Source organism: Nicotiana tomentosiformis, chromosome 7 (assembly GCF_000390325.3).
Source record: "Nicotiana tomentosiformis chromosome 7, ASM39032v3, whole genome shotgun sequence".
Lineage (NCBI taxonomy): Eukaryota > Viridiplantae > Streptophyta > Magnoliopsida > Solanales > Solanaceae > Nicotiana > Nicotiana tomentosiformis.
This window is the reverse complement of record NC_090818.1, coordinates 68,647,745-68,719,833: the sequence shown is the minus strand read 5'-3', so window position 1 is coordinate 68,719,833 and position 72,089 is coordinate 68,647,745. Positions and strand designations below refer to the sequence as shown.

Here is a 72,089-nt window from a genome sequence, read left to right as displayed (position 1 = left end):
TTTATACAATACGGATATGGATTCACAACTCACGAGCTTCTAAGATTTGCTACAAACATAGTCTGAATGAAATACAACTTTTCTGAATGAAAAGAAACAGTAAAATAAGGAAACTAGAAAGGGACTCCAAGGTCTATGGACGCCAGTAGGTCTGCCTTGAGTCTCTGATAAGCAAGTCCGGAAGTCTCGCAATCAGCTAGGGCCGGTACCAAAATTTTCACAAAAAGTGCAGAGTGTAGTATGAGTACAACTGACCCCATGTACTCGTAAGTGTCGAGCCTAACCTCGACGAAGTAGTGGCGAGGCTATGACAAGACACCCACATAATAAACCTGTGCAGATAACAATATATGTACAAGAAAACAACAATAACAGCTAAACATGTACTATTGGGAGGGGGACATGCTAAAGGGGCACAATATATAAGGAATACATCGGAAATGATAACCAGAACAGTCAACAAGCATTTAACCAGTGGAAACAACTAAACACAATGAAGAAAATTGTACGGTATCACCCTTTATACTTTTACTCTCAACCTCACAATGTAAATCAATAGATACGACACGGCATCACCCTTCGTACATTAACTCTCATAACATGGCATGACATCACCCTTCGTGCATTAACACTCACATTGTGGCACAACATCACCCTTCGTGCATTAACAATCACAATATGGCACGACATCACCCTTCGTGCTTTAACACTCACAATATGGCACGGCATCACCCTTCGTGCATTAACACTCACAATATGACACGACATCACCCTTCGTGCATTAACACTCTCCCTTACCAAATAACGATGAACAAGTAATAGCAGGGAGATAGAATCAACAAGAACATGCCTTATTTCAACAATAGTTCCACAATACCAATCTCAACTTTGGAATCAATACTCAATTATCACAAAAGCCCGTAAACACGATAAGAACGATCAATTTAGTAAGTAACTAATCTAAGCATGGATAACAAGATCAAAGTAAGCAATACACTACAAGGAACAAGTCCCACCCGTATGCTTTACTCCGACAACAACGCATAAGTACTCGTCACCTCACATATATGTTGTACCCAACATCTAAACATGTACTAAATAGACAATTAAGTCCTAATCACTCAAGTCATGGTTAACCACGACACTTACCTCGCTTCAAAGGTCCACTCAAAGCTCAATCACAGCTTTGCCTTTCAAACATGCCTCCGAACAATAGAATCTAGCAAATTACCAACCAAAAGATTCAAATTAAGTCTTAGGAACTACCCATGATTGCAAAGGATTCAATTTAGGTCATTATTGAAAAAGTCAACAAAAGTCAACTCCCGGCCCCGCTTGGTCCAAACTTGAAATTCGGACCAAAACCCGATTACCCATTCACCCCGAGCCCGGTTATGTAATTTATTTTGGAATCCGATCTCAATTTGAGGTCTAATTCCCAATTTTACAAAAATTCCTAATTCTACCCAAACCCCCAAATTTCCACCATGAAAACACAAGATTTTAGTTGAAATCTTAGGAAATGTAGTGAAATATTGAAGGAAAATAGGTTAGAATCACTTACCAATGGATTGGGGAAGAGGAGTTCTTTGAAAAATCGCCTCTAGGGTTTTCTAGTTTTGAAAATTTGAAGAATGAACAAAAATCCCGTCTAACTCTTATTTGTTCAGTTGCAGATCTCGCATTTGCGGCCAGGGGTTCGCAATTGCGAACCCCCGTAAATGCGAAGAACACCTCGCAAATGCGAAGTCTGCGCACCTCTGTTTTCATCGCATTTGTGATGAAATGTTCGCAAATGCGAACTTTGGCCTCCTCGCAATTGCGACCTCCTGATCGCAAATGCGAACTCTTGCTGACCCAGGTACTCTTCGCAAATGCGAGCCTGGTAGGATTTGGGATGTTCGCAAATGCGAACACTGATCTCGCAGTTGCGAGATCAGAGACCAGTACCAGAAATTGCAGAACACCAGCTGAGTTCTAAGTGTAAACCGATGAAATGAGATATTTAAGGCTTCATTGCACAGAATTAGGTTCTAAAATATAAGATGACCTATCGGGTCATCACATTCTCCATCTCTAAAACAACCGTTCGTCCTCGAACGGACATAGAAAAGTACCTGGGCTGGTGAAAAGATGGGGATATCTACTCCGCTTGTCCAACTCGGACTCCCAAGTAGCTGCCTTGACTGGATGATCTCTCCATTGCACTCGGACTGAAGGATAACTCTTCGACCTCAACTGACAAACCTGCCGGGCTAGAATAGCCACCGGCTCCTCCTCATAAGTCAAATCCTTGTCCAACTGGACAGAGCTAAAATCTAACACATGGGACAGATCGCCGTGATACTTTCGGAGCATGGACACATGGAACACCAGATGAACTGCTGATAAACCCGGTGGCAACGCAAGCCTGTAAGACACCTCTCCAACTCTCTCAAGAATCTCAAAAGGCCCGATATACCTAGGGCTCAACTTGCCCTTCTTTTCGAACCTCATCACACCCTTCATGGGTGATACTCGGAGCAACACTCACTTGCTAGGCAAGCCAATGTTAGAGGATTCTTTAAACCAATTTTTAGTCAATTTCAATAGCAAAATCAATTAAGCTAAATAGATGCTAAAACTGAAATGCGGAATAACATAAAGCCCATCATATTTTATGCTATACGGATCTGGAGTCACAACTCACGAGCTTCTATGATTTGCTACAAACAGAGTCTGAACAAAATACAACTGTTCTGAATGAAAAGAAACAATAAAATAAGGAAACTAGAAAGGGACTCCAAGGTCTGCGGATGCCAGCAGGTCTACCTTGAGTCTCCGATAAGCAAGTCCGGACTGCTGAGTCTCGCAATCAGCTAGGGCCGGTACCAAAATCTGCACAACAAGTGCAGAGTGTAGTATGAGTACAATCGACCCCATGTACTCGTAAGTGTCGAGCCTAACCTCGACTAAGTAGTGACGAGGCTATGACAAGACACCCACATAATAAACCTGTGCAGATAACAGTATATGTAAAAGAAAACAACAATAATAACTAAAGATGTACTATTGGGAGGGGGACATGCTAAATGGGCACATGATATAAGGAATACAACAGAAATGATAACCAGAACAGTCAACAAGAATTTAACCAGTGGAAACAACTAAACACAATGAAGAAAATTGCACGACATCACCCTTCATACTTTTACTCTCAACCTCACAATGTAAATCAATAGATATGGCACGGCATCACCCTTCGTACATTAACTCTCATAACATGGCATGACATCACCCTTCGTACATTAACACTCACATTGTGGCATGACATCACCCTTCGTGCATTAATAATAACAATATGGCACGTCATCACCCTTCGTGCTTTAACACTCACAATATGGCACGACATCACCCTTCGTGCATTAACACTCACAATATGGTACGGCATTACCCTTCGTGCATTAACACTCTCCCTTACCACATAACAATGAACATGTAATAGCAGGGAGATATAATCAACAAGAACATGCCTTATTTCAACAATGGTTCCACAAACCAATCTCAACTTTGGAATCAATACTCAATTATCATAAAATCCCGTAAACACGATAAGAACGATCAATTTAGTAAGTAACTAGTCTAAGCATGGATAACAAGATCAAAGTAAGCAATAAACTACAAGGAACAAGTCCAACCTGCATGCTTTAACCCGACAACAATGCATAAGTACTCGTCACCTCACATATACGTTGTACCCAACATCTAAACATGTAGCAAATAGACAACTAAGTCCTAATCCCTTAAGTCAAGGTTAACCACAACACTTACCTCGCTCCAAAGGTCCACTCAAAGCTCAATCACAGCTTTGCCTTTCAATCAAGCCTCTGAACTAATAGAATCTAGCAAATTACCAACCAAACAATTTAAATTAAGTCTTAGGAACTACCCATTATTGCAAAGGATTCAATTTAGGTCATTATTGAAAAAGTCAACATAAGTCAACTCTCGGGCCCGCTTGGTCCAAACCTGAAATTCAGACCAAAACCCGATTACCCATTCACCCCCGAGCCCGGTTATGTAATTTGTTTTGGAATCTAACCTCAATTTGAGGTCTAATTCCCAATTTTACAAAAATTCCTAATTCTACCCAAACCCCCAAATTTCCACCATCAAAACACAAGATTTTAGGTTCAAATCTTAGGAAATGTAGTGAAAGATTGAAGGAAAATAGGTTAGAATCACTTACCAATGGATTGGGGAAGAGGAGTTCTTTGAAAACTCGCCTCTAGGGTTTTCTAGCTTTGAAAATTTGAAGAGTGAACAAAAATCCCCCCCGCAAATGCGAAAAACATCTCGCAAATGCGAAGTCTGTGCACCTCTGCTTTCATCACATTTTGGGATGAAATGTTCGCAAATACAAACTATGGCCTCCCCGCAATTGCGACCTCCTGATCGCAAATGCGAACTTTTGCTGACCCAGGTACTCTTCGCAAATGCGAGCCTGGCAGGATTTGGGATGTTCGCAAATGCGAACACTGATCTCGCACTTGCGAGATCAGAGACCAGTACCAGAAATTGCAGAACACCAGGTGAGTTCTAAGTCTATACCACTCTGTAATCTATCCGAAACTCACCCGAGCCCTCAGGACTCTAAACCAAACACGCACACAAGTCTAAAAATATCATACAAATTTGCTCGCGCAATCAAATCGCCAAAATAACACCTAGAACTACGAATTGAACACCAAATCAAATGAAATTTTCAAGAAAACTTTGAAACTTCTATTTCCACAACCGGACGTCCGAATCATGTCAAACCAACTCTGTTTCTTACCAAATTTGACAGACAAGTCATAAATATAGTATTGGACCTATACCGGGTTCCAAAATCAAAATACGGACCCGATATCCAAAAAGTCAAACATTGGTCAAACATTTCAAAGTCATTGAGTTTTTAACTTTCAAATTCCAACAAAGTGCGATAACTCGGGCTGGGGACTTTTGAATTCTATTTCGGGCATACGCCCAAGTCCCAAATCATGATACGGACCCACCGAGACCGTCAAAATATGAATCTGGATCCGTTTACTCAAAACGTTGACCGAAGTCAACTCAAATGGATCTTAAGGCAAACATTTCATATTTTTCTCAGTTGTTTTAACATAAAATCTTTTCGAAAAAAATACCCGGACTGCGCACGCAAATTGAGAAAGGCTAGAATGAGATATTTAAGGCTTCATAGCGTAGAATTAGGTTCTAAAACATAATATGACCTATCGGGTCATCACAAATAATCTCGCCATTGGCCTTGAAACCATGTGTAACTGAGTCTCCTAATCATGCAGTGCACAAATTTAGAAGTCTTGAGTATAAATTGTGTGCCAAAATCATGTTTGGAATTGACAGAGTCAACAGCTTTTGGGCTTTTGAACCCTCTGATGAACACCGTAGAAATAGAAAAAGGACCGTAGATGCGGCCTCGCACCTGCGATGCCTCTTCCGCAGGTATGATTTTTGTTCAAAAGTGAAAGTTCGTAGAAGCGACACATTTTTCAAAGAAGCGGAGCCGCACTTGCAAGTAATATTCTGCAGGTGCGATAAATGGCAGAATTGTGCAATTCCAGTAGCTTTGAAACTGGAGCTTCCGATGCCCGTTTGGCTCGGTTCTTTGGCCTAGTATATGTGCTTTTAATTGCTTGACATAACTCTAATGCCTGACTAACTTTGTTTTGATTTTTCTAGGTACTTTGACCTTAAAATGGACCAAACATGAATGAAAATGCGGCACTTGATCACGAAATTAAAGAAGTGGATGAGGATTTGAACTATGATACCAACAGATTCATATTTACCAATTTTCAAAATCGGTATTACGATAATCTCCTCACAAAGTAGCTCAAACTTGAGAAAGAAATTATCGATGACAAGTGGCCGAGCTTCTTCCGAATTTCCATGGCCGACTAGTTTCAAGCAATTGGACGTGCTTCATCCCCACTCCATGCAAGGCCAATGAAGAATGGGTGAGGGAATTTTACGCTAACTTAAAGCATACACATTTCCAAAACTATGAACTTACAATAAGGGGAAAGATTGTGAAATTTGGAATTGAAGAGATATATGATGTCTATGGGCTTCAAAATCATCTGCTCGAGCCAATGTGTAACGACCTGACCGTTTATTTTTCTTTTTAGAATTCCGATCCCCTAAATGAGACTCCCCGTATGTGCTTTTACTATTTCATGACTTGCGGGGATGGTTAGTTCGGATTTGGAAGGGTTCGGTTTGAAATCGGAACACTTGGTTCCTTAATATTGGCTTTAAAAGGGTAAGTTTGACTTGGGTCAATATTTCTAGTAAACGACCTTAGAACCGGAATTTAAAGGTCGCAATAGGTTATTTTTATAATTTTGGACTTGGGCGTGTGTTCGGATCGGGTTTTGGATGAACCGGGAGCGTTTCGGCGCCTAAAGTTGAAAGTTAGCTTATTGAAGGTTTTAAAGTTCTTTAAATTTGGTTTGAAGTAGGTTTTGGTGTTATCGAGGTCCATTTGGGATTACGAGCCCGAGAATAGTTCTGTATGATGATTTAAGTCTTGTACGCAAAATTTGGTATCATTCCGAGTAGTTTAAATATGATTCGACGCGTTTGGAGCAAGTTGGAAGAACTTGAAGTTCATAAGTTGATTCGATTTGGTTTGGGGTGAGATTCTTAGTTTTGGTGTTGTTTTCCGCGTTCCGAGGGTTCGATCTAGTCCGTCTCATATTTACAAACTTGTTGGTATATTTGGACGAGGCCTCGGGGGTTACTCGGATGTTGCATGGATCGAGTTAGAGCTTGAAAGGAGCTCCTAGTGCACCAGTTCTGGTGTGCCCGCACCTGCGAGCTCTTGTCCGCAGAAGAGGCTTTGGGCATGTGGCCAGTGGTCTGGAGAAGCAGAGGAACATGCGCAGAGCGGCCTCGTTTCTGCAATGAGAAGTCCGCAGGTGCGAGAAGGCCGCAAATGCGCTCCACTCTTCGCAAAAGCGGGAGCCCGTACGCAAAAGCGGAGTCAGCCAGCCTGGGCTAGGACCGCAACTGCGATGGCTTTCCCGCAGGTGTGGCACCGCAGATGCAGCCCCAGGTCCGCAGAAGTGGAAATGCTGGAGGCAGTGAGGTCCATTTAATATGGGACTTAGGCCATTTTGGGTTCATTTCTTTCACTTCTTGGGCGATTTTGGAGCTTCTTAGAGAGGGGGTTTCACCTAGCTATTGAAGGTAAGTAATTTCTATCCAATGTAAGTTAAATACATAGATTGTGGGTAGATTGTAACATGTAAAATTGTGAAAACTATGGGTTTAGTGGAAAAACCTAGGTTTTGAGTAAAATGGGATTTAACCACGAAAATGATTATGGAATGAGATAAAAATTATATATTTGAGTTCGTGAGGTTATGGGTAACAACTATATTTGAAAAATTTCAGAATCCGTGCACGTGGGCCCGAGGATAAAATTTTAGAATCTTCCAATTTGGGTTGGGTAATTACTCTAATAGTTAAATTATGAACTTTTGAACACGTATTGATTATTTTATATAATATTTGACTAGTTTCGGGTTGTTTGGCACCGAGTTGAGGATTGTATTGTTATGTTTATTATGCATATTAGTTGTCTAAAATAAAGTTGAGATTAGGGATTGTAAGGTTGAAACTGTCCAAATTTATATTTCTTATTTTTTTTGAAAGAATTGAGGAATATATAATAACTCTGAGAAATACATGTCCACTCGCGTTGCAAGTACTTCCGCGGGCGAGGTAAACTTCTCTACTCTAATGGGAGCGGGCCGTTCGTCTTGGCAGGTTAATAGATGCATCCGTGGTTCGTGTCGTTTGACCCTCGTCAGTGCACACAATATATTTTTGGATCGGGCCGTATGACCTCAACATAAATCGTGCGTGATAATACTCGGAGCCTAATTATACTTGATATTAATTTATGGCTTGAGCGATTATAATTATTTAATGATAGAAATTGACCTAGACTTTATTATTAGTGAAAGGATTATTACTCACTGCTTGTTACTGAGTCATATTTTTTATTTATATAACCCATGCTTATTTAGAATTCCTGCATTTTATTGTTAGCCCATAGTAAGTGTCGATGTCGACCCCTCGTCACTACTTCTTCGAGGTTAAACTAGATACTTACTGGGTATATGTTGTTTATGTACTCATGCTACACTTCTGCACTAATTGTGCAAGATCTGAGGCAAGTGCATCTGGCAGTCATATCGGCGTGCACCCCCATTACCCTAAGGCCTAGTGGTGAGCTTCTTCCTCAGCCGTTCTGCAGCACCTAGAGTCTCTCTTTTGTATCTATTTTTCTGTTTACTTTATTTCAAACAATAGTTAGAGTTTTGTATATTCTACTAGTTGCTCATACACTTATGACTAGGTCTTGGCACACATACTAGTAGACTTTATGGTTTTGGAGTATTTATATCACTATATTTGCCCACTCAGTTGTCTTCATATTATTTTATTAAAGTTGTCCACTCCTTAATCTCTTAATAAATGGAATTAAATTACTTGGAAACTTATTAAAAAGAGTAAGTACATGGCTAGTTCACTGTTGGCTTGCGTAGCGACGACGTTGGGCGCCATCACAACCTATAGGGGAAATAGGGTCGTGACACAATGCGAGAAAGAAATACATGCGGCAATGGTGATTGGCTAGTCTCAAAGCTCTGTCCTACAGGTCAAACAGTGACTTGGGCTAAGAAGAAAAAAGCCATCAAATGTGGTGATTTCACAGCTGAAGCAAAAATATAGTTCTATGTCATTGCGAGCAGAGTGTCTCCTTGTGGGAACGTGTCTGATGTCACATATACTAGGGCCCTAATGATTTCTTACATCCTTGATGGCATTCCAGTGAATGTTGGTTACTACATCGTTCAGGAGCTGAAGGAGTATGTGCTTCAAGGTGGCTCGACATTGATATTTCCATCATTAATTATAGAGTTGTGCTGGCGTGTGAAGTTGAGGAATGGGATGGAGATCATTTGGATACCAACGGACAAACCATTTCCCCATTAAGAGTAACAAGAGAAGGTAGTGTACTAAAGAGCAAGAAGAGGAAGATGGAGATTGTTGTAGGTGAGGGGTCCTCCTCACAAGCTACTCAGGCCGAGGGACCATTTGGGATGATAAACTCCTAGCTTGCCTCCATTCGTGACTTAGTGTCATGTAACGACCCGGCCAGTCGTTTCGAGAGTTATAACCCTGTTTTCCCCATTCGTACTTCTTTTTTTGTTATTCAGCTATATTATGTTATATCGGGTTAGTTGGTTCGGGTCCGGAAGGAACTCGGAGTGAAATGAGACACTTAGTCTCATAAGTAAAAATTTTAAGTTAGAAAAATGGACCGGATATGGACTTATGTGTAAACGACCTCAGATTTAAATTTTGATAATTCCAATAGCTCCGTATGGTGATTTTGGGCTTAGGAGTGTGTCTGGAATATTATTTGGAAGTCCGTAGAGGAATTAGGCTTGAAATGCCAAAAGTTTTATTTTTGAGAAGTTTGACCGGGGGTTGACTTTTTGATATCGGGGTCGAAATCTGATTCTGAAAATTGGAATACCTCTATTATGTCATTTAGGACTTGTGTGCAAAATTTGAGGTCAATCGGACGTGATTTGATAGGTTTCGGAGTTGTTTGTAGAAATTAGAAATTTCAAAGTTCATTAGGCTTGAATTGGGATGTAATTCATGGTTTTAGTGTTGTTTGAGGTGATTTGAGGGTTCGACTAAGTCCGTATGATGTTTTAGGACTTGTTGGTATATTTGGTTGAGGTCCCGAGGGGCTCGTGTGAGTTTCGGATGGTTAACGGGTTGGATTTTGGACTTGGAACTCTGCTGAAATTTTTCTGATGCACCCTCTGGTTTCCTTCATCGCGTTCGCGAAGAGGACCTGAGAGGCTAGTTATATTTGCTCTTCGCGTTCGTGAAGAGAAGCTCGCGTTCGTGAAGGGTGGACTGGGTGTGCATCGGGAACGCGAGAGGTGTTATGCATTCGCGAAGAAGAGAGGAAGTAGCCTAAGACCCCAGGCAATTGGTCTACGCGTTCGCGTAGGGGGTGTCGCGCTCACGTAGTGAGGGGGAAAGAAGCATCGCGTTCGCGATGGCTCGAAGGGGTTTGCGTAAAAGGCATTGAGGCAGAGGAATTTTGTGCTTCCCGAACGTGAGGGTGATGTCGCGTTCGCGAAGGAGGAATTTGGACGGGAGCTATTTTGTGCTTCACGAACGCGAGGCACTGACCGCATTCGTGAAGAAGAAAAGTCTGGGCAGTGAGTTTAAGTTCTGAAAATGGGACTTTGTCCCATTTTCAGTTTTTGGCGATTTGGAGCTCGGAAGTGAGGCGATTTTGGGTGATTTTCAGAGGAAACAACGGGGTAAGTGTTCTTAACTCAATATTGGTTAAATTACTCGAATCCATGGTTATTTTTATCATTTAATTTGCGAATTGAGTTGGGAAAATTTGAAAACCCTCTTGGTTTAAATCGAAGATTTGAGGGTCGAGTTAGGGTCGGATTGTTGTAAAATTGGTATGGTTAGAATCGTGGTTGAATGGGTTTCCAGATTTTGTAACTTTTGTCGAGTTCCGAGACGTCGATTTTTGAGCTAATTTTCGGATTTTTATCTAAAATCATTATTTTCTTATGGGATTAATTCCAATGAATTTTATTGACTGAAACAAATTATTTATGACCAGATTTGAGGCGTTTGGAGATCAATTCACGAGGAAAGGGCATTGCAGAATAAGAATTTCGCTATTTGAGGTAAGTAACGATTGTAAATCTAGTCCTGAGGGTATGAAACCCCAGATTTTGTATCATTATACTATTTTGAAGTGATGCACATGGTAGGGGGCGGGCGTGTGGGCATGCACTGTTGGGGATTTGTGACTTGGTCCGTCCCGTAGCAACTGTAAAGTTGCATACTTTGTTGAAACCATTTGATACTTATATGTTTTAGAAAGAATTTCTGTAAATTGGGCTGAATGCCATGTTCGGGCCTTGCGCCAATGCTGTTTTGACCCTTAGGGGTTGTTTCTTACCATCCTCTCATTGTTTTTGATTCAAAATCTATACTCAGTCATGTTTATACTTGTTTACCGCATAACTCAGTTTTATGACTCTTCTTTGATGCATATAAATGTTTTGGGCCGAATGCCCTGTTTAATTGAAATGCCCGAGTGGCTTGAGAGGTTTATGACTGAGTGAGGCCGAGGGCCTGATTTGTGAGGATAAGTGTGGATCGGGGCTGCCCGCCTGCAGCATACTTTATTATTACAGCACGTGAGTTGGCCGTGCAGATTATAGTGCTTGGGCTGAAGGAGCCCCTCCGGAGTTTGTACACACCCAAGTGAGCGCAGGTATCTACTGAATGCGAGTGCCGAGTGCTGAGTGACTGGGAGGCATGAGTGATTGTGAGGTATGCCCAAGTGGCACGAGTGACTGTGAGGTTTGTCCGAGGGGCTGTATATGAGTAATGTTTTGCCCGAGGGGCTGTTTATGATTTCATCATTTTTGCTCACCTTTGCATTGAGCGTTTGCTTGAAAAACTATTGGAAAAAATCTTTAAATGATTTGATTCAAACACTGATTTTAAAGCATGTTGTACTTTACTGAGATTTTATGATATAAATATTATATGCTTTATTGCTCGTCACTACTGCTCAGTCTTTATTTATTGTTGTTACTTACTGAGTTGGCGTACTCACGTTACTCCCTGCACCTTGTGTGCAGATTCAGGTGTAGCTGGACACAATAGCGATTATTGACTGTTCTGGTTGTAGATTTTCTTGGAGATATCAAGGTAGCTGTTTGGCGATCGCAGCCCCTACTCTTCTCCCTCTTATCTTCCTCTAGTTATATTTAGATATTTTCTAGGCTGAGTTAGCCTTGATATTATTAGACATATTGTAGTAGATGCTCATGACTTGTGACACCCCGATGTCGGGCTTTTCTTTTTCGCACTTCTATTTTTCTTTGATTTGTACTCTTTAATTGGAGATATTATGTTAAATAACCTTGGAATTATCTTTAAAATAAAAATATCGGTTTGTTTTGGAAATGAGTCGGCTTGCCTAGTTCCACGATAGGCGCCATCACGACAGGGGTTAGTTTTGGGTCGTGACAGATTAGTATCAGAGCCTAGGTTACATAGGTCTCACGAGTCATGAGCGGGTTTAGTAGAGTCTTGCGGATCGGTATGGAGACGTCTGTACTTATCTTTGAGATGCTGCAGAACCTTTAGGAAACTTCACATTCTTGAATTCTTGTCGTGCGAATTTGTTCATTTAGTAATTAAACATCTGTTGTTTCATTCTCTTACAGATAGTGAGGAATCGTACTACCGGTCAGGAGGGCCAGCCACTAGTACCACCAGCCAGTGTCGCGAGAGGCCGAGGCCGTGGTAGAGGCCGTGGTAGGGGCAGAGGTGCAGCCTGTACAACAGCTGGGGCAGTACCTGCAGATCCACCGGTTGTCCTAGATCAGGACCATGTTCCAGTTGTCGATGCACCAGCTCAGGCACCACCCGTGCCTATTGTGATTCCAGGCCTTCAGGAGGCCCTAGCTTAGATTCTGACAGCGTGTACTAGCCTTGCTCAGGCAGTCTCTATTTCGACGGCCGCAACCACTTCTCAGGCCAGGGAAGGCACTCAGACTCCTGTCGCTCGCATACCCGAGCAGGTTATTCAGGGACTTCAGACACCAGAGGAACCACCAGCCCAGCCGATTATTGTTGCTCAGGATTATGTGGTTCCTGCTATGCCTGAGGATGATCAGCGTAGGTTGGAGAGGTTTGGGAGACTTCAGCCACCACCTTTCAGCGTCACACAGAGAGAGGATGCTTAGGACTTTTTGGACAGGTGTCAGAGGATACTCCGTACTGCTGGTATTTTGGAGACTTGTGGGGTCTCATTCACTACCTTTCAATTTTCTGGAGCTGCACTCAGATGGTGGGAGACTTATGAGAGGCGTAGGCCTTTTAACGCAGCACCCCTTACTTGGCAGCAGTTCTCCGTGGTCTTTTTTGAGAAGTTCGTGTCTCGATCTCGCAGAGAGGAGCTGCACAGACAGTTTGAGCAGCTTCGCCAGGGTGATATGTCTGTGACACAGTATGAGATGCGGTTTCTGAGTTAGCCTATCATGCTATCTGGTTGGTTCCCACGGACAGAGAGAGGATCATGAGATTTATTGATGGCCTCACTTATCAGCTACAGTTGCTCATGACCAGGGAGCGGGTTTCGGGTGCTACCTTTGATGAGGTTGTCGACATTGCTCGGCAGATTGAGATGGTTCGCGATCAGGAAAGAGCTGAGAGGGAGGCCAAGAGGCCTCATGGTCAGGGTGGATTCAGTGGTGCTCCTTTTGGGGGTCAGTTCCAGCACGGTAGAGGTCGTCATTTCAGGCAGGCTCAGTCAGCTCGGCCATTTCATTGGGGTGCATCATGTGTCTATGGTTCTCATAGTTCTCATCAGGGCCACTCATCACTTAGTGCCCTTCTTGTTCAGAGTTCGTCTCGTGCTCCACCTATTCAGGGCTCTTTCATGCCAGGTTTTTCTACCAGTCATCCCGGTGCTAGGGGTCCCCTTCAGTTTCCGCCGCCATTACCAGGGAGTTGTTTTGAGTGTGGGGAGCTTGGGCATATGTGGAGGCAGTGTCCTCATCATCATGGAGGTCTATCTCAGTAGAGGAGTCAGCCTCTGACTACAGCACCAGCTATCTCACCACCCGCCCAGTTAGCTTGGGGTGGAGGTCAGTCATCTAAGGGTCGCCCTAGAGAGGGAGGTAGATCAGGGGGTGGTCAGGCCCGTTTCTATGCTCTCCCTGTCATACCTGATGCTATTACTTCAGATGCTGTGATTACAGGTATTGTCTCAGTTTGCCACAGAGATGCCTCAGTATTATTTGACCCTGGTTCCACGTATTCATATGTTTCCTCATATTTTGCCCATTTTCTTGATATACCCCGTGAGTCCTTAGTTTCATCTGTACATGTATCTACTCCTGTGGGCGATACCATTATTGTGGACCGCATATATCGGTCATGTGCAGTGACTATTGGGGATCTGGAGACCCGAGTAGATCTATTGTTGCTCAGTATGGTTGACTTTGATGTGATATTGGGTATGGATTGGTTATCTCCATGTCATGCTATTCTAGATTGTCACGCTAAGATGGTGATGTTGGCTATGCCGGGAATTCCGAGGGTTGAGTGGAGCGGTTCTATAGATTATGTACCAAGTAGGGTGATTTCATATTTGAAGGCTCAGCGCATGGTTGAGAAGGGTTGTCTATCTTATTTGGCTTTTTTGAGGGATGTTAGTGCAGAGACTCCTGTCATTGATTATGTTTCGGTGGTACGTGATTTTTCGGATGTGTTTCCTGCAGACCTGTCGGGCATGCCGCCTGACAGGGATATTGACTTTGGTATTGATTTGGTGCCGGGCACTCATCCCATTTCTATTCCACCGTATCGTATGGCACTGGCGGAGTTGAAGGAATTTAAACAACAGCTTCAGGAACTCCTTGATAAGGGGTTTATTAGGCCTAGTGTGTCACCTTGGTTGCACCGGTTCTATTTGTGAAGAAGAAAGATGGTTCCATGAGAATGTGTATTGATTACAGACAGTTGAACAAGATCACAGTCAAGAATAAGTGTCCTTTGCCTCGCATTGATGATTTATTCGACTAGCTTCAGGGAGCGAGTGTGTTCTCCAAGATTGATTTGAGGTTCGATTATCACCAGCTAAAGATTCGGGATTTAGATATTCTTAAAACATCTTTTAGGACCCGATATGGCCATTATGAGTTTTTGGTGATGTCTTTTGGGCTGACCAATGCCCCAGCAGTGTTCATGCATTTGATGAATAATGTATTCTAGCCCTATTTGGACTCATTCGTTGTTGTATTCATTGATGACATCCTGGTGTACTCTCGTAGCCAGGAGGAGCACGCTCAGCATTTGAAGATTGTATTACAGAGATTGAGGGAGGAGAAGCTTTATGCAAAGTTCTCCAAATGCGAGTTTTGGCTTAGTCCAGTAGCATTCTTGGGGCACGTGGTGTCTAGTGAGGGTATTCAGGTGGATCCGAAGAAGATAGAGGTGGTGTAGAGTTGGCCCAGACCGTCCTCAGCCACGGAGATTAGAAGCTTTCTTGGTTTGGCGGGTTACTACCGTCGCTTTGTGGAGGGATTTTCATCTATTGCATCGCCCTTGACCAAATTGACCCAAAATGGTGCTCCATTCAGGTGGTCGGATGACTGTGAGGAGAGCTTTCAGAAGCTCAAGACTGCTTTGACCACAACTCCAGTGTTAGTTCTGCCATCAGCTTCAGGTTCTTACATCGTGTATTGTGATGCCTCGAGGATAGGCATTGGTTGTGTTTTGATGCAGGAGGGTAGGGTGATCGCCTATGCCTCGCGCCAGTTGAAGACCCATGAGAAGAACTATCCTGTCCATGATCTTGAGTTAGCAACCATTGTTCACGCCTTGAAGATTTGGCGTCATTATTTGTATGGGGTTCATTGTGAGATCTATACTGATCACCGGAATCTGCAGTATCTGTTAAAGCATAAGGATCTTAATTTGCGTCAGCGGAGATGGTTGGAGCTTCTTAAGGACTATGGTATCACTATTTTGCACCATCCGGGGAAGGCCAATGTGGTGGCCGATGCTTTGAGTCACCGGGCAGAGAGTTTGGGGAGTTTAGCATATCTTCCAGCAGCAGAGAGACCTTTGGCATTGGATGTTCAGGCCTTAGCGGGCCAGCTCGTCAGATTGGATATTTCGGAGCCTAGTCGGGTATTGGCTTGTGTGGTCTCCAGGTCTTCTCTTTATGACCGTATCAGGGAGCGTCAGAATGATGACCCCCCACTTGCTCGTTCTTCAGGACAGGGTTCGGAGAGGTGATGCTAGGGATGTGACTATTGGTGATGACGGCGTGCTGAGAATGCAGGGCCGGACATGTGTGCCTAATGTAGATGGGCTTCGAGAGTTGATTCTTGAGGAGGCCCACAGCTCGCGGTATTCCATCCATCCGGGTGCCGCAAAGATGTACAAGAATTTGAGGCAGCACTATTGGTTGAGGCGGATGAAGAAGGATATAGTTGGGCTTGTGGCTCGGTGTCTAAAATGTCAGCAGGTTAAGTATGAGCATCAGAGACCGGGTGGCTTACTTCAGAGGTTAGAGATCTCAGAGTGGAAGTGGGAGCGGATCACTATGGACTTTGTAGTTGGGCTCCCACGGACTTCGAGGTAGTTTGACGCTATTTGGGTTATTGTGGATCGGCTGACCAAGTCCGCGCACTTCATTCCAGTTGGTACTACTTACTCCTCAGAGCGGTTGGCTGAGATTTACATCCGAGAGATCGTTCGCCTGCATGGTGTCCTAGTTTCCATCATTTCAGATAGGGGTACTCAGTTCACATCGCAGTTTTGGAGGGCCGTGCAGCGAGAGTTGGGTACTCAGGTTGAGTTGAGCACAACTTTTCACCCTCAGATGGACGGGCAGTCCGAGCGCACTATTCAGATAATGGAGGACACGTTGCGTGCTTGTGTCATTGACTTTGGGGGTTCATAGGACCAGTTTCTGCCACTCGCGAAGTTTGCATATAACAACAGTTATCAGTCGAGTATTCAGATGGCTCCGTACGAGGCTGGAGGAGGTGTAGATCTCCGGTTGGATGGTTTGAGCCGGGTGAGGCTAGGCTCTTAGGTACAGACTTGGTCCAGGACGCATTAGATAAGGTGAAATTGATTTAGGAGCGGCTTCGCACGGCACAGTCTAGGCAGAAAAGCTACGCAGATAGGAATGTCCGTGATGTGTCTTTTATGGTTGGGGAGAAGGTTTTGCTGAAGGTATCACCCATGAAGCGTGTTATGAGGTTTGGGAAGTGGGGTAAGTTGAGCCCCCGGTTCATTGGGCCTTTTGAGGTGCTTCAGAGAATAGGGGATGTGGCTTATAAGCTTGCCTTGCCACCCAGCTTGTCGAGTGTGCATCCAGTGTTTCATGTTTCCATGCTCCGGAAGTATATTGGAGATTCGTCCCATGTTTTGGATTTCAGCACGGTTCAGTTGGAGGGTGATATGACTTATGATGTGGAGCCGGTGGTTATTTTGGATCGGCAGGTTCGAAGGTTGAGGTCAAAGGATATAGCTTCAGTGAAGGTGCAATGGAGAGGTCAGCCTGTGGAGGAGGCCACCTGGGAGACCGAGAGGGAGATGCGGAGAAGATATCCACGCCTATTCGAGACTCCAGGTATATTTCTAGACCCGTTCGAGGATGAACGGATGTTTAAGAGAGGGAGGATGTAACGACCCGGCCGGTCGTTTCGAGACTTATAGCCCCGTTTTCCCCATTTCTACTTCTTTGGTGTTATTCAGCTGCATTATGTTATATCGGGTTAGTTGGTTCGGGACCGGAGTAGTTTCAGAGTGAATTGAGACACTTAGTCTCTTAAGTAGAATTTAAGTTGGAAAAGTCAACTGGATGTTGACCTATGTGTAAACGATCTCGGATTTGAAATTTGATGATTCCAATAGCTCCGTATGGTGATTTTGGGTTGAGGAGCGTGTCCGAAATATTATTTGAAAGTCCGTAGAGGAATTAGGCTTGAAATGCCGAAAGTTTAATTTTTGAGAAGTTTGACCGGGGGTTGACTTTTTGATATCGGGGTCGGAATCCGATTCTGAAAATTGGAATACCTCTGTTATGTTATTTAGGACTTGTGTGCAAAATTTGAGGTCAATCGGACGTGATTTGATAGGTTCCGGAGTTGTTTGTAGAAATTAGAAATTTCAAAGTTCATTAGGCTTGAATTGGGGTGTAATTCATGGTTTTAGTGTTGTTTGAGGTGATTTGAGGGTTAGACTAAGTCCGTATGATGTTTTAGGACTTGTTAGTATATTTGGTTGAGGTCCCGAGGGGCTCGGGTACGTTTCGGATGGTTAACGGGTTGGATTTTGGACTTGGAACTCTGCTGGAACTTTTTTGATGCACCATCTGGTTTCCTTCATCGCGTTCGCGAGTGGAGCCTCGCATTCACAAAGAGGACCTGAGAGGCTGGCAATATTTGGACTGGGTGTGCATCGCGCACGCGAGAGGTGTTACGCGTTCGCGAAGAAGAGAGGAAGCAGCCAAAGACACCAGGAAATTGGTCTACGCATTCGCGTAGGGGGTGTCGCATTCGCGTAGTGAGGGTGAAAGAAGCATCAAGTTCGCAATGGCTCGAACGCGATCGCGTAGAAGGTATTGAGGCATAGGCATTTTGTGCTTTGCGAACGCGAGGGTGATGTCGCGTTCGCGAAGGAGGAATTTGGATGGGAGCTAATTTTTGCTTCGCGAATGCGAGGCACTGACCACGTTCGCGAAGAAGAAAAGTGTGGGCAGTGAGTTTAAGTTCTGATAATGGGACTTCGTCCCATTTTCAGTTTTTGGCGATTTGGAGCTCGGAAGTGAGGCGATTTTGGGTGATTTTCAGAGGAAACAACGGGGTAAGTGTTCTAAACTCAATATTGGTTAAATTATCCGAATCCATGGTTATTTTTATAATTTAATTGGCGAATTGAGTTGGAAAAATTTGAAAACCCTCTTGGTTTAAATCGAAGATTTGAGGGTCGAGTTGGGGTCAGATTTTTGTAAAATTGGTATGGTTAGACTCGAGGTTGAATGAGTTTCCAGATTTTGTAACTTTTGTCGAGTTCCGAGACGTCAATTTTTGAGCTAATTTTCGGATTTTTATGGAAAATCATTATTTTCTTATGGGATTAATTCCAATGAATTTTATTGACTGAAACAAATTATTTATGACCAGATTCGAGGAGTTTGGAGACCAATTCACGAGGAAAGGGCATTGCAGAATAAGAATTTCGCGGTTTGAGGTAAGTAACGATTGTAAATATAGTCCTGAGGGTATGAAACCCCGGATTTCGTATCATTCTACTATTTTGAAGTGACGCACATGCTAGGTGGCGAGCGTGTGGGCGTGCACTGTTGGGGATTTGTGACTGGATCCGTCCCGTGGCAACTGTAAAGTTGCATACTTTGTTGAAACCATTTGATACTTGTATGTTTTAGAAAGAATTTCTGTAAATTGGGCTGAATATCATGTTTGGGCCTTACACCAATGCTGTTTGGACCCTTAGGGGCTGTTTCTTACCATCCTCTCATTATTTTCGATTGAAAATCTATACTCAGTCATGTTTATACTTGTATACCGCATAACTCAGTTTTATGACTCTTCTTTGATGCATATAAATGTTTTGGGCCGAATGCCCTATTTTACTGAAATGCCCGAGTGGCTTGAGAGGTTTATAACTGAGTGAGGCCGACGGCCTGATTTGTGAGGATGAGTGTGGATCGGGGCTGCCCGCCTGCAACATATTTATGACTGAGTGAGGCCAAGGGCCTGATTGTAAGGATGAGTATGGATCGGGGTTGCCCGCCTGCAGCATACTTTATTATTACAGCACGTGAGTTGTCTGTGCAGATTATAGCGCTTGGGCTGAAGGAGCCCCTCCGGAGTCTTTACACATCCCCAATGAGCGCATGTAACTACTGAGTGGGAGTGCTGAGTGACTGGGAAGCATGAGTGATTGTGAGGTATTCCCGAGTGGCACGAATGACTGTGAAGTTTGCCCGAGGGGCTGTATATAAGTGATGTTTTGCCCGAGGGGCTGTTTATGATTTCATCATTTTTGCTCACCTTTGCATTGAGCCTTTGCTTGAAAAACTGTTGGAAAAATATCTTTAAATGATTTGATTCAAACACTGATTTTAAAGCATGTTGTACTTTACTGAGATTTCATGATATGAATGTTATATGCTTTATTGCTCGTCACTACTGCTAAGTATTTATTTATTATTGTTACTTACTGAATTGGCGTACTCACGTTACTCCATGCACCTTATGTGTAGATTCAGGTGTAGCTAGACACGGTAGTGATTATTGAGTGTTCTGGCTGCTGATTTTATTGGAGATAACAAGGTAGTTGTTTGGCGATCGCAGCCCCTGCTCTTCTCCCTCTTATCTTCCTCTAGTTATATTTAGCTATTTTCTAGGCTGAGTTAGCCTTGATATTGTTAGACAGATTGTAGTAGATGCTCATGACTAGTGACACCCCGATGTCGGGCTTTTCTTTTCCGCACTTCTGTTTTTCTTTGATTTGAACTCTTTAATTGGAGGTTTTATGTTTAATAAACTTAGAATTATCTTTAAAATGAAAATATCGATTTGTTTTGGAAATGAGTCGGCTTACCTAGTTCCACGATATGCGCCATCACTACAGGGGTTATTTTTGGGTCGTGACATGTCACAACTCCCTAGTGGGCCCTCACACTCCCAGCATGGGCCTGATTATTGTACTAAAGAAGAAATGAAAACATACCTGGAGGCCTAGAAAAAGCAGGCAGAGTCTCATGAGATGTTGGCAGCTTCTGTTAGCAGGCTCGAGGCAGCCTATGACAATATGGCCAATGCACATGTAGATCTTCAGGCAGACTTCCAAAAGGAGAAAGAGAGAAATAAGAAGAAGGGCAAGTTCCTGGTAAACATGTGGAGAGGTATCAATGCCATCTTCAAATGGGGGCAGCCGAACAAGAAGATACCGGTCGATGACAAAGATGATAGTGAAGAGTATTCCTTCTTGTCGAATGCTGCTGATGCTGATACTGATGATACTGATGATGATGAGGCCGAGAGCTCTACATGACATTGACGAGCCTTTTTCCGTAGTCTGCTAGTCTGATGCAGACCTTAGAGAGACCCTCAAACTACTCTTATTTTATTCTGACACTGTGCTGTGAGGACACTGCAATGTTTTTAGTTAGGGTAGGCTAAAGGGAGTATACTTTATTTACACATTGATGCTTGACTTGTACCCTTGCCGGGCTTATATTTTTGTATGGATATTGTGTGCCCTTGTCGGGCTTGTTTTACTATTGTTTATCATGTGCCCTTACCGGGCGTAATTTGTGATTGGTGATGTATTTGCGGATTAGTCACTTTTGGTCTTTTATTTTCTTTAGTAGTTTTTAGTTTATGTTATTTTTATTTCTTTAGTATTAGTCATTTTTGTTATTCTATTCTATTTTATTTTATATTTTTAGTACTCCCTCCGTTTCAATTTAGATGAGGTAGTTTGATTCGACACATATTTTAAGGAAAAAAAAGAAGTCTTTTGAAATCGTGGTCTTAAAAGCTTAAGGGTTAAAAGTTTTGTGGGGCCATGACATTTATGTGGTTATAAAAACTTGTCATTAAGGGTAAAATAGGTAAAATAAAGAGTTTAAAGTTGAATTATTTTCAAATTTAGAAATGTGTCATTTATGTTGGAACAGACTAAAAAGGAAAGTACCTCATCTAATTTGAAACAAAGGGAGTAGTTTTTGGTTTATATTATTTTTAATAATTTTTAGTTTATACTATTTGATTTTTATCTCTTTAGTAATAGTATACTTTTCAATAAATTTCCGTGGGTTTTCTTTATGCCACGGTTCTTTCCCGAGGAATATTTTTGTGTTGAACCGGGTGACTTTTCCCTATGATGGATGGCGTGATGACTTTCTTAAGGGAATTAGTTTTTTTGTTATGTGGAGACTTTTGGATTGTTTGGTACTAATAAAATTAGTCTCTTGTATGTGAAGTGTGAATTAAGAATACCCCTCCAAATTTTGGTTGTAAATTGAAAAAGTAAGTTGCATGGGGAAGAATAATTTTTGTGATAACTTTTTATCTCATTTTGTGACTCTTTGCCCACTAGTTGGCATGATATTGCTCTAATTATTCTTATTAAGAAGTGAAATTGATCCGCCTTGATTAGTTCATGTGCCATGTGTGTTAGTTTTTTTAAAAATAATTCTTGTGTTTACTTTTATCATCTAGAACTTGCCCGGTTGGTCTTGCAATGCTAATGTTAATTATGTTTTTTTGGAGGGATGACCTTAGGCATTTTTGTGATCTTTGAAAAAGCCTCTTTAGTCTTTCTAGCCTACCATTGCATAAATATTGTCACTAGTTAGCTCCATTTGAGCCTTTAAACTTTTCTTTGGCTACCTCATTACAAACCTTTACCCTTTTCTGAGATAATTCCCTCTTTAGAACCCGTCCTTCCTTGAATGTTGAGAATGAGGCTAAAAGCCTAAGTTGGAGGTGTTGGTATTAATTAGGAAATGGTGAAGATGCACATTGTTTGTAGAAGCATATACCTCAAAGTTGTTTATATGAAGATACTCAAGCTCCAAAAGAAAAAGCAATATATATATATATATATATATATATATATATATATATATATATATATATATATATAAATGGAGTCTTGAGAAAATTAGAGAGGTACTTTAAGGTGATTTTATGTTGGTAACTAGAAGTAAAGTGCAAAAAGAAAGACAAATGTGAGTAGTGTTTAAGGAGGGTGTAGTCACTTGTATCCCAAATGCTTATCCTACCCTTCCCTAAGCCTACATTACAAGCTTCAAAAGTCCTTATGAGATCTCCAGTCGAATGTTCTTGAATAGGCGGCAAATTAAAATAAGGGCAAGCTTATGGCATGATATTTTGTAACACTTGAAATTCTTTGTTGAGAGTGAGTGTCTTTGTGCATTTGTCCCTTATGTTGTTATTGTAAATATGATGATTTTGGGACTTTCTTTCTTGTGAGGGCACATGGATTATGATGGATTGGTGACATTGATATATTCCGGATTGAGTAAATTGAGCATATGTAGTACACTAGTGCTTTTGAGTCACTTCTCGAGGCTAGGTTGTTGTCACTTGATTATTTTGAAACTCTATTGCATTCTTGAGATTGTTTTAAATGAGAGAGTTGTTTGGTTGAAGTTCACATGCTTGAGCCTAATTACTAGTACCAAACAAAACTATAAGTGTTGTGCTTAATTGGAGAATGTGATTTGAAGATGATAGCGATGCTGATTGAGCTTCAAATGGTAGAGCATCATTGGGTATTTGGTTTTTATTTGCTTGAGGACAAGCAAAAGCTTTAAGTTGGGGGTGTTGATGAGTGATGATTTTACCATTTATTTTAGTCTCTTTACTTTAATTTTTGTGTCCTTTAATTATAAAATGAGGTGATTTATGTTGTGCATTGCTAAAGTTTTAGGTACAATGAGTCTTGAAGAGAATTGAATTCAATTGAAGTGGAATTGAGCCAAAAAAGAGGTCAATAAGTGCAAAATTGCTTCAGTGAAACCGCATATGCGGAAGAGTGCCCGCTTCTGTGGGCCTGCACCTGCGAGAAAAGGTCGCGTCTATGGAATAGGAAAGCGCACCTGCGGCTAAGAATACGCTTCTGCGGAACAGCTTCTACGGTTGATGTCCGCATTTGTGAAGCCGCTTCTGCGGCGACATGTCCGCTTCTACGGCGACATGTCCGCTTCTGCGGAATAGGCAAATTTCACAAGACTCGCATCTGCGAGTATTTTTGTGCTTCTGCGATACCGCACCTGCGATGACTTTTCCGCAGGTGCGGCCAATGGGCTTCAACTATGGACATACTTGGCATTTTATATTTTCTCTATCCCAAACCCTTTAATACATGACCTAACTTATTGGAAATACATCTTTGGCTTATTTTTCAGTTTCTTGACTAGAGAACACAAGTTTGGGAGTTAGGGTTCTTGCACACACACTTGGGTCTTGAAGACTTGAAGCTTTTGGTTGAGAATTTCTTACCCATTTATGTTCCGTTCTTCATTTCCTTATTTTGTATTGAATATCTAAGTGTGTAGTATTTTTTCCAACACTTGAATCTTGTTTATAGGAATATTCATATTTAAAGTGTGGATTAAATATCTTGTTGTGCTTATGTATTGAACGATTTTTATTTATTACGAAGTGAGTTATTGTTTCTTTAATTATTCTTGTTCTTTAATATTTCAAAAGGGATTAGCTAACCCTAGGACTCGCCCATTAACTTCGAATTAATTTTGAAAAAGATAATTTGGGGTTGGAAAAGATTAATTAACAAGAACTTGAGGCATTAATCTTCACTTTATAGATTCTACCTAGGGATAGGATTGAACTACTTGTATCCATATTCGGGTGTGCTTAATCTCTTAATTGTTTTAGGGAAAATCAAATTAGGAAGTCTTGTTAGTCTTCAGAAGAAGCTAATAAAGAATTATTACCCGGGACTAATTAACATAAACTCGCTCTTATTTGTAAAATCGTAAAATACATTGGATCGTTACTTGAGTGTAATTCCCCATGTATCCATGCTTGTAGCCACTAATCATTACTTGATTTTTAGGTTAGTTAATATTTTTGCATTTAGTCATAAATATTTCTCAAAAACCTTTTCTATGTGTTTGGCTTAGCATAATGAGTGATAATTCTCTTACACGCCTAATCACCTATATATTGTTCTCTTGGGATTCGATCCTGACTCATAGTTGGGTATATTATATTGCATGCGACCGTGTCCATTTAGTTTTTAGTAGTGGATTTGGACGTCATCAGGCGCCATCACGGCCTATGGTTGGAATCGGGTCGTGACAGTCTAGTATCCTGATCATCATCCTACATACCTTTCTCATCCACACTATTAGATTTACTAAATATAACATACACATACTCGTCAACACACATAGTTCTTTTATTATACATTTGGTATGCTTTACTATGTGAAGAGTAACCCAAGAACATTCCCTCATCACTTCTTGCATCAAATTTACTAGAGCGTTCTTTTCATTATTGTGTACAAAGAATTTACAACGAAAGGCTCCTAGGTGAGTGATGTTGGGCTTCTTCCTCCCAGTAATTCATATGGAGTCTCCTCAAGAATAGGCCTAATCATACACCTATTTAGCAAATAACATGCAATATTGACAGCCTCAGCCTAGAAGATTTTAGGTACTCCACTAGTTAGTAGCACTTCTTTACTCACATAATATTGCTCTATCAGGCCCGCTGTCCAAAACTCTAACAGAAAGGGTTGAAGTGCACAATTAGCCCCTTTTGAGACTATCGTTTTATATTTGGTTCTTGTTAGCCCGAAGGTTTCATAGACTAGTTTTGATGATACCAAACCAATATAAGGTTTAATCAAAGACCATTTAGGTTTATTATGGAAAGCAGATGGAAGAATGATGGTTGATTTACTACAAAGCTGAGGAATAAAATATCTACTATGCACACTACTTTTATAGAGGATATGATTGAGATTTATTGGGAAGATTTATCTTGCTGGAAGAAAGTTTCAAAATGCATCAAATAATATATGGAAAAGAATTATAGAAGATCATTAGAAGATTGGTACAAGAAAAACAAAAGGAAAGAAATCAGAAGATTGAAGGAGATAGCAAGGAATATTTCAATAAGCAAATGTGCTACATTGATCAAAGATATATTGAGATCTATTCAAAAGAAAATTATTTTCAAAGTTGTGGAAATAATAAATGATCATTTAGATCTTCATTGTCACAACCCAAACCGATGGGCCGCGATGGGCACCTGGTACCTTACTCATCCGAGTACTAACATAACATATCTTTTCGTATCATACTATCATAGATAACTGAACCGTAGAGGCTGCCGTGAGATAGGTAGAATACAACATGTAATACCAACTTATACATAAGACATATGGGCCTATAAGACCAAAATAACCACTCGTACACTGAACATAGGCCGACAAGGCCATACAATCTTTTACGTACATTACATCTGTCTACAAGCCTCTAAAAATACATAATTGTCATAAAGGTAGGGACAAAGCCCCGCCATATCAAACAATACACATCTAAATCATACTGACCAAACAAGTAACTCCGGAGCATATGGAGTGCACCAACATCTTCCATTTAGTCGATCGCCTACTTGGAGGACTCTCGACCTGTCTATCGAGACCTACGGGCATGAAACGTAGCGTCCCCAGGAAAAAGGGACATCAGTACAAATAATTTACCGAGTATGTAAGGCAATATACTGAAAGCTGAAACTGAATTGAAAATATAATAACTGAAAGTAACTGGGAGTCAAAGATAGTCTGAAGATATGCTTACCTGCTGATACTGACTCAACTCTCTTAATATAGTAAGTAAAATAGTTGTTCGGCCCTATAAGGCTCGGTATATTTACAACTGCTCTGCCATAGTAGGCTCGCTCATAGGCGCTCGGCCATACTAGGCTCTGTATCTCGGCCAACTGGGCTCGCTCATAGGCGCTCGGCCATAGTAGGCTCGGTATATAACTTACCATATGATCAGAGGTTGCCCAATAGGGGCCTGCCCATCGATTATAGCTCGATGGTAATGAAAATACTGTAATACTATATATATAGGCTCTCTGCTCTCTTGACTGGAAGAAGACAATACTCAATTAAATATGAAGTCCCGATAAGGAGAATACTGTAATTTATAAGACTAGGATAACGTATATAAATTCGGGAGTATGAACTTCTCTTTATGCCTCGTTATCAAAAATATGTAATTATGAGATCATGCCAAAATGAAGGAAGGGCTTAGCCTTAATATACCAGGAGTAGGAAAATTTGTATGATATTCTTGATAAAGATTGCACCGTACTCCCTTAGAATCGCAAAATCTCACGTTGCTAAGGTGCTAAGAAATCTCGTTGGATTGAGGTTGCTAATGTTGGAATCCTTGTAGGAATTGGTTGAAGGTGTTATGAATTCTTCTTTATATAAATTCTTAACGTCTGTTTTGTAGTGTTTTGTATTTAACACATCCAAATGAAGTCAAAATGCTAATCTTCTATGTCTTTACACGTAGAAACATGTAGTGTTTTGTATCTAATATATTAGTTTGCCACATAACCCATAATGACTAAGAGTCATATGTTTAGGTAGTGGCTTGCTGCCACGTGGGGGTGGTTTTTGTTTAATCTTTATCCCATAATTCATTAGTTAATTTAGGTAATATCCTGTTACCCAATAATTAACTAATTACCCACATAATTAAGAATTATCTCAAATTACTTAAAATACTACTTATTTTTAACACATTTTACGTATCCTACTATCGTGGTCATGGGGTTACCTTGTATGGCACTAGTCCATAAATACGGGATATTATAGCTCGGTCCGTATTTTATCCCAAATTGCCAAACTTTGACGACACTTATTTTCTTCGATTCGCTTACCCTCTCACCTTTACGAATTTACTTATCCCTTATTTGAATTAGCATAATACTTATAATCCCAAAATAATTTTATTCCCGAGCTTTCATCAATTTATATATGGCGTACTTTCACGTACGAAAATTTGGGGTGTAACATCATTCCCCCCTTTGGAACATTCGTCCTCGAATATTGACTGATGTACTTATCATTCTCATAACCCATAGCTCTTTCTAATACTTTAGTACTCCTTTTGCCATCTAGGCAACTGTTCTGTGAATGAATCCCAAAGGCCAGGGCAATCCCCCCCTTTAGGCCTCTTTCTCACACCACGACTCGTGGTCGGAATCCTTCAAATCTCGTAACTTTTACTACCTTTTTGTCATGCAGCCTGTACGACTTTTTTCTTGTATGTGTGCTTATGCAACTCTTCTCTCCTTTTTCCTCTAGCTTTTATCCAATCTCTAGGCTTCACTTTGTAAATATATATAGAGTTATGACAAGCTGTCCCTCTGGGTGTCTATAGGTATACTTGAAGTTCTTCGCTCAGTACTTTGTTGAACTTACGAATATTGCTATATCTTGTTTCATAGCTTTGGTTATCTCTCTTTATGGCTTTAATACATCTAGGTAAGTTAGTAGACCATCACTCTTACTTCGATTTATCGTTACTGAGGTCTGCTACCAAACTCCAGGTTACTCTCATTGCTTATCCTATATGTCTAAATCTAAGTCTTTTTAATACTTCTTCATTATTGTTCATCTTAAGACTGATGGCCTAATCTCATCTCGTACTTTGTGACTTTTGTCCATCCATTGTTGATTCACCTCAATATTAATCTACAATCCATAATCGTATTTCATAGCATCACAACGTGATTTACCTTATGTGAGTATTTTAATCCTGTACAATTCATGAAATCATTACTCAGTCGAAGGTCCAAACGTCATCCTTCATCTATGACAATTACACCTTCATTCTACTACCTGGGAAACATTCCATCTCTTTTAAATGCTACTAGTCTTTGACTCCTTTGAGTTTATTCAGGCTATACGGAACTTTCTATAACTTAGACAAACCATCAGCTCTCTTGTTTTCATAGGCGTAACCCCGAGGACTTATCCATTTTCGTCACCTTCTTACTTGCCTTTTCTTATCCTTACTCCGATCTTTCTAAAACCTTGTCTCTTTACCATACTTTAGCTTGCGACCTATATATATCTATTTATATTATTCGTAACCTTCCTTCAACTTACTTGCGCCATAGATTTCCTTGTGTTATTCTGGAACATCAAGAGAGACATCACATCGTCTCTAACTCTTCTTTTACTCTCTTAACTAGACCTCTCGATACCTAGAAACCATAGGCTGCAAGATATGCCACTGACGATGCCGCTATCATTCCTGGATATTGAATCCCCGCGCTTCTAACCTTCTATCCGAAGTATGGACTATTCACAACCTTCTGTATTTGAGTATCTCGTACGTTGTTCACCTTTACCTTACTTATCTTAAAGTCTTGCATAACATATTCTATCTCTTTCATGACCTCCCTTTCACACGGGTATAGTTCACATCCCCAACTTGAAGCTCTCTTATAATACTTGCACCTCTGGTGCATACACAATCTGGTGGTAGATCCATGCTGACTTTTTACGAGGCTGGTACTCTTCTAACTGGCTCTATCGTAGGGCCGTTATAGAATATAGTGGTTTTGTTGTACTATCTCTCTTATGCCTCTGATATTAAGGATGATCCTGCAAGGTTCTCAATCACGATTTCTATAATTGTCTGGGCCAATAATCAGATTCCTGATTTACTTGGTTGATGTAATTCTTTAGTTTCCTCTTCCTTCTGATCAGCCTTTATGTAGGCTTAAGCTGTCTTCCGATCTGTGGCTCATGGTATTAGTTATTACTTTAGCCCTTCATGGACGCTATGGAATATCCAGGATACAATCTTGTAACAATTTAATCCTTTGTTTATGCCCTGGGCTCAATTCTCTCTTTTAACTTATACCGGGGTCTTTTACGGCTGCATGATTGTCAACATATATGCTACATGGATAATACTCCGAACTCTTAAGTGAAGCTAACTTTGGATCATTGATCGAATAATTCCTTTTGTTCCTTCTCAGCTTTCTTTAAACGTAAGCTATTACTTTTTTTGGTTGTTCTGCCGCTTGTTGCGTGCCTACTTAGCTTATCTTAGTTCCCATACATGCCGGAATTTTCGTGCAACTCATACGATCTCAAGTATTACTTTTGGTTTCATTTCCCGCTCATTAGCTCTGATAGGTGCCACTTTCTTATGGAGTGCATACAATGTTGTAGTGAGACTGCTATTACAAGACCATTTCTTCTTCAAGTTACTATGCTTAGGTTGAAGCCTTCTTCCTTATTTCCTCAGCTAGTCTTTCGTTGTCGTACTTAGGGAGGACCCTCTGACTCTTGTAAAGTTGCGAGCTTATTACATCGTATACTTGACGAAATTTTTGATGTTCTTCCTCGCCTATAATTATCCGTAGTTACTTATTTCCACGTACTTGTACTTGTAAGGTTGCTCCTGAACTGAAGTTTTGTTTGTCTTCCTAGTGAGACTATTTTGTATTTCCATAACATTCATACGGTACCTTTAACTACCCCAACTCTTGTCTGAATATTTCCCAAGGGTCACGATGTCGTATCTGCGAGACTGAATTCCCCATGTTGGGGTTCACTATGTTCGTCTTGCACAATCTGTTGATATTTCTGTGTCCTCTTGTTTAGACATAACTAGGCTCTTCCTGAATAAACTACTAACTACTCATTTGCCCATTCTCATATCAATATTCCGCGTAATCTTTCTTGGGTTATTTCCTTTGTCTTAACTTACGTCTCGCACTGGTTCCTTATCTATCAATAACATCTCGGGTAGGAACCCTTACTTCCTCTCCTTGACATCGTGCTTGCATAATATTCTAGAACCATAACATATCTGTAGGATTTGAATGAGTGCAATCTCATCCCTTTCTCATTTTTATCGCATTCTTCCTTTACCATTCCATAGTTACTAGAACCACTTAATTCTGACTTAATGCCACATCATACCATATTCCCCCCATTAGGGGAGCACTAAGATTTAGTGCTACGATGATCTACGTATAGATGTTTTACCTTTTCATCTTTGGCATCTTTTCATATCATTGATGATCTTTACTCACCTCGCGGTAATCCTTCTGTACCAAGGATAACAAAATTCCTTACTTGCGAAAGTGACACTTAGTATAACTGGCACATACAGTCCCTTAAGCTTAACTTTGCTCACATTGCTTTCTTTAGGGAAGCGTCTTCCTGAAAGACCATTCTTTGAATTTCTCATGAATCTCCTTCTGTTGTCCATTCTATTATCGCCGGAACGAAATTTGAAATTGTCACGATACCGACTATTATCAAATTACTCAGTCCCTAATTCATATTTAGTTTACCTTGTTCATCAGTCCATACTAATTTCTATTACTCTGGGGTCTAACTTTTTCTTCTGGTAGTCGCGTTGGAGTCACAAACTTATTTCTCGAAATAAGGATATGACTTTATAGCCTATACTCTTTTGTTGTCTCAAGGTCTGTCACCTCTCGTCTTTTCCTTCACTTGACTATAGACTTTGTAATACTGTCATTCATTTCATTTTTTTAATCTTCCATTATCATCCATTTATCACATCTTACTCATAATGCTTCATTAACTCTTTTTTTTTTCTGCTAACATTTCTTTCTATCACTTTATTCTGAAAACTTCAATAAGATATTCTTTTGCTTTTAGCTCCCCTTGCTCCATCCACTGGTTCTTCGAATTGCCTAACATTCTCTCCCTACTAGGGATGTGAGCCATACTAAGGTAATATTTATCCCTTCAAGGCTTCCAGTGCCTATCTTTGTGGTACTCATATCTAGTTGTACTATTTTAGAATGCACCATCTAGGTGTCTCACAAGGAGATCTATTAGCACATTTGTAATATCCTTCGGAAATGTCAACTAACAAAAACAATATATTCACTATTTTGGGTTACTCTAACCCCAGCCGGATCCTGATATCCCGTCCTTTTCTTAAACTACACCTGTTAGCCCCCAATAGGGTATAACTGAGATGGGTGTGGCCAATTATACATACCTCTGTTATTGTTGCAGGTAACTCAAAAGGCTTATATTCCGCTGCCTGAATTGTAAATACTAATAATCTTCATTAGCTGGGCGCCTCGTACCCTTCTTCATCTTGTTCTTTTACTTGTTGAAACTTGTATCTATCTTCTGAATCTCTCATTGCCTTTCACCATAGGGGTGGATAGATATTCCTGCCTTAAGGCTCCTTATGAAAAGGCTTACACGTCTTAGTACACACATGATCTGCTGAAAACCTTACATTTATCCATCATAAGCATCATGCAAAATCGAGTTCCTATGACTCAACTCTTCCATAGCCACATTCAATCTCTTACCAATTGCCTTTCTGGATGTAGGCGTCGTCGTATTATGAATAGGATAGAGTTTAGGAAATTGAGTTCTTACAACTGAGCTCTACCACGATATCTACCTAAATGTCCTGTAGCCTCCTGCTTATAAGTGTGGTGTACGACACACAAATAAACAAGACTCAACTAGACATAACTTATAGACTCCCTAGGACAGAACTGCTCTGATACCACTTTTGTCACGACCCAAACCGATGGGCCGCGATGGGCACCCGATACTTTACTCAATCGAGTACCAACATAACATATCTTTTTCTATCATACTATCATAGATAACTGAACCGTAGAGGCTGCCGTGAGATAGGTAGAATACAACACGTAATACCAACTTATACATAAGACATATGGGCCTATAAGACCAAAATAACCACTCATACACTGAACATAGATCGACAAGGCCATACAATCTTTTACGTACATAACACCTGTCTACAAGCCTCTAAGAATACATAATTGTCATAAAGGTAGGGACAGAGCCCCGCCATACCAAACAATACATATCTAAATCATACTGACCAAACAAGTAACTCCGGAGCAAATGGAGTGCACCAACATCTTCCGCTGAGCTGATCGCCTACTTGGAGGACTCTCGACCTGTCTATCGAGACCTACGGTCATGAAACGCAGCGTTCCCAGGCAAAAGGGATATCAGTACAAATAATATACCGAGTATGTAAGGCAATATACTGAAAGCTGAAACTGAATTGAAAATATAATAACTGAAAGTAACTGGGAGTCAAAGATAGTCTGAAGATATGCTTACCTGCTGATACTGACTCAACTCTCTTAATATAGTAAGTAAAATAGTTGTCCGGCCCTATAAGGCTCGGTATATTTACAACTGCTCTGCCATAGTAGGCTCGCTCATAGGCGCTCGGCCATACTAGGCTCTGTATCTCGGCCAAATGGGCTCGCTCATAGGCGCTCGGCCACAGTAGGCTCGGTATATAACTTACCATATGATCAGAGGTTGCCCAATAGGGGCCTGCCCATCGATTATAGCTCGATGGTAATGAAAATACTGTAATACTGTATATATAGGCTCTCTACTCTCTTGACTGGAAGAAGACAATACTCAATTAAATATGAAGTCCCGATAAGGAGAATACTGTAATTTATGAGACTAGGATAACGTATATAAATTCGGGAGTATGAACTTCTCTTTATGCCTCGTTATCAAAAATATGTAATTATGAGATCATGCCAAAATGAAGGAAGGGCTTAGCCTTAATATACCTGGAGTATGAAAAATTTGTATGATATTCTTGATAAAGATTGCACCCTACTCCCTTAAAATCGCAAAATCTCACGTTGCTAAGGTGCTAAGAAATCTCGTTGGATTGAGGTTGCTAACGTTGGAATCCTTGTAGGAATTGGTTGAAGGTGTTATGAATTCTTCTTTATATAAATTCTTAATGTCTGTTTTGTAGTGTTTTGTATTTAACACATCCAAATGAAGTCAAAATGCTATTCTTCTATGTCTTTACAAGTAGAAACATGTAGTGTTTTGTATCTAATATATTAGTTTGCCACATAACCCATAATGACTAAGAGTCATATGTTTAGGTAGTGGCTTGCTGCCACGTGGGGGTTGGGGTTTTAATATTTATTCCATAATTCATTAGTTAATTTAGGTAATATTCCGTTACCCAATAATTAACCAATTACCCACATAATTAAGAATTATCTCAAATTACTTAAAATATTACTTATTTTTAACATATTTTATGTATCCTACTATCGTGGTCATGGGGTACTTTGTATGACACTAGTCCATAAATACAGGGTATTATAGCTCGGTCCGTATTTTATCCCAAATTGCCAAACTTTGACGAAACTTATTTTCTTCGATTCGCTTACCCTCTCACCTTTACGAATTTACTTATCCCTTGTTTGAAATAGCATAATACTTATGATCCCAAAATAATCTTATTCCCGAGCTTTCATCAATTTATTTATGGCGTACTTTCACGTACGAAAATATGGGGTGTAACATTCATATTGGAGACAAAAGTCAAGATCCAAGGTAATGGAAGAGGATCTTAAAATTCTCTTGGGTTACTTAAATAAGAGCTCATATCTTTTGTACAAGCTAGAGTAAGAGTTCAAAGAAATTACTGAAAAGAATATTAGTTATTTTTGAACAAAGATTTATTGAGCTACTACAAGCATTGTTATGGAAATAAATTAGTATTTCCCAAAGATCTTTATATAAAAGGAAGCTGAAAATAATCTTCACAAGAAAAGATGATATTCATGGTTTGCTCAAGGACGTGATGGACAAAACATTGAAGCTTGAGAATTAAACGAGCATTATTCAAAAGGAAAGCCTTCATTGATTGAAAATTGATAATATTGTCTACTACTCATATTTAAGGAAGTCAAGGAGCATAATTGTCATAATTCTTATGGAAGGAAAGGAAATCAATTTTACCAAGCATTCCTTGAAAGTATTAAGAAGTTCCCTGCAATAGGAAAGGTGATTACTTATTGAATATGCAACAGCCAAGAAAGAAAGAAATACTCCAAGGAAAATCAATAGGCAAGAATCTTCATTCAAGGCAATCAACACTCTCCACGTAAGGCAAGATTGACAGAATCTGATTTTAATTCAAAGATCATGAAGACAAAGTCAAGGAGCGTATTTCAAGACCTTCAAGGAGGATATCCAGCTGCATGGTCAAGTGAAAGAAAAAGTACCCAAGATTAGAAGATTACTCTATTTAGAAGATTACTCTATTTATGAAGAGCATCAGTCAAAATATTTAGATATTCAGTATAAAAGAGAAGGCCCAGCAATTGTTAAAGCATCAGCTTCGCATACAACTTTCCTATTCTTTCTACACCTTAGACAAGCACGTTATTCTTAAGTTTACAAGTGTCATAAAAGATAGAGAGAAAGGAAAAAATACTGAGAGGTTGTGTCGTTGTTCGTTTCTTCGGTGCGCGAGTGAAAACCAAAGTGTCGTTGTTGGTGAGCGAGTGAAAACCAACCCTTTATCGTTTGTTGGTGAGCGAGTGAAAACTAACCCTTGTAAATGTTGGTGGTGAACGCTAGAAACCACAAAAGTTGTACTCAACTGAATTTACATAGAACTCTAAAAGATAACACTCTTGCAACCCAAGAGGACTGGATTAGGATATCACATTGGTTCCGAACCAATATAAAATTCCCGGTGTCATTTATTTTATCACTCTCATATTATATTCTGCACTTTACTATTTGTTATTATTTGCATTTGGTTAAATTGAAGGACTAATGATTTTGTGCAGACTGTCTCCGTACCAGTTGACTAAGTGTATACTGTAATCGACTAAATTTTTATCAGGCATACAATTCACCCCTTCTTGTACTTTCAGTTCTTATTTTAAAAAGTTCTGCAAATATAACTCATGCACTACACAACCAGAAAGAAATAAAAATTTACCTATCATCTCCGGACAACTTAGATTGTCGAGCCTAAAATTCTTCAACAACTTTAAACCATGGGGTCTAAAGTTCATAGTGAACTTGTACAAATAAACCTCCCGGCTCATAATATTTTTATAGTTCCTCTACAACTTTAGACCATCGGGCCTAAAGTTTTCCAATGAACTTGTGTGAAAGAAACCTTCCGACCAACTTCAGACCTCTGTCTACAGTTTGGTCGTAAAATTTATAGTTTCTTCTACAGTTTTAAGCCAAGTGGTCTAAAGTTTTGTCATAATTATATAAGTAGTTCAGTTTCTTCTATAACTTAAGACCGTCTGTTAAAGGTCTAAATTTTCCAATTAATTTGTGTGAAACCTTTTTAAAGGTTGTATGCTAAGATATATTGTTATAAGTGATTTAGGAAATATGTTTTTTGGTAATTGCTTTCGTCTGGACCAAACCAAAAGTGCCTCTAGTAATGATATTCCTTTCTTCCACTTATTTTCAAGTGAATTTAAGTGTTCCAGTGTGATCTTGAACTCTGCAATCATACCCACAAAACTCTGCAAACTCTCACCCCGTATATGGCTTCTTTCCTGAAAATTACATATTTTTTAGTTATTAAGACATGAACAAATTGTATGACTTCTGGCCTCATTTGAGATAAATTTCTAATTTGGACAGTGTAAAAGTGTTGAATATCGTTCAATCTCAATCTGACAATTAATTTGAACAACAAACTGATCATAAATTTGATAGAAGGGAGAAGGAGAAGAGGAAGAGGAAGAAGAGAGAAAAGGCTAGGCACTTCCGCTTATGAAACGGGAGGTTATAATTTGCAAAGATTAAAAAGGGAAAAAATATAAATGATGGCCTAAAAAAGGAGATATCCGGTTAAATAAAAGATTGAAAGTCTGAAATATAACATAAATCAAGAAAAGATAAGAAGAGATGTACATAATTGATAGCTTCTCCTACAGAGAAAGGTAATAATAGTCATTTCATCAAATTACTAATCGTCAATTAAAAAAAAGGGTGTTTTTCAGTGACCATGTAAAAGATCCTCCGGTTCCAGTTGAATCCCTAACCGATGTTTCAGCGATGCTTGTCCATTGAGCGGTAATTTGCATTTCCTTTGTAACTCCACAAACCTCTGAATATCAAAATTATTCTTTTTGATGAGCTTCCTCTCCCTTGCAAGGAAAAGCCTCTTCAACAAATCTTGGTATGTTGGGTCTCTACAAGTAATGAGGAAGTAAAAATATCCCAATATTAACCCACTACTAGTAGTGAAAAATGTAATTGGTTCCATTACATCCCAAGAGAATTCCCAGAAGGTAAGCCGGAAGAAGAGTCCAATCTGTAATATACCAGCCCCCAATCCAGTCCACAAAATGCGACGCACCTGCTTATGTGCAACCTCATCAATTTTATCCTTCTTCTCCTGCAGATTCTTTAGCTCATCTTTTATAGGATCATCTTCACGTAGCAGTGCTAGAGGCACTGCCCTTCTTATTTCATCAACTACCTGGACATATAATTCAGAAACATATATGCATTTATTTTCACATACAAATTAACAAAAGAATGAAAGAAAAATACGTACCTTATTAGGGTGAAGATAAACTTTATCTCTGAAAAGCCAAATTACCCCAGCCTCATCAAGCAGTCTTGCAAAAGCCACAGCCTCGCCTTGTGTTTTCGCCAAACCAATATTCTCACACAGTACTCTCAGTAACTCAGAATACCCAATAACCTCTTTACTCTCCATCCCTAGCCTCGTCTTCAGCTCCTCCACATTCATCAACCTCTTTGCTTCCTCTTGACTACTAATTAACCCTCCATTAATCCCATTCTTCTTTTCTCCTCCGGAACTGAAATAATACCCACCCATAAACCATCCATGTTGATAACTCCGATCCAGTTGCCACTTTGCCCTTGCAGCTGATGTAACCGTCCGTTTCAACAAATAACATGAAGTTTTCCACATGGTTTCAAGTTTTGTTTACAACAGTTTTACGTATAAAGAATGTACGGACAAATATATATTCAAAGACTCGTAAGGCAAACAATCAGGAGAACAGTTATGGCTACGAGAATGACGGACTGCTAGAAAAACCGTTTAAAGGGAGTCCATGAATAGCCAGTAACGGCCCACTAAAACAGAGTTGCAACCATTGGTATTGCACCTGCCAATGCCATTCAGCTTCTTTAAGCTTTATAAAAGGGATTAACAATTTCATTTTAAATATACATACTACTCCACTCAACTATATATGGATATGGAGGCTGATGCAAAAAAAAAAATCAAAAACAATTAAACATATCTTTACTTAACAGAGATGAAATATTAGTTAATACATGAAGGTTATTTTTGTCAATATCAGTTCATTTATTTCTTTCTTTTATAGCCATTCTTGCATGCCTATACATGGCTTATAACCCAATTAGTCAAAACCAACTTTAATTGCACATTTAAGAGATTGTATTTACTGCGCTAGATGTGGTTGTACCTTGTTAGGCATATATAGGAATTAGGACGAGGAATTGGGACGTCGATGCGTCTAAATAATTGCTTAACTTAATATAAAATGGGAGTATAATTCTTCGTTTTATCTTTTTAATAAATACTTAGTATTATATTATTGCCTAAATCATTCGTTGGCAATGTTTTGTTGACAAACAACAGAGGAAGTCAGTATTCTGATATTCTCTTTCCATTATTTTCTCCTTTAAAACATGGTAAAAAGAAGGGCTAATATAAATAATCAAGAATTAAATAAAGGGCACACAAGAACAAAAAGACAAAAGGTAAACGTGAAACATTGAAAATAAGTTTGGTGTTGGAAGTTTCCTGGAAGGTGTTTAGCCTTTGCTGACAATCAATATCCTACAGCCTCTTGGACTCTTGGTCGTGGTATGTCAAATTTCCTCTAGAGAGAAGATATCTCCTAGTAATGGAAATTGAACTAACATCATTATGATTTGAAGACTTCATTATTAGTGTCATTCCCAAAATCTCACTAATGATCGTGATGCCACCTAACACGCTGGCTAAGTGAACTAATCACACAACTAACGAGTAAATAGAAGAAATGAAGTATTATATCAAGTCTAAATAAGATTTTTAGCATAAATAAGTTTAAAACCAACACCAATACGCGAAAACAGTAATATAACCCCCAAAAACTGATATCAACGAGTACATGAGCTCTAAGATTGTCAGAATACAGTAGTCTGAAATAAATATAATACTGTTTGAAGTAAACAACGGTCTTAAAACATGAAAGTAAGGTAACTTCGAGGCCAGCGAATGAACAGGTTATACTACATCGAGTCTCCTTAGCACAACGATGATCTACTCCTCAGCTCTGCTAGTGCCAACACTTGGATTTGCAAAAAAAAAATACATAAGTGTAGTATGAGTACAACCGACTCAATGTACTCAGTAAGTATCAAGACTAACATCGGCAAAATAGTGGCAAAATTGATCAATTGATACTTTCTATCATAGCTTGAACAGTCCATAAATTAATACAACACAAGAATCTAGCATAAACAACAACGCAAAGATGATCAAATACAATTAACAGAGATAATAACATGTTTTCAGATAAAGAATGATCAAAAGCTCATAATAGCACACCAAGTCATCATATAAAAATGATGTACATCATAGAGCATTATTATAAATGCCAAATACATGAGTCTATAATTTGTATGCATAAATAAGACTCGCTCCCATTAACTGACACTCTCTAAGTGTCCAACAAACATGCGCATATAGGGTCCAAGCTACAATGTTTGATCATCTGACTTCGAAGGAACGGATCCAAATTCATACAATGCACATACAACTCACGTGCTAATAACAATAACACTCGCATGGAAAACTCACTTGATACAATACACATCTCGTACAGACAACTCATGTGCATCAGCCTCAGTCCATATGAGAGTTTCCATACACAGAGTATGTGCATAAATGCCATAAATAACATAAATGATGTATATGGACATAAAAAATTTACATGCAAAGACATGTGCATGTGAACAGTGTGACTACAGCTAGAACAAGTATGACATGATGTCACAAATAGCCATTTACACTCAACAAGGTACCAAAAGCCTAAAACATAATTTCTAGCATAATTAAGAGAGTTCACATAGTCACACAAGAATAATAACAAGTCATAAGGAGCATGTGATGTAAATCCAAAGCATGAAGTAGCCTAAAATCTACTCCGAGCATGAATAGCCCATGGCACTTGTATATACACTCACCGCACCGCATATACAATGCTCCCAGTATATAGAAATTAATCAAACAAGATCAATCTTCTAGGGTAAATTCCATCAATCCAAATCTAGACAAGATATTTACCTTTCAAAGCCAAATCAACCCTCCAAATCGCTCTTTCTTTATAAATCACCTTCAACCGGCTCAATTCTAATCAAATAATACTCAATAAGGTCAAATAAAATCATATGAATCAATTTTAAACAATAATGCTAATCAATTCCCAAAAAGTCAACCCAAACACATATGATCAAAACCAGAGTCTATGGGTAGATCGTGTTTACCCATAACCCCATGAGTCCAAATTTGTGTTTAATTTTTCATTTGGAGTTCATTTGGATACTCAAAACTCAATTTGGATGATTCTAGTCTAGGTCTGAAAAACCCTAATTTCTCTTGTTCAAATCTATATTTTGATATTAAATCTAGAGATAAATTCATGTATAAACCATAGATTTAGGTTAAAATTACTTACCCCAAGCTTGTAGGTGAAACCCTAGCCTCAAACCTCTCAAATAAGCTCTAGAAGTTAGGAAATAAAAGAAAAATCATAAAACTCGACCTTAAATAGCTCCAAAAAGTTGCTATAAAAATTTTGCCCATGTAACCGCAAGACAAGTCTGTGGTCCGCCAAAGTAGAATGTGGGACGCAAATCCACCGTAGAATGAGCTAGCACTCAAGACTATAAAACACCATTTAGTAAAATGACCATAACTACCTATATAAAAGTCGGGATGACTAATGATTTGAACAACTAGAAACTAGACTAAAAGCACTAAAATATAATCAAAACATCATCATACCAAAATTATTTGTTAGATTTGGATAAATTCTCTTTTGAAGTCAGGCCATCTATAGAAAAGCCCTGTTTCAGGAACTCAATTCTTTCGGAACTTGCTCCAAATGTGTTGAAACTCACCCGCCCCCCTCAGGACTCAATCCAATCATTACTAAAAGTTAAAATACCCTATATGGACTAGTCCAAAGTCTCAAAACATCCACGAAAATATTACAATAAAGAATCGTGGCTCAAACCAAATAGAATTTCTCTTAAGTTCTTAATCCTTCATTCTTTCGAAAGAGTGTTCGAGTCACACTTAGACACTTTGGATTAATTCCAAACTTTACACACAAGTTCAATTCAACTATATATACATATCCAAAGTTTTTAACACTAATCGGAGTCCAATAATATCAAAGTCAACTCTTGGTCAAGCTTATTAACTCTTAAGTTCTTCAAATTTTCAACTTTTGATAAATAGTGTCGATCCTTCTAAAAAGATACAAAATGCAATTAGAACATACATATAAGTCCAAAATCATCATATGAACCTATTGGAGCTTTCAAATCATCCATCCGCGGTTATTAATCCAAAAGTAAAACCTTGATCAACTCTTACAACTTAAGGCTTCCAAATAAAAACTATGTATTCCAACTCACTCCCGAACCCTACGAAAATAAAATCACCCATTGCCACAAGTCACATATCATCAAATAAAACTACGAAAAGCAAGAAATAGAGGAAGTGGGTCCTAATATTTAAAATGATCGGTCGAGTCGTTACATTCTCCACCTCTTAAACAAACGTTCGTCCTTGAATGACTTTAGAAACATACATGAGCTGCTAAAAAGATGTAGATATCTACTTTGCATATCCGACTCAGTCTCCCAAGTATCCTCCTTACTCAGTTAGCCTCTCCAAAGTACCTTCACCGATGCGATCTCCTTTGACCTCAACTTTCAAACCTACCTATCCAAAATGGCCACTGGCTCTTCTTCATGAGCTAGATTTTCATCTAATTGCAATGTGCTGGAGTCCAAAACATGCGACTTGTCTTCATGATACTTCCGGAGCATAGAAACAAGGAATACCGGATGAACTACTAAAAGGCTAGGAGATAAGGCAAGCCTATAAACAACCTCACCATCTCTCTCCAATACTTCAAATCGACCAATAAACCTCGGACTCAACTTGCCTTTCTTTCCAAACCCCATCATGCCCTTCATGGATGAAATCTTTAGAAGTACTTTCTCACCCTCCATAAATGCTACATCGCAGACCTTCTTATCTGCATAACTCTTCTGCCTGGAATGAGCTGTATGAAGTCATACCTGAATCAACTTACCTTATTCAAATCATCACGAACTAAATCTGTACCCAATAATCGAGCCTCACAAGGCTCAAATCAATCAATAGGAGATAGACACCGCATACCATACAAAGCCCCATATGGAGCCATCTGAATTCTGGACTGGTTATTGTTGTTGTATGCAAACTCTGCTAATGGTAAAAACTGGTCCCGATAACCCCCAAAGTCCATCACACAAGCTATAAACATATTCTCAAGAATATGAATAATCCTCTCGGACTAACCATCTTTCTACAGGTGAAAAGTTGTGTTAAGCTCCACCTATGTGGCTAACTCATGGTGAATAACTCTCCAAAAGTGAGAAGTGAACTGAGTACGCCGGTTCAAAATGATAGAAATAGGCACACCATGTAACCGTACAATCTCTCTGATGTAGATACATGCCAGCTTCTCTGAAGTATATATAGTCAACACCAGTATAAAATGTGCGAACTTGGTCAATCTATCAACAATGACCTAAATGGCATAAAACTTCTTCAAAGTCCATGGAAATCCTACCACGATGTCCATAGTAATACGCTCCCACCTTCACTCCGGTATAACTAACCTCTGAGTCAAACCACCTGGTTTCTAATGTTCATACTTCACTTCCTGGAAATTCAAACACTGAGAAACATGTCCAACAATATACTTCTTCATCTCCTATCACCAATAATGCTGCTTCAAGTCATGACATCTTCGTGACACTTGAATTAATATAATTTCTCAAATTGTGAGCATCTTCAAGAATCAACTCCCTAAAACTGTCAATATTCGGAATACAAATCCACGCCAAAAACCGCATAACACCATCATCTCCAATAACTACCTTCTTAGCACCACCTCGCTGCACCGTGTCCTTAAGAACCAACGAATGTGGATCATTATACTGGCAAGTCTTAATGCTCTCAAACAAGGACGACTGCACAACCACACATGCAAAAACTCTACGGGGCTTAGAAATATCTAACCTCATAAATATATTGGCCAACACCTGAACATCCATAGCCAAAGGTCTCTCCTTATCTAGAATAAATGTCAAACTACCAATACTCTTTGCCTTTCTCCTCAAAGCATATGCAACTATATTCGCCTTGCCCGGATGATACAGGATAGTAATATCATATTCTTTAAACAACTCAAGCCACCTCCCCTGCCTCAAATCCTTTTTCTTGAACTAGTATTGAAGACTCTTATGGTCAATATAAACCTCACATGACACAACATACAAATAATGCCTCCAAATCTTGAGTGCATGCACAATCGCCACCAACTTCAAATCATGAACTGGATAATTCTTCTCATGAGGTTTCAACTACCGTGATGCATATGCAATCACCTTACCATTCTGCATCAATACTACACTACTACACTAAGATCAATGTGTGAAGCATCACAATATATGGTATAAGATCCCGAATATATGGGTAACATCAATACTTGAGTTGTAGTCAAGGCAGTCTTGAGCTTCTAGAAACTCTTTTCACACTCATCAGACCATCTGAATTGAGCGTGCTTCTGAGTCAACTTAGTCAATGGGTCTACGATAGATGAAAAGCCCTCTACAAAGTGATAGTAATAAACTGCCAAACCTAAGTAATCCCTGATCTGTGTAGTTGTAGTAGGTCTAGGCCAACTCTGAACCGCTGCAATCTTCTTTGGATCAACTTCAATACCATCACTAGGCAACACATGAACTAAGAATGCAATTGAATCCAACCAAAACTCACACTTAGAAAACTTAGCATAAAGTTTTCACCTTTAAGGTCTGAAGCATAATCCTCAAATGTTGCTTATGCTCCTCCTTGCTACGAGGGTAAACCAAGATATCATCAATAAACATAATCACAAAAGAATCTAAATAAGTCTTGGACACCATGTTCATCAAATCCATGAGCGCAACTGGAGCATTAGTCAAACCAAATGACATCACAAAGAAATCATAAGGATCATATCGAGTCCTAAAAGCCATCTTAGGGATATCTGAATCCCTAATCTTCAACTAGTGATAACCCGATCTCAAGTCAATCTTAAAGAACACCTTAGCACCCCCAAAGCTGATCAAACAAATTATCAATATGAGGCAATGTATATTTGTTCTTGATAGTAACCTTGGTCAACTATTTATAATTAATACACATACTGATGGAACCATCCTTCTTCTTCACAAACAAAAATGTTCCGCCCCAAGGAGAAACACTCGGTATAATGAACCCCTATCAAGAAAATCTTGCAACTGCACTTTCAATTCCTTCAACTTAGTTGGAGCCATAAGATATGGTGGAATAGATATGGGATGAGTGCTCGGAACCAAGTCAATACCAAAATAAATATCCCTTTTTGGTGACATGCTTGGCAAATTCATAAGAAACACCTCTCGGAACTCCCTTACAACCGGTACTGAATTCATGAAAGGAACCTATGTACTAGAATTTCAAATAAAAGCCAAATATACTAGACATCCCTTCTCAACCATATATTGAGCCTTCAAAAATGAAATCACCTTACCCACAGAATGACTGAGTGACCCCTTCTACTCAAGTCTAGGTAATCCTGGCATAGCCAAAGTCATAGTCTTGGTGTGACAATCCAAGATAGCATGACACAGACAATCAATCCATGCCAAGAATCACCTCAAAGTTCACCATGTCCAACAACAAGAGATCAAACACAATATCATACATATTAATAGTAACCACACAAGAGCGATAGACACAATACACCATAATAGAATCTCTAATAGGTATAAACACATAAACATGAATATCCAAAGAATCACAATATATATCCGAATATGATGCAAAATAAGATGACACATACAAATAAGTAGAATCCGAATTGAACAATACTGAAGCATCTCTATGACAGACTGAAATAACACATGTGTTGACTATATTGGAGGCAACCTCTACCTCTATAGTGACCTCAAACTGCCTAACCTCCACCTTTAGTTGGCTAAACAGGTGGTACATCAATTGGGGATGGAACTATCGCCTGAGCACCCTGCTGTGGTGCATCACTTTTCTCTCTGGGATAATGCATCCTAAGGTGTCCCAAATCTCCACACTCAAAACATCCCCTCCTATGTCGAGACTCCTGAACATATGGCTGACCCTGAAGATTTGGATACCCACTGAACTGATTTGGATACCCACTGAACTGACTCTGCCCATAAGTTGAAGGTGCACTATATAGAAACTATCCAAAAGGAGTACCATGGAAACCATGACTGACAGGGGTGCCATGAGATATTTGAAGTGCTGACTGAACTTGTCTTACATGATGTCCTCTAACATAATGTCCATTGCCTCTAGATGAGGCACCATTGAATCCTCTAGTATACGAGGCTTCTTAGCCACGTGCTCCTCTCGGCCTTGCATACGGATATGCTTCAAGATTTTGGAAATCTTCATTGCATGATGAAAAGTGGTATCTTTCTTAGCCTCACGCGCCATCCCAATCATGATACTAAAATGAAGACCCTCAATGAACCTCCACACCTTCTCTTTTTCGATGGGAATTAGAAAAACCGCATATCATGATAACTCTGTGAACCTTATCTCATACTGAATCACTAACATTCTACCCTGCACCAAATTCCCAAACTGTCTATGGAGCTCATCTGTCCTAGTAGGTAGGATGAACTTCTGCGAGAAGAAATGTGAAACCTGAGTCCATGAGAGAGGAAGTGACCATGCTAGCCTACCCTGCTAGTAAGTCTGCCACCACCTCTTGACTGGCACTCTCAGCTGAAAAGTAGTAAAATCAACTTATTGAACTCCACAAGTCCCAAATTGCGTATAATCTCATGACACCTATCCAAGAAATCCTGGGCATCCTCTGAAGGACCACCATCAATGTATGGGGCTGCAACTTCTGGAACCTATCCATCTCTTCTGCTCATCCAGAGACATAGATGGCCTAACCTCAAGTTGTACTGTAATAATAGGCTCAGCTACACCAGCTGGCAGAACTCCTAGAGTTTGATATCCGTGGACCCTCTCCTCTAGGGTGTGGGTACCGAGAGTCTGGACTCGCCCCCAGCCTGAGAAGTAGCTGGTGCCATCGGAAGTACACCCATCTGAGCTATGTTCTCAATAAAGCCAACCATATGGACCAAGGCATCCTGAAATATTGGGGTAATAATAAACCCCTCTAGGACCTGAGCTTGTCCTACCGGCTCATTTTGAACAGGAATCTAATCGCCATCTGGATCTATATGTGGCTCAACTAATTCAGCTCTCGCACGAGCATGAGTTGTTGTAGGTGCTACTGTACGTGCTCTAGTCCAGGCTCAAGTCTTGCCTCTACCCCTACCTCTACCTCTAGTAGTGGCCACAACCCGGGGCTCCGGCTCCTTCTCATTTGTAGCTGACGTATGTGTCCTCACTATCTATGAGAGAATAGTAGGGTAAGGATTCAAACTTTAGGATAAATTAAAATTGCATGATAGAGAATGAAAGAATGTGAAGTTTCCTAAATGTCTCAAAACCTCTCGAAGATAAGTATAGACGTCTCCATACCGATCTTCAAGACTTTACTAGACATGTTCATGACTCGTGAGACCTATGAAACCTAGGCTTGATGCCAAGTTGTCATGAACCAAAATCCCACCAATGGTCGTGAAGTCACCTAACACATCGTCTAGGAGAACTAATCACACAACTAACGAGTAAACAACATAAATGAAGTATTATATCAAGTCTAAATGAGATTTCTAGCACAAATAAGTCTAAAACCAACATTATACACAAAAATAGTAATACAACCTCCAGAAACTGGGGTAAATGAGTACATGAGCTCTAAGATTGTCAGAATATAGTAGTCTGAAATAAATACAACATTGTCTGAAGTAAAAACAACCTTACAAAATGGAAGGAAGATGACTTTGAAACCGGCGGATGAGCAAGCTACACTACCACGAGTCTCCTTAGCACAATGATGATCTACTCCTCAAATCTGCTAGTGCCAATACCTGAATCTACACAAAAATATGCAAAAGCATAGTTGAGTACAACCGATCCAATATACATAGTAAGTACCAAGACTAACCTCAGCGTAGTGGTGGCGAGATTAGTCATCTGATACTTACTATTATAATCTTATCCACTAATAAATACAACACAAGAATCTAGCAGAAATGACGTATAAGAAGATCAGATACAATTAACTGAGATAATAGCATATTTTCAGATAAGAAATGATCAAAAGCTCATACTGGCACAACAAGTCATCATATAAAGATGATATGCATCACAAAGCATTATTATAAATTCCAAGTACATGAGTCTATAAGGTCTATGCATGAATAAGACTCGTTGCTATCAGCTCGCATTCCCAAAGTGTCTAACAAACTTACGCACACGGGGCCTAAGATATAATGGGTGATCACCTGACTCCGGAGGGGTTGATCCAAATCCATGCGTTGCACGAACAAATCACGTGCTAATAAATTAGACAGGAGAAACATAAATAACTCTGATGGAGACTCTGCAGGCTGCGGATCGTAACATAAAATGCAGCTCACGGTAAGTCCCCGTAACATCCGCGCCTCTGCGCCCGAAAGACCACCGAGTATATATGCACCTGCACAAAATGTGAAGCAAATATAGTATGAGTACGTAAATCAACGTGTACCCAGTAGGTATCTAGCCTAACCCCGGAGGAGTAGTGACGAAGGGTCGGCATCGACACTTACTAGAGGTCCAGTTAAATAAATAATACGATAATTCATACAATTGTAAAGTACACAACAATAGGGGAGAAATCTGAAGTTTCATAATGTTCCAATTATTTCCTTTTTATCAAAAATTTATTGATCATGTATCCTACCTCAATATCTCAGAATAAATGCCAAGTGTCAATACCAATCAGATAAGAAATACCATAAAATGCTGGGGGTTAGTGAAGAGTTTATCTCGTGAATATTCGGACTACTAGTGGTATAACGCACGATTCTGACGAGGTCGTTCGACCCGATCCGGAGTAGTGTGTACACTGCCGGGGGTCAAACTGCACGCATCAGAGATGCCTTTCTATATACTGCCGATGCGTTCGGCCCGCTCCACAAGAAAGGAAGGAATTTATCCCATTCCGAGAGATACTGGCAAGGCGTTCGGCCTGCTCCACAAGAAAGGAAGGAAGTTTCTGAATCACAAGATACGCGTTTACAATAAAGTACATGAGCACAATAATAAGTACATCTCTTTACATTTATCGAATACCTTAGCAACATCTCAGGGTATTAAAGCTTGACCTGATACTTTTATTTCTGAATCAATTTCAGTTATAACTTTAATTAAATAAGCCATCAGAACAAGTTCAAATAATTAAATTATTACATGATAAGGTCCTAAGTCTACCCGGACATAGACATTATTTAGCTACGTATGGATTCTCATCACCTCGTATGTACGTAGCTCCCACAACTAATTTCACATAACAATAAGTATCACCTAGAGGGTGGTTTCCCCCTCACAGAGTTAGACAGGAGACTTACCTCGCTCTGAAGTTCCATAACCGGCTCCAAAGCCCTCTAACACCTCAAACTGATGCTCGTCGCTCCAAAACTAGTCAAACAATGTGCAAACCAAAAAGAATATACTCTAATACTCATAACAAATCAATTTAGACAAATTTCCAACTCCGCTCAAAAAGCCGATAAAGCAACCCTCGGGCCCACGTGCCCGGATTCCAAAAATTTTTGAAGATAAACATTACCCATATTATGAACTCAAATATATGATTTATTCTCAATTCCATGCCCAAATTCGTGGTCAAAATCCAAAAATACCAATTTCTAGGTTTTTTTTACCAAAACCCCAAATTTCTACAAAATTTCATGCTTGAATCTATATAAAAACCATGTATCTATCTTGAAATGGATGGGAATAACTTACCTTGGCATAGATGAAGAAAACTCCTCACTTGAAGCTCTCCAAAAATTACCCAACCAAGAGAGAATTGAAGAAAATGGCCAATTCCCTGTACATAAAGAACCCTTCTGCTCAGCGACTTCTCGCACCTGCGGTCATTTGACCGCTTCTGCAGTTCCGCAGGTGCGGCAAATATTTCGCTTCTGCGGAGATGCCCCCAGCTTCCTGCTTTCGCTTCTACGCCTTCCCTTCCCCATGTGCGGTCTCGCTTCTGCGGCGAGATGACCGCATCTGTGGTCCCAGTACTACCCAACAAAAATCGCATCTGCGCCCTTTTGGCTGCTTTTGCGGCTTCGCACCTGCGGCCAAAATCTCGCAGGTGCGGTTACACCAGAAGGCAGCTGCTCCATCACTTCTTCCAAGTCCAAACTCAATCTGTCGAGCATCCGGAATCTACCCAAGGCCCTCGGAACCTCAACTAAATATACCAACACGTCCCAAAACACATTATAAACTTAGTCGAGGACTCTAATCACGCCAAACAATATCGAAACTACGAATCACCCTCCAATTCAAACTTAATGAACTTTGAAACTTCAAACTTCTACAATTGATGCCGAAACCTATCAAATCACGTCCGATTGATCTCAAATTTTGCACACAAGTCATAATTGATATTACAGACCTACTCCCACTTCCGGAATCAGAATCTGACCCCAATATCAAAAAGTTCACTCCCGGTCAAACTTCTTAAAAATTATCCAAATTTTCAATTTTTGTCAAATGATCCCGAAACGACCTACGGACCTCCAAATATACATCCGGACGCGTTTCCAATACCAGAATCACCATACGGAGCTATTCCCAGACTCGGAATCCCAAACAGACATTAATAACATTGAAATGCACTTCAAACCAAATTTATGAAATTCTTCCAAAACGCCAACCTTCCACAATAGGCGTCGAAATGCTCCCGGGTCATCCAAAACCCGATTCGGACATACGCCCAAGACAAAACTCATCATACGTACCTGTTGAAACCTTCTAATCCCAATTCCGAGGTCGTTTACTCAAAAATTAAACCTTAGTCAATTCTTCCAACTTAAAGCTTCCGAAGTTAGAATTGTCTTCCCAAACTAACTCCGAACTTCCCGAAATTCAACTTCGACCATAAGTGTAACTCATAATACCTGAAGTGAAACTACTCAAGGCCTCAAACCACCGAACGACGCGCTAAAGCTCAAAACAACCGGTCGGGTCGTTACATATATGCAAAGACATGTGAATGTGAACAGTATGACTACAACTAAAACAAGTTGGACATGATGTTAAAATAGACATTTACTGTCAACAAGGTACCAAAATCCTAAAACATAGTTTCTAATATAATTAAGAGAGTTCACATAGGCACACAAGAATAACAACAAGTCATGAGTAGCATGTGATGAAAATTCAAAGCATAAAGTAGCCTAAAATCTACCTCGAGCATGAATAGCTCATGACATTTGTATATACGCTCACCACCACGCATATACAACGCACCCAATATATAGAAATTAATCAAATAACATTAATCTCCTAAGGTAGATTTCTTCAAGAAAGGTCTAGGCAAGATACTTACCTTTGAAAGCCAAATTAACCCTCTAAAATTGCCTTTCTCTTAGAAATCACCTCCAATCGGCTCAAATCTAATCAAATAATACTCAATAAGGTCAAATAAAATTATAGGAATCAATTCCAAATAATAAAGCTAATTAATTCCCAAAATATCAATAAAAATCAACCAGGGCCCACATGATTAAAACCTGAGTCTTAGATTAGATTTCGTTTATCCATAACCCCACTAGTTCAAATTTATGCTTTGTTTTCCATTGGAAGTCCATTTGTATACTCAAAAATCAACTTGGATGATTGTAGCTCTAGGTCTCAAAAACCCCAATTTCTCTTTGTTCAAATCTATATTTTGATGTTGAATCTAGCGATAAGTTCATGTATAAAATATAGATTTAGGTTAAGTCACTTACCCCAAATCTTGTAGGTGAAACCCTAGCCTCAAACTCTCAAAATAAGCTCCAAAAGTTAGGAAACAAAATAAAAATCATAAAATTCGTCCTTAAATAGCTCCGTAAAGTTTCTATCAAAAATGTGCCCATGTGCCCGCAGAACAATTCTGCTGGCCGCAAAAATAGAATGTGGGCCACAAATCCATTGCACCAGCATTCAAGGCTGCACTGACACACTTCAGTAAAATGACTATTACTCCTATACAAAAGTCGGGATGACTAACAGTTTGAACCACCAGAAACTAGACTCAAATGGATACAATCTCATCAAAATATCATCATCCCAAAATTCTTTATAGATTGAGAGAAATGCTCTTTTGAAGTCAGGTCATGTGTAGAAAATCCTAGTTTCAGCAACTCAATTTTTTCGAAACTTGCTCCAAATGCGCCGAAACTCACTCGAGTCCTTGGGGACACCATCTAATCATTCCTACAAGTCTAAATACCCTATATAGACTTGTTCAAAGGCTCATAATACCCATGAGAATATTACAATAAAGAATCGAGACTCAAATCGAATATAATTTCTCTTAAGTTCTTAAATCTTCATTCTTTCAAAGGAGTGTATCACACTTAGACAATTTGGACTACTTCCAAACTTTGCACACAAGTTCAATTCATTATATAGACCTATCCAAAGTCTCGGAACACCAATCAGAGTCCAATAACATCAAGGACAACTCTTGGTCAAACTTATGAACTCTTAAGTTTTTCAAATTGCCAACTTTCAACAAATGGTGTCGAATTCTTCTAGGAATATCCAAAATCCAATCCGAACATACATACAAGTTCAAAATTATCATACGAACATATTGGAACCTTCAAATCATCCATCCGAGATTGTTAACACAAAAATCAAACCTTGGTAAACTCTTACAAATTAAGGCTTCCAAAAAATAGAAACTAAGTATTTCAACATGAGTTACATATCATCATCAAATTAACCTAAGGGAATCATCAAATAGTGGAACGAGGTCCTGATACTCAAAAACGACCGGTCAGGGTTACAAATTGGTCAGAGAAATGTTCTATTATTTTCGTTCATTTTAATTAATTTATTATGAAATAGATAACCTTCAGGCCAATAGGGTTGGAGTGTCCACCATCGGATTGGATTGACTTTTTATTAACATCAAACAAAACAATTTAATCGATTTTTAATTATCAGAATTAAAAAAAAAGCATTTATAATACATGTCGTTTGTCTGACAAGAGTCATTGTTTATAATATTTCATGGGGCAGGCACAACGCAGATGCTCATTATTGTATTCTTGCCTGCTCGATCATCCATCTTTTAAAAAAAAATAAAAAGAGAAATGATTTAAAAAATAAATTGCGCAGGAGAATCTCTCCAAGAAACGTGCATGTTCAACTGTAAAGGTTGCTATTTTACGTAGGAGTTTTAGCTTTATCCAAAAGGATTATCTTTGAGCAAAATTCATTTATAGCCACTCAGGTCAAACTTATAATATCCGGTAGTCAAAAATTACAATATACATTTTATAACCCAAAAATAATTCTAGCGGCTAGCTACCGAAATTGACAAACTGGAGTTTGTCGGAATGGACAGCTGCCCATTGATATTGACAAATAGAGAATTTAACTATGTCCTTTCTCTTTTCCCTGTTTTATCATCAATTGGAGTAAGGAAAATTTATAAGAAAAAACATGTTTTTCTTCAACAAATTTTCTATTTTTTTCCAAAAATTTCAAATACCCCACAAAATAAGAATGATCAACAAGATGATCGGAGCAGAAGGGAGTGGAAGACATAGTTTTATTTGAGTATTATAAAGATGTTTGCTTTATTGGTTAAAGGTAAAATCTTGCAGAAAAATATCTTGGGGTTTTATGAATTTTCTGGTAAAATCTTGAGGCTTGTTCTGCTTTTCAGTGAAACAAGTAGCTGGGAGTTCTGCTTTTCAGAATTTTGCTCTTTTTATTTGTTTGTTTAACCGTGAAGAACGACAATTAGCTAGAGGACACGTATAACCATTTACATTATTTTCTATTTGCAAGATTTTTGGGTTTTAGTGTCAATAAATAATACTCCTACTGAAAAAATTGAAAGTATGAATTAAGGAGAATTACATCGATCACCAATGTTGCCAATTGGCAAATTTTGTGAAGGACCATACAATTATTTTCATTATTTTCTTGACAAGCTATAGTCTTTTTTGGCTTGAATGGTTTCATCAAATTAGAAAGAAAAGGAAAATTATGAAAAGAAGAATACAATTCTGGTTATAACTTTTAAATTCAGATATGCAATTGGTCTTTGATTTTCCAATTATGTCTTGGTAAGTGGTAGTGTACAAGGCAGAAATGTGGTGGAAGGTATATACAAAATAGACTGTCACTATACAAAAAATATACAAAATAGACTATCACTGTACAATTTATATACAATAGACTGTCACTATACAAAATATATACAAAAAATATACTAAATAGACTGTCACTATACAAAATATATACAATAGACTGTCACTATACAAAATATATACTAAATAGACTGTCACTATACAAAATATATATAAAATAGACTGTCACTATACAAAAAATATACAAAATAGATATTTCGGGCTATTAGATGTAATATGTTGGGCCGGAAGGACATTTCGTGTCAATGGGGAAAAACATGGGCTATTAAAATTTTGAGGAGCTATAGAATGTCATTTTCTCATTATCTTTCATCAGACTAAAAAACAAAAAAGAAAGGTGAGAAATCCAACATTTCGTGGGCTTTTATAATACATAATTTTCACCTACAAAAGGGTTAAAGAAGTGACTTGTCTCCACATCTTCCTTGGTTTCAACAAAATTATATTGGAATTTTTACCTTCCTATACACTATTTGAATCCTTATTACCCTCCCTACACGAGTTTTAATTTAATTACATGATCATATACAATTTATCAATTATATACAAATAAGTTTTAAATGAGTATCCCGTTATATTAGAAATTGAATAAGGAATATCAGTTATTTCCTTATCCCTTTATACTTTCCCACTCTCTCTCTCTCTCTCTCTCCGTCTCTTTGTATCTCTGTCTTTGTCTCTCTCTTCGTCTCTCTACTCTCCTTCTCTGTTTTTTCCCCATTTTTTCTTCATTTGATGTTCTCTGTTTTTTATGCTTTCTTGTTGTATAGAGTTCTAATGAAATTCATCAATGAATTTCAATCGTTTTAACTTAGCAATTTCCTTTCATGTTGCACAATTGGTGTTCAAATTGAAATTGTCAATCAATAAATTTTGAAGGTGTTTGACTCTCCAGCATTGACAGACATTAAAAAGTTTTGAAGCTTTTAAATCGAATTTAAATTTTCAAAAGCCATTATTTGTTTGGATTGGGTGTTGTTGTAAATAATTGGGAATATTATTTGAAATTTATATCTCAATTTTGAGAGTGTTTTGGTGAAGATTAGACTTGATTTTGGCTGAATTTCATATTGAAACTCGAAGAAGAAGAAGTAGTAGTAGAAGAAGAAGAAGAAGAAGAAGAAGAGCACATGTGTCACGACCCAGAATCCTAACCTGTCGTGATGGCGCCTATCTCGATACTAAGCAAGCCGACAATCTCAATAAAGTACAGTTTCTTAAAGTTTGAAAAAAAACATAATAATTTGAGTTTAATAAAAGGCCTCATAATTTCCGATACAAACACTCCAAAAATCTGGTGTCACTGAGTACATGAGCATCTAATATGAATACAAGTCTGGAAATACGGTCTATAATAGTCTAAGACCAAATACAGTAAACAAGGAAATAGGAAAAGAGGGACAAGGTCTGCGAAACACGGCAGCTACCTCTGAATCTCCGAAAAATCAACTGTGCGAGAGAATCAACACCCGCTATGCCCGGAAATATCTGGATCTGCACTCGAAGTACAGGGTGTAGTATGAGTACAACCAACTCAGCAAGTAACGATAATAAATAAGAAACTGAAGATAATAACGAGCTATACAGTTACAGTTCATTTTCAGTAATTCAAACAGAGAGTAGGCATGCTTTCAATTCCAAAAGTTTAAGCCAAATTAGTTTTATACAGTTCAAGTTCAGGTAATCCGGATATAAAATCTTTCAAAAAATTTCATAACAATGACAGATAGTAACTAAGTGCAACAACAAATTAAAAGTAAGTACAGCCTCTTAGGACAACAATCACCCACTGGGCTCCCAGTCCTCAGCACTCACACTCTATGGGTACCCGCGCTCACTGGAGGTGTACAGACTACGGAGGGGCTCTTACAGCCCAAGCGCTATAATCTGCACGGCCAACTCACGTGTTGCACAGACAACTCACGTGCCATAGTATCAATATCTAGATCCGCACGGACAACTCACGTGTTGCACGGACAACTCACATGCTATAGTATCAATATCTGGATCCGCACGACCAACTCACGTGCTATAGTATCAATATCTCAATATCAGGCCCTCGGCCTCACTCAGTCATAAATTTCTTCAGTCTCTCGGGCTCTCAATAATCATGAAATCAGCCCAAACAACAATGATATGATGCATCAATAATGAATAATAGAGATTGAGATAAAATAAATAAGTAAACTATGACTGAGTACCAAAAAACAATTTAGCAGATAATTTAACATGAACACGACCTCTGTGGGTCCCAGCAGTACCAACATATAGCCTAAACATGGTTTTCAACATGCCTTACAGCCAAATTTCCACAACACATAAAGAGCATATAGCTAACAACAAGTTATTCAACTTTACAGTCTCACGGGATGGATCAAGTCACAATCCCCTCGGTGCACGCCCATACGCCCATCACCTAGCATGTGCGTCACGTCCAAAGTAATCACATGATACAAAAATTCGGGGTTTCATACCCTCAGGACCAGATTTAAAACTGTTACTTACCTCAACCCATGTAATTCTTTATTCCGCTATGCCCTTGCTATGAGAATTAGTATCTGAAAGCCTCGTATCTACCCATAATTAATTTGATTCAGTCAATACAAATTATTGTAATTAATTCCATAAGGAAATACTTATTTCCAATAAAATTCGAAATTAACTCAAAAATCGCCCGTGGGGTCCATGTATCGGAACCCGACAACAGAATATGAACGCCCATCCAACCACGAGCCCAACCATATAAATTTCACCAAAATCCGACACCAAATCGACCGTCAGATCTTCAATTAAAGTCTATGAAGATTTCTACCAATTTCAACCCAATCCTTACCCATTTGAACTTAATAATTTTTTCACAACCTTATTGGTAAGTATACATAATACTCTTACACCCAAGAATCATACTATTGAAGAATTGAGAAAAGCAATTCTTACCTCTTTGAAACCCTAGCAAGATCCTTGTGAAATCTTCAAACCTTAAACAAGAATTGATGGATAAATGACTAAGTCTTCACTTTCTCTCTCTAAAATGCTCTCACCTCTCTCTAAAATATCATATGAAACCTTTCAAAATGACCCCAATAGTGTTTTATAAGAATGGGGTCAGGTTTATAAAACCAGAAAAATGAAGCTACGGAACAGGTTCTGCTGTCGCATATGCGACCGCATACTGGTTATGCGGACCGCATATCGGTCGCATAATCGGTGTCCAATACTGGCAAACATCTGTCTGTCTACAACCTTTGTACTAATTGATCTACCTCGACACCACAAAACCTTAATTTTCTTAGCAAAAATTCTCTGGGTCACTGCACATACGTCAACATCTGGTCAACCTTTTCAACTAAATTTCGAAACCTTGGAACTAGGTGTTCCAAATCATTCAAAAACCTCACCAGAACCGAACCAATTACCCCCGACAAGTCACATAATAAATGTAAAGCATAAATTGAGCAGTAAATAGGAAAATAGGGTTATAATACTCAAAACGACCGTCCGGGTCGTTACAACATGACATACAACATACTTACGAAATTGTAGTAAAGTTGTATTATAATTGTATGTGATGAATATAAAATATTTACTTATTATATACTTTTAATTCCTACTTTAAATAATATACTTAAATTATATTTCAAATTTTGCATCTTTCTAACTATTTTTGCAGAAAAAAAGAAGAAGAAGAAGAAGAAGAAGAAGAAGAAGAAGAAGAAGAAGAAGAAGAAGAAGAAGAAGAAGAAAAAATATATATAAATAACAGAATGAAAAGAAAGAATGCTCGATAAAAGTCTCCTATGGCAAGCACTAGAATTGAAATGGCAAGATGGAAGCATATAATTATAGTTTCGACGTGTTCTAGCCCACCTCCTTGGACGTGTCCAAATACCTATCTTGGACATATCCAAACTCCTTTCTTGGACGTATCCAAGCTCATATCCTCGGACGTGTCCAAGCTCATATACTCATATGTGTCCAAGCGCATATCCTCAGACGTGTCCAAGCTCTTAGTCTTGAACACGTGTAATCATTTAATGCATGCAAGACTTTTCTATAAATAGAATACAAATTTGGCATCGGTAGAGGGAGAGGTAGAAAGAAAAATACTTTTCTCTAACTTTGGTCTTAACTTCTTTCTTTAACTATTTCATTTTCTTCTTGTAAGTTTTTGAATTTTCTAAGAGTATTGGTAATATTCTTGAATTCCTTTTTGTTGTGAGATTTAAATACCCCATAATGGAGTAATCTCGTTTGTTGGGATAGTTGATGAAGCTTGATAAATTTTTTTATAATATTATTTTAGTTTTAATACATCCTTGGCTTGAAATTTTCTTTTTATAATTCATACTGTGCTGAAATAATGGTTTCTAATTAATCATTATTATCACTTCTATATATTTTATTTAAGTTATTCTTATATTAATTTTATAATTCTCACGGAGCAAAATTAATATATAATAACCAATGAATAAAATAGTAGAGTGAGAATAATTTTTTATAAAACTCTTATTTAAAATCTGTAATCTTGTTTGTCTCAGTTTTAATTCTCACGGAGGAATTATTGTAGGCAATATTTCTGATTTTTAGTAAAAATATTCTCACGAAGTATTTGCTACCTTTTAGCACAATTCAAGCAAGAAAATATTTTGGTTTGATCGTCACTAGTTTTAACTCAATTAATTACATAACCTCACGGAGTGCTATTAATTGACTTTTTCTTAGTGAGCAAATATAATTGTATTAGCAATAAGCAATTATTCTTTAGAAAAATACATGTAGAAATTGAGATTTTATTGTAATAATATTATCAAGTGAATTCAACGATTCTCAACTCTTTTTAAATTGTGAATCTTTCGGAAGTTGCTTGTTTTGCTTTAAGTAATTAACAAGTTTTAAAACCTCACTCACCTTTCATCAATTTAGTTCTCTCAAATAGCAGTAAAAATATTAAAAGTCTGTAGCCTAGATTAACCAATCTCTGTGGGACGATATCATAAACTATACTAGAATTTAACTGTGTACGAGCAGAAAAATCCTATGCACATTAGTCTCGTCAAATTTTTGGCGTCGTTGCCGGGGATTGGCAGAAGTCTTCTTCAGATTGAATATTTTGTTACTAATTTAGGAACTTACTATTAGTATTATTATCTTTGTTATCAGTATTTACTAAATATTACTACTTGTAACTATATTCTATATTAGTATTATAGTATTGTTTTCCATCGTTAGTTACTATTATTACTCACTAATTTCATTTATCATTTTGTTTTCATTACATATATTTCTAATTAGTACTAATATTGTCACGACCCAAAGTCAATCATCGTGATGGCGCCTATCGTGGAACTTGACCAGCCTCAACTCAACAACCCAACACCAACAACAATAAGTTTGAAAACGTTAACGGAAGCATTTAACATTAAAGAAAAATTGTTTGAAACATAAGAAAATCCCAACGTGATACAATCTAGCCCAAAACCAGGGTGTCACTGAGTACATGAGCGTCTAGATCAGAAATACAGTCTACTATAGTGTCTAGAGATATAAACTGAAAGTACGACAAAGATAAAGGAGAGTCAAGGCCCGCAAACGCCGTGCAGCTACCTTGATAGTCTCCAAAACTCTAGGATCCTCAATCAGCAACCGCCGCTACGACCGGTATCGCCTGGATCTGCACACGAGGTGCAAGGAGTAACGTGAGTACACTAATTCAGTAAGTAACAAGTCCAAACTTTGGACTGAAAGGTAGTGACGAACTCAACCTCAACAGGTATAACATAAATAAATGTGCAGAAACGTAGGCATGCTTTCAAGTCAAATATACAGCTCAAACAGTAAAGGAAGTACAGATCTGAACAGTGTAAGGTATACAACTCAACTATCTCTACATGCCAATGCACAAACTGTATGAAATGCACCATATGCTCCACTCTCAAGTATTTAACCACTCGGTACTGTATATGGCCATCCGGACCAGGGAAATCCATCCCGGAACATATACAACATTGACTATAACACACCAGTACCGAGGAAAAAGGGCAATCCAATCCTGTGGAGAAATCCATCTCCAGGTATCAAGTACTTCGGACAAATCCATGTCCAGGGAAATTCATCCCACAATAATATCATTCGCGCTCACTGGGGATGTGTTACAGACTCCGGAGGGGTGCCTACAGCCCAAGGGCTATCATAATCACTAATATAACTACTGCAGCGTGCATCCCGATCCCATAACTATCACTCATAACCAGGCACTCGGCCTCACCCAATCATCAACCTCTCCAGTCTCACCACAGGCTCACAATGTCATGAAAACAACCTGGAACAATGATATGATGAATCAATAAATAACTGAGACTGAGATATGATATAAAAATGCATGATCATGAGTGAGTATGGAATAGTAAATGAAACTAGTGAGATGACAGCAAGAAACGACCGCTAAGGGTCCAACCAATAACGGCACAAAGCCTAAACATGATATCTAGCATGATCTACAGCTCAACTACTTTATCACCTGATGCAAACATGGATATCCACAGGATAGAGTCACTAAACGGTGCCATAGAATCACCCAGGTCACAATTCTCACGGTGCACGCCCGCACGCCCATCACTTGGCATGTGCGTCACCTCAATACCAATCACATAGCATATAATTTGGGGTCTCGAACCCTCAGAACCAAGTTTGAAAATATTACTTACCTCAAACCAAGCAAAGTCCTACTACGGAATGCCCTTGCCTCTCAATTCGGCCTCAAAACGTCCCGAATCTAGCCACAAGCAATACAATATGATTAATATAGGTTAAATGGGTCAATTCCACAAGAAAACTATCAAATTAGAGTCAAAATCAGAAATCGACTCAAACCCGGCCCCCGAGCCCACGTCTCGGAATCCAACAAAAATCACAAAACCCGAAAGCCCATTCACTCACGAGTCTAATCATACCAAATTTACCAAAATCCAACCTCAATTGGTCATTCAAGTCCCCAAAGTCCACTCTCCAATTCTCAAGTCCTAAACTCCTAAATTTCTAGCTCAAATCCCTAATTAGATGATGAATAAAGCCATGGATTCACAAAATTTATACCATTATGGGTTTGAATTACCTACCCCAACATTGCTCCTTGAAAACCATCGAAAAATCTCCTCTCTCCCGAGTTTCTCAAGTCCAAAATTGAAAATGAAAGACAAAACCTCGAGTTGGTGTTTTTCTGCCCAGCAATACCGCACCTGCGGTCCATTGATCGCTTTTGTGATGCCGCACCTGCGGAAATTCCATCGCAGGTGCGGAGTTCACTTAAAAACATGACTTCGCTCCTGAGGCCTCAAGACCGCATCTGCGCCCTACGCAGGTGCGGAAACTCTCTCGCTTCTGCGGTCAAAACTCGCACATGCACCTGCCTTCCTGCATCTGTGACTCACGCAGGTGTGGGAATACCTTCGCACATGCGGTTCCTACCCAGGTCCTCCATGGCCGCATCTGTGGCTCCTCAGTCGCTCCTGCGGGCTCGCACCTGCGGCTCCCATTCCGCAAGTGCGGAAGACACCAGAACCAGCAGCTTCAACTGCATTTCATCAATTCCAACTCTTCCGTTAATCACCCGGAATCGCGCCGAGGCCCTCGGGACCACAACCAAATATACCAACATATCCTATAACCTCATACGAACTTAGTCGAACCTTCAGATCACTCAAATTAACATCAAAACACCAAATTACGCCCGGATTCAAGCCTAAGAACTTCTAAACTTCCGAATTCCACAAACGATGCCAAAATCTACCAAACCACGTCCGGATGACCTCAAATTTTGCACACAAGTTAGAAATTACACCACAAACCTACTCCAACTTCCATAAATCCAATCCGACCCCGATATCAAAATTTTCACTGCCGGCCAAAATTGCCAAAATTGTAATTTTCGCCAATTCAAGCCTAATTCTACTACGGACCTCCAAATCATATTCCAGACATGCTCCTAAGTCCAAAATTACCTAACGGAGCTAACAAAACCATCAAAACTCAAATTCGAGGTCGTTTACACATAAGTCAACATCCGATCAACTCTTCCAACTTAAGTTCTCAACTAAGTGACTATGTGTCTGAATTCACTCTGAAACCACTCTGAACCCAAACCAACTACCCTGATATATCATAATATAGCTGAAGAACACAAAAATAAGCAGAAAATGGGGAAACGGGGCTATAACTCTCGAAACGACCAGCCTAGTACTATTATCGTATACTAATAATGATAATAACATTATCGTACTACAATTTTTATTATTTTTGTTATCCTTGTTATTCATCACTTTCTTTTAATTATTTTCTTTTAAGTACTACTATTACCACTTTAGGAGTTAAGTTCAATTTGGTTTTTTAGAATTTTGAGTAGTTTATGACCCGCTCTTCTACAAAAGAGTTGATCAATTATGATCCTGAAATTGAAAGATCTCTCTGATTGCGCAGGAAAGGACAAGCATTATCTTTTCAATGCATAGCTTGTGAAGAACTGGAGAATCAAGAAGTAGAAGAGCGCAACCCACTGGAAATTCCACCACCAGCCCATATAGATGAACAATTTGATGAAGTGGCGCCAAGCCCAGCAAACAGAATCCTAAGGGATTATGCTAGACCAGACCACTTCAACTGTGAATCTAGTGTCAGAAAACCCCCAGTGGCAACCAACAACTTTGAAATCAGGACCAGCCTGATTCAAACAATTCAACAATCTTGTATCTTCACTGGAGATTCAAGTGAAGATCCACACAGTCATTTAATTGATTTTCTGGAACTTGTTGCAACTGCTAAGTAAAATGGAGTATCTCCTGAAGCAATCAAGTTAAGGATATTTCCTTTTTCTTTAAAAGGAGATGCTAAGACTTGGTTCGAAGTTTGCCTCAAGGATCTATTACCACATGGGATCAGATGACTCAAAATGTTTTGAACAAATATTTTTCTCCTGCTAAAACCACAAAGTTAAGACAAGACATATCTTATTTCTTGCAGACCGACACTGAATCAGTATATCAAGCTTAGGAAAGATTAAAGGCAATGTTAAGAAAATGTCCACATCATGATATTCCTGAACATATGCAGTTGTATATTTTTTATCACGGGTTAAAACCCTCTTGTAGAAATATGATAGATGCAACTGCAGGAGGTTCTGTAATGAGAAAACCCACAGATGAAGCATTGCTATTATTAAATGAAATTTTTGAGAATGCCATATAATGACCATCTGAGCATGTAATCATCAACAAGGTTGCTACAGTAAATCAGGAAGACACTTTAAATACACTAATACAACAAATTATTTCTTTGGCACAAAAGTTTAAATCTTTTCAGGTGAATACACAACAACCAAGCCAGTCTGAGGCTTGTGACATGTGTGGAGGAAACCATCATAACCATCAATGTCAAGCAACCAATCACAATGATGAACATGTTAATGTCATCGGTTACAAGCAGTATCCTTTTGGAAGTCCAATGGCACAAAAACATCCAGCTTTTCAATGGAGCAATCCAAATGGTGTTGAGAACTCTCAAAGCTTCCAGAAGCAACAAGCACAGGGTCCACCCGGATACCAGAATCCAAACCATGGTCAATCAAACTTCAGACCTTATCAGCAAGCAACCCCATATCAGCAAAGGCCTCAACAAGCCCATCATAGTCTTGATGACCTTTTGTACTAGTACATTAAGGTCACTGATGAAAAGATGGAGAGCCAAAATCCATTCCTCAAAAAATTGGAAATTCAGTTGAGCCAATTGGTAGCTAGTGTCAGAAAAGATTCAGGGTCCCTTACCAATCAATACAGAGAAAAATCCAAAAGAGCACCTTAAGGCCATCACCTTACGGTCAGGTAAGGAACTCGATAAACCTTATGGAGACAGACAAGAAAAGAACCAACCAGAACAACATGTAGACAATGGTAAGAATATTGAAAAACCATCTGAACCATCAAAGGAGAAAGAAGTCAAGAAAAAAGAAGAAAAGAATATTGAAAAATTGACTCCTCTCCCTGTGATAATTCCTTTTCCACAAAAAATGAAAAGAGAAAAGCTTGATAGACAATTTGCGAAATATTTGGAGATTTTAAAACAGATTTACATCAATATTCCATTCACCGATGCTTTATTATAAATGCCTTCATATGCCAAATTTTTAAAAGAAATTTTGTCAAGCAAAAGAAAATTGGAAGAAGTTTCTGTGGTAATGCTTACTGAAAAATGCAGTGCTATACTTCAAAATAAGCTACCACAAAAACTTAGTGACCCAGGCAGTTTTACAATTCCATGCACTTTGGGAGGAGTATATTTAGAAAAAGCACTTTGTGATTCTGGAGCTTCAATAAATTTGATGCCATTTTCTATCTTTAAAAAATTGAATCTTTGTGAAATGAAAGATATAGGTGTTTCTCTTCAGTTTGCAGATTAAAGTACTAAGACACCTAAGGAAATAATTGAAAATGTACTTGTAAGAGTAGATAAGTTTGTTTTTCCTGTGAATTTTATAGTACTTGAAATGAAGGAATGTCCTGATGAACCGATAATTTTGGGTAGACCTTTTCTTGCTACAGGTAGAGCAATCATAGATGTCCATCAAGGACAACTAATTTTGAGAGTTGATGAAGAAAGAGTCATTTTTTATATGCAAGAGATACTAAGGTTTTCAGGAGATGAGGCATCATCTTCGTGTTTTTCAATAGACATGACTAGTTATCTTACAGATGAATTCAAAGATGATCAATTAATTCCAGACTCAATGGAAAGATGTTTGGCCAAATCTGGCACAACACAGGATAATGATCCTATCATCAGAAGATAAGCTGGAATATTAGAAAAAGATTCTAAAGATGAGGAGATGCAACCAGAACAAGTTCAACCAAAAATTGAACTCAAAATTCTTCCATCTCATTTTAAATAAATTTATCTTGAGGAAGAATTATTTTCAGTAATTATTTCATCTTCTCTTACTACAGGACAAGAAGAAAAACTGATTGAAGTATTAAAAGCATACAAATGAGCCTTGGGATGGACTGTAGAAGATATCAAAGGCATTAATCCAGCTATTTGAACGCATAGAATCCTCATGGAGGATAGCTACAAACCAATAGTCCAGTCCCAAAGGAGATTGAATCCAGCAATGCAGGAAGTGGTGAAAAAAGAGATTGTAAAGCTTTTAGCAGCAGGTATCATTTACCCAATTTCAGACAGCCCTTGGGTAAGCCCTATTCAAGTAGTATCAAAAAAAGGAGGTATGACTGTTATAAGAAATGAAAGTAATGAACTCATACCTACTAGGACCATCATAGGATGGAGAGTCTGAATTGATTACAGACATCTCAATGATGCTACTAGAAAAGGTCATTTTTCTTTACCATTTATTGATCAAATGTTGGAAAGAATTGCGGGATATGATTTTTACTGTTTTCTTGATGGTTATTCAGGGTATAACCAGATACCAATAGCACCATAAGATCAAGATAAGACAAATTTCACATGTCCTCATATAACATATGCCTATAGGAGAATGCCATTTGGTATGTGCAACGCCCCTGCTACATTTTAGCGTTGCACGTCAGCAATGTTTTCTGACATGATTGAAAAGTTTCTTGAAATTTTTATGAATGATTTTACACTCTTTGGCAAAATATTTGAAGATTATCTCCATCATTTGACCTTAGTTCTTAAGAGATGTGAAGAGATATACTTGATTCTTAATTGGAAAAAATATCATTTTATGGTTACTGAGGGAATTGTTTTAGGACATAAAATCAGTGATAAAGGGATAGAAATTGGTAAGGCTAAAATTGATCTTATAGCAGGATTACCTCCTACCAGAACTGTTAAAGGTATTATAAGCTTTCTAGGTCATGTTGGTTTTTACAGACGGTTCATAAAAGACTTTTCGAAGATTTTAAAACCACTGACTAATCTTTTGATGACAGATATTATGTTTGATTTTTTAGGTGATTGTTTGAAAGTATTTGAGACCCTTAAGAAAAAGTTATCAACCGCCCGTGTAGTTGTGTCCCCAGACTGGAATCAGCCTTTTGAAGTCATGTGTGATGCTACTGATACAACAGTTGGAGCTGTTTTAGGCCAGAGAAAGGATAAGATCTTTCATCCCATTTACTATGCTAGTAAAATAATGTATGAGGCTCAACTAAATTATGCCACAACAGAAAAAGAGTTACTAGCAGTATTATTTGCTTTTTAATAAGTTTTGATCTTATTTGATAGGAACCAAGGTCACTGTTTTTACTGATCATGCAGCTTTAAAATACCTTTTAGCAAAGAAAGATGCTCGACCTAGATTGTTAAGATGAATTTTTCTTTTACAAGAATTTGACCTTAAAATAAAAGATAAAAAGGGGACAGAGAACCATGTAGCTGATCATTTGTCTAGATTAGAAAATCCTCCCCGTGAGTGTAGTGAGATAAAAGAAGAGTTTCTTGATGAACATATTTTTTCAGTCGATACAGTTGTGACTCAACCACCCTAGTTTGCAGATATCGCGAACTACTTGGTTGGAAAGTGGATACCCCAAGATCTCTCTTACCAACAAAGAAAAAAACTTATATCTAATGCAAAGTATTATCTGTTGAATGAACCTTACTTGTTTAAAAATTGCGCAGATAATCTTATTAAAAGGTGTGTACCTAAAGAAGAGATGAACAAGATTCTGTATCACTGCCACGATAGAGCAATTGGAGGCCATTATGCAGCAAATCGAATGACTTTTAAAGTTTTAGAAGCCGGATTCTTTTGGCCGCTACTCTTTAAAGATGCTCGAGCATATGTTGCAAAATGTGACAAGTGTCAGAGAACAGGTAATATCATTAAGAGATATGAGATTCCATTGCAATCAATACAGGTATGTGAAATATTTGATGTTTGGGGAATAGATTTCATGGGTCATTTTCCTTCTTCTCACTCTTTTGAATATATCCTTGTGGTTGTGGATTACATGTCAAGATGGGTTGAAGCCATCCCCACAAGGAAGAATGATGCGCGTACAATGTGTAATTTTCTTAGAAAAAATATTTTTACTAGATTTGGCACACCTCGAGTCATAATTAGTGACCAAGGCACTCATTTCATGAATGGATAATTTTCTGCTTTGCTATTAAAATATGGTGTGACTCACAAAATAGGAACACCATATCATGCTCAAACCCAAGGACAAGTTCAGGTATCCAACTGCGAGCTAAAAGGAATTCTTAAAAAAATGGTTGGAATCTCAAGAAAAGATTGGGCTTTAAAATTAGATGATACAAAATGAGCATACCGAACAGCATTTAAAACGCCAATTGGAACATCTCCATATAGATTAATCGTTGGAAAAGCTGTTCATTTGCCCCTTGAATTAGAACACAAAGCTTAGTGGGCATTAAAAGAACTCAATTTTGATCTGACCTCCGCTGGTAAAAATAGATCTTTTCAAGTGAATGAATTGGAAGAACTGAAATTAGTAGCTTATGAAAATGCAAGATTTTTTAAAGAAAAAACAAAAATTTGGCATGACAATTTGATCCGACATAAAAGTTTTAAAGTTGGAGATCAGGTACTTCTTTACAATAGGCGACTCAGGAAATTCCCAGAAAAATTAAAATCCAGGTGGACAGGTCCTTACAATGTTACAGATGTAACTCCATACGGTACAATTGAAATTCAGCAGAATAATGAAGGAGACAAGTTTAAGGTAAATGGTCACAAGCTAAAAATGTACTTTAAAGGACATTTTGAGCAAAATCCGTCGATCACTTTGATAGACTGATGAATTTCAAAATTAATAAGTCGAGCTGATGATGTTAAACTCAGAACTATTATACCCTACCCGTAGCCATTGAGGGTGAAGCAATGGAGCTTCATAAGTTCGATACAGATTTGGATAATTAAATGCTTAACCAATTAATCTGGTCAATATTCAGGTTATTGTACAACCGGAACATCTCATGAAGGCCTCTTCAAAAACAGTGTCACCTACATAGGAGTAACTCCATGGTGATAGGTATGCCTAAGTAACTGGTTGGTTAGCCATTTAATAATTCAATTCTAATGTTGGCACAGGTAAATTTTCAAGTTTATATTCATGACCAACACTTTATGACTGTTAAAGTGTTAAATTAGTTCAGTCTATTATACATAGAACATGTGTGGTCATAGTTTCTTTCAAGCTTTCTTATGTGATTGTAAATTTAAAAGTCAAAAAGATTTTATTTTATTTATTTGTATATATTCTTATTTTCAGTCTAAAAAAATATAAAAAGGAGTTTCTAATATATTAATATATGCACAACTAATTTTCTTTAGTTTATAATCATCCTTTATTCATAAGTATTATTTTTGTACGGTTTTAAAGTGTTAAGATAATATTTTACATACCTTCGAACATAATATTTTTCATTTATGACATCTAACTTCCAAGTTTGTGGTTTTTGTTTTTATGAAGGCAAAGGATGAGTATCTCCAAATATGAAAAATTATTGAAATTGAGAAGTATTATGATCAAAAACAGGTAGAATCAATATAATTTAGCTAGAACTTTCCAAAAATGTCTATCAAGGCAAAATTTCAGACAACATTGATTTTTAAAAATTAGGTTTTCTTTGTTTAACTTTTTAGCCTCTTTATTCCGAAAAGAAAAAAAAGTACATATATATCCTTTTAGCACCGAAATTTGAGCCTTCAATTTCATTGATTCACCATAAAAAAAAGTAAGAAAGAACAGAAATATAATATTCTTACTCTTTCCAGCTATCTATAATTGAGTAGAAATGATTATCAAAGCAAGGGATGAAGAATTATGAAAACAAATAAAAAATAGACGTTCTGAAGAAGTGTGCTTCATGTATATATGAATGTCTCATACAAAAGAAAAGTGAAAAAAATAATGTGTATACGCTTGTGAAATAAATTCTTAGTTGACAAAATAATCAACTCTAATGATAAGCTGGAAAGAACAAGTCACTATAAATATATCCTTTACCCTTACCAGCATTAAGCCAAATATTACAAGACCAAAAAAAGTCCTAAGAAGATTTTAGAAATCAGTGTTGATCTTATATTAGTGGAGACTGACATGAAGGGCAAGCTTATGGACAAATTTGAGAAACTCAAGAGCTGTGATCATAAAGTTATCAATCTCAAAAGGTTCATCAGGAATACGATATGCAAAATTTCTTTTGCCAAATAAAAGTAGAAGCAAAAACAAGGTAAAGATTTGGTGAACTTGAAAAAGTTATTGGCGTTGAACTTTATGTGAATATTTTTTTTTCTACTTTATAAGAAACAATAATTACTAATAAAGTTATTCTCCCAGAGGACGAGCAATGGTTTAAGCATGGGAGAATTTGATGAATATAAAATATTTACTTATTATATACTTTTAATTCCTACTTGAAATGGCAAGATGGAAGCATATAATTAAAGTTTCGACGTGTTCTAGCCCACCTCCTTGGACGTATCCAAACTCCTATCTTGGACGTATCCAAGCTCATATCCTCAGATGCGTCCAAGCTCATATCCTCAAACGTGTCCAAGCTCTTAGTCTTGGACATGTGTAATCATTTAATGCATGCAAGACTTTTCTATAAATAGAATGCAAATTTGGCATCGGTAGAGGGAGAGGTAGAAAGAAAACTATTTTTCTCTAAACTTTGGTCTTAACTTCTTTCTTTAACTATTTTATTTTCTTCTTGTAAGTTTTTAGATTTTCTTAGAGTATTGGTAATATTCTAGAATTCCTTTTTGTTGTGAGATTTAAATACTCCACAATGGAGTAGTCTCGTTTGTTGGGATAGTTGATGAAGCTTGATAAAACTTTTTATAATATTATTTCAGTTTTAATACATCCTTGGCTTGAAATTTTCTTTTTATAATTGATATTGTGCTGAAATAATGATTTCTTATTAATCATTATTATCACTTATATATATTTTCTTTAAGTTATTCTTATATTAATTTCGTAATTCTCATGGAGCAAAATTAATATATAATAACCAATGAATAAAATAGTAGAGTGAGAATAATTGTTTTATAAAACTCTTATTTAAAATCCGTAATCATGTTTGTCTCAGTTTTAATTCTCACGGAGGAATTGTTGTAGGCAAGATTACTGATTTTTAGTAAAAATATTCTCACGAAGTTTTTACTACCTTTTAGCACAATTCAAGCAAGAAAATATTTCGGTTTGATCGTCACTAGTTTTAACTCAATTAATTACATAACCTCACGGAGTGCTATTAATTGAATTTTTCTTAGTGAGCAAATATAAGTGTATTAGCAATAAGCAATTATTCTTTAGAGAAATACATGTAGAAATTGAGATTTTATTGTAATAATATTGTCAAGTAAATTCAACGATTCCCAACTCTTTTTAAATTGTGATTCTTTCGGAAGTTGTTTGTTTTTCTTTAAGTAATTACCAAGTTTTAAAACCTCGCTCACCTTTCATCAATTTGGTTCTCTCAAATAGTAGTAAAAATATTAAAAGACTGTAGCCTAGATTAACCAATCTCTGTGGGACGATATCATAAACTATACTAGCATTTGACTGAGTATGAGCAGAAAAATCCTATGCACATTGGTCTCGTCAGTATGTAAATTGTGTTATGTTGTAGTTATATATATATATTTTTATTTGAATATTGTAATAACCCGACCAGTCGTTTTGAGCTCTAGCACGTCGTTCGGTGGTTTGAGACCATGAGCAACTTCACTTCAGGTATTATGACTTGTACGCGTGGTCGGGATTGAATTTCGGAAAGTTCGCAGTTGAATTGAAAACAAAATTCTCATCTCGAAAGTTTTAAGTTGAAAAAAGTGACTAAGATTGGATTTTAGAGTAAACAGCCTCGGAATTGGGATTTAAAGGTTCCAGTAGGTTCGTATGATAATTTCGGACTTGGGCGTATGTTCGGATCGGGTTTTGGATGCCCCGGGAGCGTTTCGGCACCTATTGTGGGAGTTATCATTTTGAGTCTGAGAATAGCTCCGTATGGTGATTCCGGTATTGGGAGCGCGTCCGGAAATGGATTGGGAGGTCCGTAGGTCTTTTTGGAGTCGTTTGGCGAAAGTTAGAAATTTGAAAGTTTTTGAGAAGTTTGACCAGAAGTAGACTTTTTGATATCGGGGTCGGAATCTGATTCCGGAAGTCGGAGTAGGTCCATAATGTCAAATGTGACTTGTGTGCAAAATTTGAAGTCAATCGGACGTCGTTTGATAGGTTTCAGCATCGAATATAGAAGTTTGAAGTTTTAAAGTTCATTAAGTTTGAATTGGAGTGTGATTCATGGTTTTATCGTTGTTTGATGTGATTTGAAGGCTCGACTAAGTTTGTAATGTATTTTGGGACGCGTTGGTATGATTGGTGGAGGTCCCGAGGGCCTCGGGTAGAATTTGGATGGTTAACGGATTGAAATTTGACTTGAGGGATCTGCTGAAGTTGTTGTCATGACTGTTGTTGGTTTCCTTATACGCGATCGCGAGTGGAAGTCCGCGATCGCGTATATTTGTTTGGGGGCGACTGTGAAATGTTCTATGCGGTCGCGATGATAGACCTGCGATCGCGGTTCGGTGGATAGTTGTGCTACGCGAACGCGGCTGTAGTAATGCGTTCGCGAAGAAGGAATGAGGAATGGCCTGATGCTACGCATTTGCTCATCGCGATCGCGTGAAGAGGAGTGCGATCGCGAAGTGTTGGGTTACAGAAGGCCGCGTTCAGGTGGGCTTGTGTGCGGTCGCGTAGAGGAAAATGCGGAGGCAGTGTGCTTAGCCTTCGCGATCGCGAAGAAGGGCGGACCTGGGCTAGGCAGAATGTTTTAAAAACGGGGTTTGAGTTCATTTCACCCATTTTCACACGGCTTGGGCGATATTTGGAGCTTTTGAAGAGGGGATTTCATCATCAAGTATGAGGTAAGTGATTTCTACTAGTTGTGAGTTACATACAAGGTTTATACATGGATTTAGACATGAAAATTTGTAGAAATTTGGGGTTTTGAAGAAAAACCTAGAAATTTATATTTTTGGATTTTTACCATGAATTTTGGATACGGAATTGAGAATAAATTATATGTTTGAGTCTGTGATGTCATGGGCAAAGTTTATCTTCGAAAAGTGTCGGAATCCGGGTACGTGGGCATGAGGGTGATTTTATCGACTTTTCAATCGGAGTTGGAAATTATTGTAAATAGGATTATAATGAGTATTTGAGTATATATTAATGGGTTTGCATAATTATTGACTAGTTTTGGAGCGTTGGGCATCGGTTTTAGTCGTCGGAAGGGCTTGGGAGCCGGTTATGGAACTTCGGAGCGAGGTAAGTCTCCTTTCTAACCTTGTAAGAGGGCATTAACCCCATAGGTCAACTAAATTATTATGTGCTTCTATTTGTGGGGGTTACGTACGCACGAGGTGACGAGAGTCCGGACGTAGCTACTAACTATGCCTGTGTCCGGGTAGTTTTAGGCTTACATCATGCCTTGTTGCTATTGTTGTTGAATTTATGTTTATTGTTTGCCTTGAAAGGAAGCGAGATCGAGTTAGCTTATTAAATGTTTCGAAAGGAGTTGAAATTGAGGAAAAGTTGGGAACTTAAAGGTTTTCATTTGAACTTCGTATATTTTGAAAAGAATTGAGGAATACCATAATAACTTAAGAAATCTATGTTTAACCGCGTGGCAAGTATGATTCGCGAGCGGGAAAAAATTCCTTAAATTTATATTTGACAGCGTTGCACGTGTCACGACCCAATTTCATCTATAGGTCGTGATGGCGCCCAACACTACAGCTAGGCAAGCCAACTAATAAATCAAACGTACATTGGTTAAACTTTTATTCCAAAAAAATAATAAAATATCAACTTCTACCAATGTGTGTGCCAAGACCCGGTGTCACAAGTGCATGAGCATCTAGTAGATTATACAAAACTCCAAATACTGTTTGAAATGAAATAGACAGAATATAAATATAAGAAGAGACACTGGTAGCTGCAGGACGGCTCAAAAAGGCAGCTCACCACTATGCCTCGGGATGAAGTGGGTATGTGATGATAGGTCCTCCACTAGTACCTGTCTCAGATCCTGCACAAAAAGTGCAGCAAGTGTAGTATGAGTATGTAAACAACGTGTACCCAGTAAGTATCAAGCCTAATCTCGAAGTGGTAGAGACAAGATGGCCGACTTTGACACTCACTATGGGTCAATAATAATAACTGAAATAAAACTAGGATATTTAAATCAGCATGATTTACAGAATTTACAATAATTTATTT

The 72,089-nt window shown here is 38.5% G+C and overlaps 2 protein-coding genes and 1 non-coding gene across 5 annotated transcripts; all 3 read right to left on the bottom strand.

Moving 5' to 3' along the window:
• Positions 1-34,240: 34,240 nt before the first annotated feature.
• On the bottom strand, positions 34,241-37,290 carry LOC104086136 (calcium uniporter protein 5, mitochondrial-like). Of its 3 annotated transcripts, none has more exons than XM_070181654.1 (3): positions 36,656-37,208; positions 36,455-36,577; positions 34,241-34,309 (listed from the first exon to the last, which is right to left on the bottom strand). In XM_070181654.1, the coding sequence occupies exons 1-3, from the start codon at positions 37,037-37,039 to the stop codon at positions 34,256-34,258; spliced, it is 561 nt and encodes a 186-aa protein (XP_070037755.1). In that variant the 5' UTR covers positions 37,040-37,208; the 3' UTR covers positions 34,241-34,255. The 3 variants fall into 3 exon arrangements, with proteins under 3 accessions (XP_070037755.1, XP_009588622.1, XP_009588623.1); XM_009590328.4 differs by lacking the exon at positions 34,241-34,309 and adding an exon at positions 36,150-36,287; XM_009590327.4 differs by lacking the exon at positions 34,241-34,309 and having other exon boundaries at positions 35,944-36,577; positions 36,656-37,290.
• A 3,807-nt stretch (positions 37,291-41,097) lies between these two features.
• On the bottom strand, positions 41,098-43,452 carry LOC138895745 (uncharacterized). The gene is made up of 4 exons (XM_070180470.1): positions 43,240-43,452; positions 42,264-42,657; positions 41,567-41,680; positions 41,098-41,447 (listed from the first exon to the last, which is right to left on the bottom strand). The coding sequence occupies exons 1-4, from the start codon at positions 43,450-43,452 to the stop codon at positions 41,098-41,100; spliced, it is 1,071 nt and encodes a 356-aa protein (XP_070036571.1).
• Positions 43,453-61,782: 18,330 nt separating this feature from the next.
• LOC117274172 (small nucleolar RNA R71) lies at positions 61,783-61,889 on the bottom strand. The gene has a single exon (XR_004504255.1). It is a non-coding gene; the product is annotated as a small nucleolar RNA R71 (small nucleolar RNA).
• Between the last annotated feature and the right edge of the window lie 10,200 nt (positions 61,890-72,089).

Bases quoted from the DNA above. Each gene is read 5' to 3' on its own strand.
- LOC104086136 (XM_009590327.4), bottom strand. From the start codon at position 37,039: ATGTGGAAAACTTCATGTTATTTGTTGAAACGGACGGTTACATCAGCT. The intron at 36,578-36,655 runs GTACGTATTTTT...TTATATGTCCAG, and splicing joins TTTATCTTCACCCTAATAAG to GTAGTTGATGAAATAAGAAG.
- LOC138895745 (XM_070180470.1), bottom strand. From the start codon at position 43,452: ATGGCTTTTAGGACTCGATATGATCCTTATGATTTCTTTGTGATGTCA. The intron at 41,681-42,263 runs GTATTCCGAATA...ATATGTTTATAG, and splicing joins GCGGTTTTTGGCGTGGATTT to CTTGTGTGATGGACTTTGGG. The intron at 41,448-41,566 runs GTATGCGGTGTC...GACTTCATACAG, and splicing joins TCCATATGGGGCTTTGTATG to CTCATTCCAGGCAGAAGAGT.